Raw genomic sequence first — 58382 nt, 5'->3', positions numbered from 1 at the left:
ATCTTCATCATTTTTGCTAACGCGTACGAAACTTTTTCTTCCTTTCTTTTTCGTACCTATTTTATGGGCTAAGGTCGATCCGTCCGTTTGTGTGTGTGTGTATATTATATATACATACAAATACAATATATATATATATATAGTTATTTAAGAAGGACGTATTATTAGCTTTTAAACTTGTGTATATTTTCAATTCATTTTTTTAAAGGTAAATGGCCTCACTGAACTCACCGGCAATCCTTGGAGGGGAAACCGGAAGAGAACAGAAGACTCAAGAAGTCTTTTTCACTTCATTGCATGTCGTCTAATCCTACTTGGCTACTTGTAATTAAAGTAAAAGGATAACTTTGCGCTTTTTTTTCCGTCGGAGATAACTTTGCACGTTGAATCATGGAAGTAAACCTTTTCTTTTCCACCTATTATTATTATTACGGCTCGTATAGCTAAATGGATTTGTAAAATAATTAAGCGCATTTTCAATAATAACATTGTTTAGTGTAATTTTTATCATTAAATATGCTGTCATTCTTACACTTGATTTTAATTTTGTTTTAATAATATTACACTATATTTTATAAAAAGAAAGTATTATAAAATATGATTTTAGCTTTAATTTAATTATTTAAAATACATGCACTTAAATAATATGATACGAATGGATTAAACTATAATAAGGCTTAAATATTTGACATAATTTATACGACAAAAATGGTGTAACACTATTTATTTTATGTAAAAATTACACTAAATATTTTGATGTTAGTATTGGAGCACTTCAACTATATTTATCGAAGATGGGGCTAATGATGAGATATGTCTAAAATTGGGGAACTAGCTTAAATATGCAAATATCAAGTTTCAATAGTAATTTTTTCTATTTTATATTTGATTTTTTTAAAGGTGATAAATTATTTGTATAAATTATCAAAACATTTAATACTATAAAAAAAATCTTTTGACATCAGAAACTTTAACTATTTTACTGAAAATTATAAATTTTGATCATTTAGTGATCAATTAATTTCAATGAGTTATTTCGTATTATTTTCCTGTTATTGTTATTATTATTTACAAATTCAACAAACATAATCCCTCTTAATGTCGTTGAATTTTATGGACTCACGTGTTAAACTAGGCAAAGGTCGACTTTTATTTACATATATGTTTCTAGTATCCACGTATATATTAAGGTCAACTATATTTATTAGAAGGTTAGGTCACATGAAACCGTCAGATTAATGGTCAACCAGGTCATATTTATACATAATTGTCAACGGTTCACGATTTTGGAAACTTATTGCCGGTCCTGGGTGTCAAATCAACCTGGCTTGTTGGAGACGGCTTAGCGGCTTCCGTCCTTCCTTCCGCGCGTGAGACGGCTTAGCGGCAATGCGGCTTCCGCGTATACGGAAATTCGGCTTCCGCGGAGCCGTTTCCGCGGATTCCGTGAGAGACGCTGGTGGTCAGTGACCGTTGGGGGCGTTTTAATCTCGGCCATTGATTTTCTTACCGTTTTTCATCAATGGTCACAAAAAAATGGCCGTTATTTTACTATTTATACACGGATTTTTTAATTTTTTTACACTTTCATCATTTTCTCTATAAATATAACTCATTTCAATCCAATTTCTCACAACATCATCCAACAAATTCTCTCTACAATCTCATCAAGCTCTATGTAATTTATATAATATAGTTTCTAAATTAAATTTTCTATATAGTTTAATATATTATAGTTTCTAAAATATAATTTATGTACCATAATGTCTGGCGAGTCATCATCTCACCGAAGATCTCGTCGAGGTTCTCGTCAAAGCTCAAGTCGCACGCTCACACCATCACCATCTACACATGAAGAAGAGGCTCAAAATCAAGAAGTTGAATAACCAAGCCCGCCCTCTCGAAACTTTCCGCAAAATTGGTTAGCCCTTTCTCAAATTCCGAATTTCGAAGACACCGATTTAATCCAAGCCCCTGTTCCCGATCCAAGATTTTCATATCAACCCCCGAGCTACAATTTCACTCAAGAAGAGATGACCCAATTAGACCAATTTGCACCGATATTTCCTTTTGTCCCACAATAACCCCAACATTCGTCACAACAACCACCACAACAACATCCTCATATGTCACAACAACCACCACAACAACCACCACAATCACCACAACAACCACCACGATAACCACAACAACCACCACGATCTCCCGTTTACGAAGACGCTTACGAGGCATATCGAGAAGGAATTCGTAGATTTCAACGAGAGTCACAATCACATCCTCAACAAAAACCACAACAAAATCCCGAAGAAGATCCCGAAGAAGATCATGAAGAACATCCCGAAGAAATTCCTGAAGAAATTTCTCAACCTAGACAACAAAGGAGGATGAGAAAACCTCGTTCCGAAATGTGGAAATATTTCACCGAGATAAACGACGACGAGGGAAAGAAGGGGCGATGCAACAAATGTGAGAAGATCATCAACGTTGACAGTAGGCACCAAGGGACGTCCGCATTGCACCACCACTACAGGATGTGCGTCCTCCCCGACAATAGAGCTTATCGCTCAGCGTTATATGGTTTTGCATGCATTTTGGACCCTCGAATGAAATTCGGAGGTTATCTCACTTTTTTTCAATATTTGAAACGTATGACTGGAAATGATTACGTAGAACATGATCATACTAGGGTCGTGGAAGAGTTTTACACATTTTTCAGGTCTTATCAACGCCAAATCTCAACTGCCCCCGAGCCGAGTCCATCGAGACACGTACCATCAACGAGTAGAGGAGTGTTTCGAGATCTAGCTCGCTTTGTTCGAAGAGGAAGTTCAACTCCAAGTTCGTCACCACATCCCGAACCCGCTACTGAGACGTCACAGCACGACGAGATCGTGTTATACAACACTCAACAATTTGCATCTATGGGCCAAGAGGATCTGAACTTGATGACATGGTGGAAGCAACACGAAAACATGTTTACAATATTGTCCAAGATGGCCCGAGATGTACATTCAATCCCGGTTTCAACGGTTTCGTCCGAATCGGCATTTAGTAGCTCGGGTCGCATTATTGACGACCGAAGACATAGCTTGAAACCCGAAATGGTCGAGGCGCTAACCATTTACAAAGATTGGTGTCAACACGAACATCGTTCTCAAGAAACGTTTATTTCCGTTGATGAATTTGATAATTTTGATGTCTACTTAGAAAACATGAGGATATAATCCCGTTTCTTGAATATTTGTAATCCTTTCGTTTTATTTTTCTTTTTATGATATTTATTGTAACCACGGTTTTCCTCCGCCACAAGTGAGAGTTCATTAATAAAATTTTCGTGGTTCCGTCCACGTTTCTTACTTAAAACAAAAACGTCTCGAAAATATTTTCATTATATAGTTTGTATGTAAAGATAAAATTTAGTTTGCATATTAACCCTTTTTATTAAAAACGTAACATTTTAGTCCTCTTGATTTTACATTTTAATTGAAATCAAAACGGCTTATTGACTTAACGGAATAATGACTTCCAATAAGAAACGGAAACGGCTTAATGGCTTAACGGAATGAAAATTTTCGTTAAGCCATTAAGCCGTCCTTATCGGCTTATTGGAAGGCCGATAATTCCGTTAAGCCAGGTTAAGTGTCAAACTATAAAACATTTTTTTTTAGGTATCTCAATTAGTAAACAATCTCGTCGTATAAAAAGATTGATGAACAAACATCTTTTTAACTTTAAAATTTCGAGTCCTGTCTATTTTTCCATATCATAAAGACTTTGATTATTTGTCTATAGTAGACTAGCAGAGGGTTCTCGACTTGGAAATATATTATTTTTATACTCTTTGTTTTCGTCAACTTTTATAAAGTTTGTTTCCAACAAGAGATATTTGACTCTTCGCAGTTGTCGTCCGAAGCTTAGAGCCGTTACCATCCCTACAATTGCGAGCCCATTTTATTAAGAGTCCATTAGGTAAATAGTCACATTTATAGTTTGACATTGCTAAATAGCCAACGTTTCGTAAATCTTGGGTAAATAGCCACTTTCATATACTTACAGACGTAAATAGCCACTTTCATTTATTATGTCACGTTATCTTTATGGCTATTTACTTAAAATTTACGAAACGTTGGCTATATAACAATTTCAAACGTTTTAGATGGTTATTTATCTAATTTTTTATTTTATTAAAGAGTTTTTTTTTTATTTTTCTTCTTAGATTGTTTTATATTTAATTTAGATTGTATCGGATGTTTGATCGGTGTGTTTCTATCTCAAATCCGAAAAATATTTTATTTATATAGGATTGATTCACGACCATAGAAGTTTTCCAATGTAAATATTAGATTCAGTCTGGTAATCCATAATTTTTGTTCTAATTATAAATGCGTCTGTGGCTCACTTTTTCATTATGGGCTTTTGACCTTTTTTTAAATTGTAATTTAAATTATTTTGACTTTTATCAATATATTCTCGTTTATGACTCGTTACATTAAATAAAAAAAATCCCTAAAGTACAAACCCAAGACAACAAAGTTATATATATATATAAAAAAAATAAAAATAAAAAAACCCTCTTGATTGCTACGGAAACCTTAGAGAACTACCATTCACTCACAGCCTTAAGTATAAAAGCTCTTGTTCAGTATTTTTGTGTCTGTATATATATATATTAAAACAGTAAATATTTTATAGGCTTTTTTGTTTACCTGTACAAGCGGGGACTCAAATTTTACTTTATTTTGATTGACCTTAATATATGTTGTCGTGATCGGCGTTGCTTGTCATCTAGATTATGTCATATTTTACGAATTCTACGCGCTATGACTAAAGCAAACATTAAATCGTTCGCATTTTTGTTTGTGTATGCTGTGACGTGAAACTCCGGTTAACTTCTCTATCGACATATTTTCCCTTTAATTAAAACAAACACACACTTGATATATAAACATATATATATATATATATTATATATATATATATATATATATATATATATATTATGATCAAACTAAAAACATAACTTATGCACCCCCAAATAGATGAGATAGTAGTATTGGCAATTGGAATGCCAATATGCCTAGCACATATAAATTTAAATATTTAATATATGTAATATTTGGAGAATATATTATTGCAATATTTTTTGTTTTGCCACGTGATTTTCTATTTTTTTTTTCGGGTAACAGAAGAATGAGACGAAAGTTCAAAAAAGCGCAGAGTTAAGGTCTCGTGAAAAGAATATCTGCAGAGATGCGCGTATATGATATGATAAACCCCATCAAAGTTAAAAATATACATACTTTTAATTGCTCAGATAATTAGTCTTATGCACGTGCAAATTTTAATGTTATATAGACGACTGACTAGCCAAATGGTCATTTACCACCATTAATTAAAAAATGGACAAACAGTTAGCATCATAGAGTTCTTATCATATTTGTATTCCAATGCATTTTGTGTTAAAGCGGAGTACATTGTTCGTAATTATGTGAATCATTATGTTAAACCTTTATGACTATCTATCATATATTCCCAATAAAATCTTCAAGGTGACAAAAAATTGTGAAGATTGAGGAAATGTCATGTGCCCAGCTAACCTACGTGGGATCCACATATTGCTGCTACAAACAAACTTGATAACGATTTGACACAAATTACAAATTTAGACCATGTTTTATGCATATATACATACATATATATATATAATGTTTCTTTATCGAAGTTTGACAAAAAAAAAAAAAAAAAAAAAAAAAACATGAAGAATCTACACTGTTTTCGTTTGGGTCCATGCGAAACCTACTAGGTAGCCAACATTGTAAAAAGAAAAAATAAGGCATATTGGTTTATACCGGTGATAGTTTAAGCTTTTATATGTTTATCTTAGATGTTTAATTTATTAGATATATATTATACGGAATTATGGATTATGTAAAATAGGGAATAATTTTATTATAAATTATAGTAATTTAAAAATAAATGGTAACGAAATTAAAGTGAAATAGTAGACAATTTAATACGGAAATAAAGCATGGATATCCGAAACGGAACAAAACTGTAATTTTGTTCTCAAAACTCTTGTTTCGGTACTAATCATGGAACTATAATTTTGGATAATACTATCATCGAAAATTTTATTCATTTGTAATATTTTCGTATATTAGAATACATTTTTTAATTTGTTACTATTATTCTGTGAACAATCCAGAATTTTGTTTTGGTTTGGCCAAAATTTCAACACTTTTGGGATCAGAATATTTGGATTCATTAAGGGTCAAAATTATGGTTCAGTGAGAACGAAATTCTCATTCCGACCGAGCGTTCATGTACTAGAAATACCAATCTGGAAAAACATATTCGACAAAATTTTAATCGAGCTGAACAAAATTTTTAGAAGAATTATTGAACGATTTTTAAGGGCGATATTACAAATGCTTAAATCAATAAAGTTGCTCTATGCTTTTGGTAAATAAAATGTAGAATTTAAAAATAATAGATATTCTTCAATAGATCCAGGAGCGGTACATTGAAGGAGGAGCTTCGAGCCCATAATAGTTGAAGATAGAAAAGAAGAGATTAGGAAGCACGAGAATAAAGCGTCCGAAATTTTAACGTTTACTATAGTCTCAAATTTTATATATGACCTCCGTAAATTGTGGAGTGCACGTCACCGTTAATCAGTTTCCTCCCTTCAATGCACGACGTGTGTCTTTCCTCGACTCAGAATGAGCGAGGCGGTTGAGAAAAAAACGTTTGATCGATTTTTGTCTCTAAATTTTGAGCAGTCCATTGAACATTCTCCATATTATCTTCCGAGCTGATCCATCGAGCTGAGCTCATATGATCGAGCTAAGGCTTTCATGAAGTGCTGACCTCGAGGGTCTTACTTTACCGCCGTAAATGGGGTGAGCTGATCAACTCCAGTCCGGGCCGTGAGCAAATATTTGAGACCCAAAAATATTATTGTTAAGAAAAGACGTAGTCTTATACCAACAATTATCATATAAAATTATTTATGTACATATGAACTGTTATACAGTCATTTTTCTTATGGTAAAAATGACGTCTCGATTGCTAAAACGACCGCACAATGCGAAAAGAATAACTCAGTCAAACGGACCAAAAATATGTTTGACCAAAATCGAGGACCGTTAAACATGCTTGCAAGCTATTTCATGATGGCACTTGGCCACACTTGGCCAAGCGACAAGCGCCAAGCGCCAAGCGCCAAGCAACAAGCCCCAACCAACAAGCCCAAGCAACAAGCGACAAGCGCCAAGCAACAAGCCCCAAAGCGACAAGCCCCAAGCGCCAAGCGCCAATATCCTATAAATAGCTCATTCACATTTCCAGAAGGTAAGTCATTCTGAACTCAGACAAGTCGTTCTCGACTCAGAATTCTCTCAACTCTAAATTCTCTTACCTCATTTCCTCTCTCTACCCTCTAGAGACGAGATGAGACCCCCCACCTCTGCTAATGTTGAGCGTCGGAGTGCGCGTCGGGGGAAAACCCTCCGCGCCCCCCTAGTTCATGTTTCTTGATTCTCAGGTTGAAGAACGCGAAGAACACGAAGAACGTGAAGAACACGAAGGCCGACTATACAAAGTGACGAGGAGCCAGAAACCACTTTCCGGCGAGGCAAGGACGAAGAGAATAGAAGAACTTCACCACACCTAACCTACGTGCGGTCATAGGGTCCGACCCTAGATCAATCCACGGACGGTCTGAATGCTAATTCAAAAACGCGATTAACATGAACTATATATTACTTCATTTTTGTAAATGATAGTTATATTTAAAACATTTTCTTAAATAAATAGACATCTTTTTTTTTTTTTTTATATATATATGTCAATACAAGTATTGAACTATTATGAATAAATATACTAATTATATCTTTTAAAAAACGTTCCCTTTAATTTTCATTAATCCTTTTTAATTATACATAGAATTTTTTTTATTATAAACCCCTGAATAAAAAAAAATATTCTTAACCCCCTGAGAATTTACCTCTAGATCAGTCACGGACTCACGGGTTATATCTAGTGTGTGATGAATTACAAATAACCATAATAACTATATTAATCGATAGTCAACCAAGCCGCCCAAAAACTGATTTAACAAAGAGAGGTAATATATTTATGGGTTACTCACATTCCGTGTGTGTAAACCAGAAAATGTTGTAACAAAAAGCCACACCAAAACCATGGTCCACCAGCTTAGAGAGTGGGTTTTGTCTCACAAAAGCACCGATTATTATATTAAAAATACAATTATCTGTTAGAAGATAATGTGTTTTCTTTTCGACAATTGTTATAAAAGAAGTGTTTAGAATCAGTTTCAGTTTTTTTCCCTTGCCTAATAAGCAAAGTCTATACCGAATTTTTTTTTTTTTGGGTGTATTAGAATGTATATCAAACAGACGTGACGTGCTGGTAAAAAAAAAAAAAAAGATATGATCAATTTGAGAGTAGGATAATTTACTTAACTACATATAATGCCCGTATATATATATATATATATATATATATATATATATATATATATATATATATTATCACTCCTAAACTTTGAAATATTGACATATATAATTTATACACTATATTTTATGTTGAGTAGCGAAACCAAACTTATCGGCACGACTATAAAAATCTTGCGACGATTATTTTGTGGATTGAGTTTGCCATAGTTTTCTCCTACCTATTCTCTAGGTGTTGATGTTCTTCATAGTGCGCAAGCGATTTGTAAATACAACTCCTGATCTAGGTTTTGAGACTATTAAAAAAATATTGACCTGAATTTGAGAAAAAAGATCAACAGAGTGCCAAAATTTTGAATTTGAAAAATACTGATGCGGAGAAAAAAAATAAGGTATAGGTATCGATTTATCAAAACGCGTAAATTTTAGTGACCACCGATTCTATATAGTCTATACATTAACTAACTCATAATTAATGATAATAAGATTTATATCACTACAACAAATGGGTATTGGCGTCACTAAAAAAAACGCATCTACCAGGCTTTATTTGGGCTCAAAAAAGTGCCGCCAAAGAGGGTGAGGAAAAATTTATTTAAATGCGCTTTTTGGAAGAAAAAAAAAAAAAACGCCACTAAAAATGTCACCACGTCCAAGTGAGTTTTGAAAGATATAGGTTTGGAGACGCTTATGTACGGAAACGCTGCTCAAAATATGACATCTTGCAACGCTCATTGTGTGAGCGCTATTATAAGAGCATCTCCAATGTATACACAAAATTTAGTGTAATTTTTACACCATTTTTTTTTCTCCAATGGTATTACACTATATCTTACATTATAAGATTTTTTTAGATTAAATGTCTTAATTTTATTAGTTATTTGTAATGTCTAATTACATATATAAAAATGTAATTATATTTTATTTATTAATTACGTGTAACATATTGTTTAAATCAATAGTAAATTATTTAAAAATAAAAAATGAAACTAATAAATTGAAAATTAATAAATTTCATTACATAGATAATACAAAAAAAAATAGGAAATAAATAATACACCATTAAAAAACATAAATATGAAAATTACATATTACTAATTGAATTAATGCATCATATAGTGCAAAATGAGCATATATATCTCTTGTATCTATCTCTCATCACAAAGTATTTGTACTAGTATCTTTTAATAATCGGGTTAATTAGATTTGATATCTATAAATTATTATTATTAATTATCGGCTTAACTTGGTTTGATATCTATATTTTTTTAAATTATTACCTTAATTTAAGTGGTATTGAAGAACTTCATTTGGATTATAAATAAAGCTCCAACAATTAAAAACATATTGATTAAACTTGGATTAATTAAATATGTACTTTAATTAAAAATTATGAATTAATCAGATTAAAATAATTTTTAAATATTTGGTGTAATATTTATAACAAATGAACAGTGTTACACTAAATTTAGTGTAATACTGTTCGTTTGGTGTTAAAGTTACATAAAATATAGAATTTTAGAGTTTTGAAGTTTTTTAAAAGTCTTTAATTTTTTTAATCATGCTTTCTAGGTTCCAAAAAATCATAAATGTCAGAAATTGTAGGTGGTTGAAATGTTTAATTGGAACAAGCTCATTTGCTTTGCGATTAACTCGCGTGAAACCGAAGGAATATAAGAAATGTGATGTTAATAGAGTAAAAAGGGCTGTTAGATCAATTTTAGTCGAAAATTATAATACATATTTAAAAAAATTAAGTTTGTAACATAAATTTGTACTTTTAATTTTCGGTGATATACTCAATTTATGTATGTTGATTAATCTTAACAAAAAAAAAGTGTGTTATATATGTTGATTAATCTTAACATGTCATCACATTCACGACCCGTGATGATTTAGTTCAAGGGACAAGACCGGACCTCCGCGATAGATAGATCATGGAGCAATAGTTCAATTTCCACACGTAAAAAAATATGTTATGTTATACCGTCTTTTTTCTTATGGTAAAAACGACGCCTCAATTGCAAAAATGACGTTACAATATAAAAGGACAATTTAGTCAAAGGCTAAAAATACGCATGACTTAAACCAAGCGACAAGCGAATTTGGGACAAGCGACAAGCGAATTTGAGACAAGCGACAAGCGAATTTTCAACAAGCGAAAAACGAATTTGTAACACGCGACAAGCGAATTTGGGACAAGCGACAAGCGAATTTGGGACAAGCGACAAGCGACAAGCGAATTTTCAACAAGCGACAAGCGAATCTGTAACACGCGACAAGCGAATTTGAGACAAGCGACAAACGAATTTCAGACAAGCGACAAGCGGATTTGCGACAAGCGACAAGCGAATTTGCGACAAGCGGCATTGATGCAAGGCAAACTGGGCTATAGTTTCAAGAATGTTGAGATCACCGAAATGAACAAAAGAGTAGTGTTTTCTGAGTGGAATCGACCTAGTAAACAAGACCCACATAGTGGGGTCTCGGGATTTCAGCCGAATTCTGACGTTTAGGCTTTCAAAATGACGTTTTGTGTTCTTCTCGATTAATTTAATTATAGCTTTTATTATTGTGTTTAAGTAGATTTAATTTATGCATTAATATTCAGTTTTGGTTTATGAAAAGTCTCTTGATGAATCTATAAATCATGAGCACCTATTTTGTAATGGATAGATGAGGAATCAACATTTCTGAAAACACTTTTGTGAGAAAATACTCTCTAATTTCTTAGGTTCTAAATCGTTGAACTTATCAATGCAAATAATTTTGTGGCGTTCTTCGAGTTCTAGACTTATCAATAGTTTCATTCCATAGATTATTGTGGCGTCTTTCATTCCCCCCTCAATCTTATCAATAGTTCAAATTACAAACTATTGTGGCGATTATCACTCCACCCAAAACACCAAACCGACCCTTCCTTTTAACCTATCCAAAAACCACCAAAAATTCCCTACAACAACAAAACCGCAAACCTTCATCCAAATTGAAGCAAAGACTTATTGAGGCAACCCACGTAATTCCGCAGCGATTTGAGCTTTGTTCATCGCAAAGGCAGCGAGGTTCACATCAGGCATGTTTTCCCTATAAATAGCTAACTCACACAAATCAAAATTCAATTCACTCTCAACTCAGAATTCACTCTCAACTCAGAATTCACAACTGAGAATCCTCTGAACTTTCAGTTTTTCTCTCAACCCCAGAATTCACTCTCACCTCATAATTCACAACTGAGAATCCTCTGAACTTTCAGTTTTTCTCTCAACCCCATAATTCACTCTCAACTCAGAATTCACAACTGAGAATCCTCTGAACTTTCAGTTTTTCTCTCAACCCCAGAATTCTCTCAGCCAAATACTCTCCCAACTTCAAAATTATCTCGGATCATAAACAAAGACCGAGAGCCACCTCTCGACGGGAGGAAGAAAAACAAAAATCCAAGAATCCACTCACATAGCAAACACACTCGCCCTGAACTACGTCATGATCTGATCCCGCAAAGCGGGTACGTAGGCAGCTCACGAAGAGCACGGTCACACCCCCCATTCACCCTACTCGCTCCTCAAAAAACACAAATCCTCTTGAGAGCCGAGGAAACGTGACCCTGACAACAAAAGATCGAGACACGTCGCAAGCCCGCACCCCGACACGTGTCCCGTAAATGTTATCCGATAAATCGCATTAACATTGCAAAGAACGCGAAGAACACGAAGGCCGACTATTGGCAAAGTGACGAGAAGCCGGAAACTACTTTCCGGTGAGGCAAGGACGACGAGAATAGAAGAAATTCACCACACCTAACCTACGTGCGGTCATAGGGTCCGTCCCTAGATCGAACCACAGACGGTTCTGAATGCTAATCCAAAAACGCGATTAACATGTTATGTTGAATTTTTTTTTTTTGACACATGTTATGTTGAATTTCGAAAGTCATTTTCTTTCATTGTATTTAAATTTTAAATGTCTATTATAATTTAAATTGAAAAATAAAACATGCACTGGATATCACATAGTCGCTCACGTGTTTCCTCCAAAATTAATCAACATGTAGAGAACTAAATTAGCACGACCCAAAAAGTCCGCGGACAGATATTCTTCCTTTTTTTATGTGATCATATAATATATCCTTAAAGAGCTACACTGGCGATATTAACGACGTTCAAAATTATAAGACATTATCATTAGTTCGCATCAAGTTGGTTTGCATAAATCATGGATAGTCAAAGTAAAGGAAAACCAATGAGAAAGATCTGATTTAGATGTATTATTAATATGCCAAAAAAAGAAGAAGGATAAAGAGGTGTAATTTGAATGACCAAGTTGACATATTATTGCAATAAACTGAAAAAGTATTAATAAAGACAGTGCAGTGTTCAACGCTGTTGTAACTTGTCATGATATGTGCATAATAAAACATATATATGTATATATTAAGTAATATAAAACTTGAAAATCATACAAAATCATCGGGTATTTGTTTAAATTTCCTCTCACTAAAAAAAAAATAAACAAAAAAAAATTCCTTCTTTTGATAAAAAAAAAAACGCCCTTATGTTGAGAGAGAGAAATAGAGATAGAGATAAATATCGATGAAGAGAGGGAGATTTTTTTTGAAAGTTGGAATATGCTCACTAACAAACATAGTTTGGTAAAGACAATACAAAAATTTCGGACAGAGACCGGTATCTCATAAAAAAAATATGTCCTTAAATGATAATGAGAAGCACACGACGACAAAACAAAACAAAATAATTAAAGTTCTAATCTGTTCGGAATGACGAAATCCATCACAAACTCCTCGACCTCCTTCAACGAGATCTTTTGTCATTCCTGGAACAAGAAAAAGTACTACAAAAAACATGTCATAACTAAAACCTCATGCCACCCTCGAAAGCTCCTGAGGCCTCATACTGACAAGCAAAACCCTCCGAACTATATATATATATATATATATATATATATATATATATATATATATATATATATATATATTGGGATCGGAGGGCTTGCACTTCAACCCCCAAAATGAGGAACCCAAAAACCACCCATATAGTGGACTAAACAAATCACTAAAAAACCTTAAATTCACATCTCATCTCATATGCACAAAATCCACTCTAAAACTGGTGCTAGCAAAACTATTAAAAACACATTTTAAACGATAAACTAAATATTACATGCTAAAAAAAGATTGGAATTACAATCAATAAAAACATAAAAAAAAACATATCTCAAAATCCGACTCCGCTCACCCCCGTCGACTTTATCACCCGGAATCGGAGACCTGCAAAGAAACTTGCGGAGAGTAATTGGGAACTCATACGTGTAGCGAAGTCGTCAACTAGTTTTCTTTGCTCAGCGAAAACAACAACACTTCTATTAGATTGAGCCAGTGCTCGTCTTGAGGCCAAAAAAATTTACGACGAGGTTTGTCGGAGCAAAAGAGGGTAGAAAGATATTTGAGCCAAACAGAGAAAGCCAAAGAGAAAAAATGAAAGATTAATAAGACAAGTCTCCCCCTCCCCTTCATGACATCCTCTCCAAAGAACGAGGCCGGGGCCGAAGACGTCCAAGGGAAGGGGCGGCACACTGAGGCAGAAGAGAAAAGGGATTTGAAACTCTAGTTTTACATATAAATCCGTTTTAGAAAGAGAAATTATGATAATATAAATATGGAGAGAGATATTGAACATGAAAAATGAGAGATATATAGAGAGTAGAGAGAGAGTGAGACCTTATTAACTAGGTATTTTAAATAATAAATTAAGGTTTTTTTAAAATTTTTAAAATAAAAATCTAATTAATTAAATAATGGATGCGTTTGGTTGAGATTAAAATGTCATGTTTTTGTTTTTAGAAAAAACTAAACTGCTTATCTGGTATTTGACAAAACTGTTTTTACAAAAAACTTCAAAAACGATTTTAGATTTTGTAGATGAGACGGAAAAACTAGGATTCTTAGATTTTAGAAAAAGTGGTTTTAAGTTTACTATATACAAATTACCGTAATATCATCGTACAAAGTGTTTCTAAGTCATCTGTATGATATTTTAAATTCTATCTCCCTTCATAAATTGTGAGAATTTTTGTACCATAATACATAACTTTTCTCTCTATCTCATATTTTTTATATCTAAGAGTGAAACTTGTTAAAAAATGATTTGTGCATTTTATTGGAATATCGTTGGCCGTTGGAGTCCAATTGTAGTTTGTCTAGTTACGTTATCTTTTTTTCTCTTTGACTTTTTTTGAGAAAAAAATATTATTCATATATATGCATATATATATATATATAAACATATTAATAATTTTTTTATTTAATTTTTAAGAACATGTCTATTTTAATCTTTTTACTATAGTATATTTATCTTACCAAACGCTAAAACAACTTTTTTTATCAACAACAACTGTTTTATAAATAGTTTACCAAACACCTGTCAGTAAAAAAAAAACAGTTTTAAAAACTGAATCTAAATGATTTTTTTTTAAACAAAGTATACGTCAAACGGGGTAACAAGGGTGTACATCATCAAAGTTCGTGTATCCGTACTTATCCCGCGCTATAAACTTTCCATAAAAACAACACAAATTTTTTTTTTTCTTTCCTGATTGATAAAAAAAAGTTCCTTATATTAGACTTTTCCAATAAATAAAAAAGCCAAGTCCATACCAAAAGTGGGGAAATAGTTGTCCAAAATCACACATTATTAGCCTAATAACAATTTGCATTTCGCATTTCATCTAGAGGAACGGGTCTATGCGCTAAATTTAGCAAATTAACAAGAATTGAATCAGCATTAGTTTTAAAATTTGCTCGCACCAAAAACTTTGCTTTACCATTAAACATCTATATATATTATGGATGTCTAGCAAAATACGTCATATTTGTAGGGTGGATAAAGCCAATAAAATACGGTAATGAACAATATCCCATTTGATTTACAGACATTAAAAAAAACGTGTCTTTCAGTTTTAAACAAAACAACTTTTCTTCCCTTTTTCCATGATATTTCAATCTCAATGCAAGGATTAATTTTCTAAAAAAAAAAAGAAATGTAAGGATTAATCTCCTTAATCAGTACATACATTTTAGCGACGAATTCATAATGTAAATGCAGAGAGAAAGAAGAGAGAAAACCTTGTTTCTCTTTTTACCGTGAGCTTTAGTAGGCTAGTCAATCAGAAATATAAAATTGTCAAAATAGTTATTGTTTGATTTATTTTGTGAAATAGCCAATAAACCATATTAATGCACTTAATTGGAAAAAACACCCTTCATTAAAATGAAGAGTTACCAATATAAATTAAATAACAACATAAATTAAATAAATGGAAAACACTACAATAAATCACTCTTCCATTAATAGATTAAAAAATTCTCTAAAAATATTACGTGATCTTCCCTATCGAGTCAACTTGTCATATTCTCTTATCGGAGACACAGAATCGCTAATTCTTCCATAGAGAGAGAGAGATAATCAAAGATAATCAAGAAAAATCAGAACCAAATAAACGTAATTGCTATTTAAAACTTATATCCATTTTTTTAAATTAACGCACATTCAATGTTATTATAGGGATTACAATTTTCATTGAATCACCACATAAACAAATTGACTAACTAAAAAAAAAAGTAGACTATTTTATAATTCTAACATTTCAAATCGGCTATTTCATATAATTTTTCTTTATTAAATCTTCATATTCCTAATTATGGCAAGCGGTTCCTAATTTTCCAAAAAAGGAACATAAATAAAAGTTGAAAAACAAAAATGTCAAAACGCCCATTCGCTTAGAAAGTTAGAAAAGACCACAAATGTAATATATCGAAAATCCAAGGGCAATTGAATCAAAGAACGGAACAAACATTTAATAAAAACATCTATTCACAAATCACAATTAACACAAAGCTTCACGTATCATACTCCTAAAAAAAAGCTCCACATATTCTCTCTCTCTCTCCCTCCCTATCTACACATAAACAAAGGTAAAAAAACCCGCCATTCACAAATTCTCTCCTCTCTCTCTCTCTCTCTCTCTCTCTCTCTCTCTCTCTCTCATGGTGTCGAAAAAGATGGTCTGATTAGGGATTTCCAGTACCAGTTTCTCTTTCTCCTCATCTCTTACTCACTAGATCTCTGAAGATGAGCATGGGAAGCAAATGGAGGAAAGCGAAGCAGGCTCTAGGGCTAAACAGCTGTCTATACATCCCCAAAACTTCCGACGAAAACATCTCTCTCGCTAGCGCCGCCGCCGCCGCTTCTGGCAGGCACTCCGACGTCGTTTCGCAGAATCAGACGACGTCGCTCTCTCCGCCGGACGACCGCGTTCCGACCACGCCGACGCCGTCGTCCTCCGGTCTTAGACTCACCAGAAGCGCAACCAAATCCTCCAAGGTTAGGTTTTTATTCATTTATTTTCTGGTTGGGAATCTGATTCTCTGCGTTTGTTGGTTTTAATTTGCAATATCTTGTGTGTCTTTGGATTATAATTATTATTAGTCTGTTTGGTTGATTCTTATTTAACAAAAAGAAAGTTATTTTATGAATTATTTTTACTTACCACAAATTATCTGCTTAATTTTTGGTTGTTGCTGTGGGTCTGTTCCTGTGGGATAATTTTTAAATTTTTTATTTATGAGAAAATTGGATGAGGAAATAGTAGTGTTAATACCGTTCAACAAATGGGGTTTCTGCTATTTTTTAATGATTTTTTTTTTTTCTGAATTTTTTTATTTATTTATCTATGGGCTGTATTGGTATTGATTGTCACGATGTTTTCAAGCTATGAAAGAGATAAAGATTAAAGTGGGACTAGTCTCTCATGTGGACCATTGTGTCCTTTGGCTTACTTATTCATAAAAAAAAAAAAAGTAAAAACAATTGAACATTGCTTCTGTGCCTTTCCTTTTGAAGGGAAAAGTGTTTTGTTTGGTCAGCACCATTACTCTGCTCTCTCTCTTAATTCATAATCATACATGTATTTATCATTAATGTATCTTCTTTTGATGGTTATTTATTTGGAAATAAAAAAGAAGAAAGAGAAAATTAAATAATTGTGAAGTCATAGAGCAAAGACTTAATCTAAAATTCCATGATTTTCTTTCCCTCATCTTTTGATGAGCTTTGATTTTTTCACCCCTCCCTCTCTCTTTGGTGAAACCCATCATTGTTGAGAGTTGCTTGAATCTTTGATTATTATTATTATTCTTTACTTTTTCAAAAGTCATACCTTTGCATTTGCTTGATCTTTGCTAACTCCCCATTATGTCCTCCATTATAGTTTGACCACCACAACTCTGACTTTCTTTCTTCTTTTTTTCTTTATTTACTTTTGGATTAGGCTTAGCTGTAGCCGTTTCACCAATAGTATAAGCAATGAATTATAAACAATTAAAAATTCTCAAGTCTTCTCGAAATTTGTAAAATTGTGGAGGTGTTAGAAATGTTGCCCTCCAAGTTCATCTTTTTAGGCGTTTTGGCCTGTCCCTCCAGATGAGGCTGCCAAGTGATACAGTGCTTGTCAGCTTATATGCTACAATTTCTTTTTCTTTCTCTCGTTCAAGAACAATTAAATATTAAACTATAATCAATATTATTATTGAAGGCAATCACGTTGTCTCTCCTTTTTAAAGGGGGTTGAATCGGGATGGCATTCCATGATTTGGGAAGATTTTCGAGACGTGTACTTGCTTGAGACTTTTTGAATTAAAGCTGGTTCCTTTGATCTTATTTTTAACCATACTATTTACTGTCTGTACAGAATTATTTCAGTTCTGATGAATTTGCACGCTAAAAAAAAAGAGAGTATTTGAAAGTTCTGGCCTTGAAAACTAGTAATAAGAAATAGATGTGTTGGTCTTTTGTAGCCTGTAGTCGAATAAAGACCCGTGAGATGTTAAGGTTATCAATCCCGTGACTAGCATTTGTGCTGTGAAGTCAAGATGGAAATAGTTCTCGCATTTTGTGTGGCTCTAGTGATTAAGAAAGAAAAGAAAAAAAAAAGGAAGAGATTATGTTGTCTCGTGAACTCTGTGACTCATGTTGGACCGTATATTTGATGATGTCAAAGTTGTGATAAACTCTGTCATGGGTGTTTCTAATATTATGAGTTTTCACTGTACAGAAGACTTGTGCGATATGCCTTGCGACGATGAAACCGGGACAAGGACACGCCATTTTCACGGCGGAGTGCTCTCACTCGTTCCACTTCAACTGCATAACATCGAACGTGAAACACGGAAACCAAATCTGCCCGGTCTGCAGAGCGAAATGGAGAGAGATTCCGTTTCAGAGCCCTTCGTCGAGTCTTTTGGCCGGACCGCCGCGGCTCAACGGAGCCGCGTGGCCACAGGACGACCCGTGGATGACCGTTCTGCGCCGCCTTCCTACGCCTCGCACCGAGTCGACCCGGCAAGTCGCGTCGCTTTACCACGCCTCCGAGCCCGGAATCTTCGACGACGACGAGCTACTCGATCAGCAGCCCGAGATGAACACCACGGCGTTGAACCCGGATGACGGTAATAATATCAACCGTCTTCAAGCCGTCGACGTGAAAACATACCCCGAGGTCTCGGCGGTCCCGAGATCAACCTCTCGCGACGACTTCACCGTGTTGATCCACCTCAAAGCCCCGTTCATCGCCAGGTGCGAAAGCGGAGCCGCGTCGGAGAGCCCTCGCGCGCCGGTGGACCTCGTCACGGTGCTCGACGTGAGTGGAAGCATGGCGGGAACGAAGCTCGCGCTGCTGAAACGGGCGATGGGTTTCGTGGTTCAGAATCTCGGCCCGTCCGATCGCCTCTCCGTCATCGCGTTCTCGTCCACGGCCCGCCGGCTGTTTCCGCTCCGTCGCATGACCGAAGCCGGAAGGCAACAGGCTTTACAGGCCGTGAACTCGTTGATCTCGAACGGAGGAACGAATATCGCCGAGGGGCTAAGGAAAGGCGCGAAAGTGCTCGCCGATCGAAAGTCGAAGAACCCGGTTTGCAGCATCATACTCCTCTCCGACGGGCAAGACACGTACACGGTCTCGGCTCCCGGCGGGGCCCACAACGCCCGCGGAGCGAGCTGCCAGTCGCTCCTCCCCGTCTCGATCCACCGCAGCAACGGGGCGGGGCCGCAGATTCCGGTGCACGCGTTCGGGTTCGGCGCGGACCACGACGCTTCCTCGATGCACTCGATCTCCGAGAACTCGGGCGGGACTTTCTCGTTCATCGAGGCCGAGAGCGTGATTCAGGACGCGTTCGCGCAGTGCATCGGGGGTCTCCTGAGCGTGGTGGTTCAGGAGCTCGAGGTCAGAGTCGAGTCCGTTCACCCGAGCTCGCAGCTTTCTTCGATCAAGGCGGGAAGTTACCCGACGACGACGTCGCCCGGGTCGAGATCGGGGTCAATCAGAGTCGGCGACCTCTACGCCGAAGAGGAAAGGGATTTCCTGGTCACCGTCAACGTCCCCGCCGGAGACGAAACCTCGCTCCTCACCGTGAGGTGCGTGTTCCGCGACCCGATCAACAAAGAAGTGGTCACCCAAGGGATCACCGAGGTGAGGATCGCGAGGCCCGAAGAGGCGTTGGCCAGAGAAGAAGCGGTGTCGATGGAAGTGGACAGGCAGCGGAACCGGGTCCGGGCCGCGGAGGTGATGGCCGAGGCCAAAGCCGCGGCCGAGAGCGGTGAGCTGGCGGGGGCGGTCTCGATCCTCGAGAGCTGTCGGAGGGCGTTATCGGAATCGGTGTCCGCTCGGAACGGAGACCGTCTGTGCGCGGCTCTGTGCGCGGAGCTCAAGGAGATGCAAGACAGGATGGCGAATCGGAGAGTGTACGAAGAGTCCGGGCGGGCGTACGTGCTCTCGGGGCTGAGCTCTCACTCGTGGCAAAGAGCCACCGCGAGAGGCGACTCCACCGACAGCACGAGCCTCGTGCAGAGCTACCAAACGCCGTCCATGGTCGACATGGTCACTCGGTCTCAGACCATGGTCTTTGGAAACCCGTCTCGCCGGAGTCTCCAGCAAGCTCAGTCCTTTCCGGCCAGAGTCAGGCCAAGGTAATCAATAGCAATAAATTTGTTACACATAAAAAAGGGTATTTCTTAGAAACTCTCCTCACCCTATATATATAGATATTAGTGGGATCATTTTGTTTTACTTTTTTCGATTTTGTTTATCATTATGGTGTTTGGGGAAAGTGGAGAAGTGATAACTGAGTTTTTGTTGTTTTGGAAAACCGTTGAGTTGGGGGTATATTTTTATATTTTTCTTCTTGTTTCTGGTACTGTATATGAATAAGAAATTGGAAGGTAAAATATGGGTGATAATAGGGGAGTTTTGGTGCAAAAACAAATGTTCAAAAGGCTTGGAGCTTGGTATCTACAAAAGTGTTATTTCGGATGATGTACATATAGCATTTTATTATTTTGGGGTTTTATTTATTTATTTTTATTTCTTTCATTATGAGAAGAGGGGGTATAGAACTGTAATTGTGGGATAGTTGGTGGTGAATTTTTGTTCACTTTATTATATGTTTATGGCACAATATGCTCCTGATTCTTTCTGCTAATTATCATTTTCAAGTTCAAAGAATATTTTGGGCAGTTTTCTTTCACTCTGTACTGTTTTGTCAAGACTTCAAATTGGCACTTGTTTTTAGACGAAGAAAGTTCATTGTTTCTAAATGAAATTTCTTGAATTGCACTCAACCACGCAACCTTTGACCCCTTTTTTAGCTTTAAAGAAATAGTACTGATATAAGTAATAATCGTCGATGATAATCAAGTCAAGTCGAAGTCTCTCGTATAATGTTATGCAGATTATAACGAATAACGCACGACCTAAACTAAAGTTGTCAAATTGAAAAATAATGGATAGAGTCCACTCCATTTGTGGTAATTTATAGTTTTGCCCTTTGTTTAATTTTGATACTCGTGTCACTTTAACTCTTTTTTGTTTCAACGAGTGGATTTGAGTATCATGGTTTATCAGTGATCGATGACAATATCAATCTCAATCATGATTTGAGTTGAAATGATAAATATGGATACGGATCAGCCTCATAATCTTAAAAGTATCATTCCGAAAAAGCCATTAATTATGCAATTTGTGCTGAAAATAAGTTTCAACTTTCAACCAACCTATCCCAAAACTTCTTTATTTTTTCTCCCCCTTTTTCCCTTGCAATTAACAAATTGTAAAACCAATACATATATTTATTTCAAGAAATGGTTGAATATGTTTTTACTTCTCCATCTCACAAATGAAGCTTTGAACATGTTCAGAGCTGAGTGGTACTTGAAAGAAGCGGCTTAAGTCGGTTACAAATTGCAACATAGTTGACTTCATATCATGCTATAGAATTGCCTAATATTTAACATTTTGCAGTATTACATGAAAGATCATATCATTCTATATATTATTCATAATATAAAATAAAAAATTAACATTTGGTTTAGGGAACATCTAAGCCTTGATTTTGTTTGTTTTGTTTTTTCCTCTTCCAACTCTTTCTAATAAAATATCTTGCAAAACAAGGTTATACTTATACTTATATACTATATAAATAAATAAAATAAATAAATAAAAGGTTATACTTGTATAGTTATAACTTATATACCATCAAGCTAATGAAGATTTTTTTTTTAATAAAAGGTTAGAGAGAGAGAAAGAGGAAAAGTAAAAGGTCAATGGTCATAATCATGAATGATTTAACATTTATTAGAATCATTTCAGAGAAACTCTTGATCCCAGCAGTTTTAATTACAGGCTTTCATAAAAGCAACATGGAAATTAGGGCAATAGTTAAGCCTTTAATAAATCAATGAGATCAGACACGTCAGCAGAGATTTTGATAAATTAAACGGATGATAACATCTATTAGCAAGTTTCACTCCCCAAGACGTGGCCCACTGCTCTCACGTGCCCACTGCCACGTCGCTCTACTCTTTATTAGACCCTAGACCTCTATTTTCTGCCCAACAATTACAGCAATCCTAGGCTGGCCCTCTTACTCTACTAGTTTTTACATTTTGCTCCTCGAAAGTCCAATCTATTAAATCTTGCAAAACTGCCCTGACATCAAAAGATCAAATCTAAACCAATATTTCGATGCAGAACCTAATGTTCACGTCAAGCTGCTGAACCGGCAATACTACAACGGCTATCAATTATTTATTATTTTTTTTTCGAATCGTCGATGTAATAATTCTTAGTAATAAGCAATCACGGATATTATTAACTCTTGCAATGAATGTTCATGTTTTCCATGCTCTGGCGTAAGTAAGGGCTAATTCTGCACTATTCCGTAGCTTGAAGAAGCGGAATATGAATATATTTAAAACTTTATGGGCCAATAAATAAATTTAACTCAACACCATATTCTCTTTGGAATTACAAAGTAAGTGGGACCCACAAAAGAGGAAGGAAAAAAGAAAAGATTAGATGGACCGCCTTGGAAACCAAAGCGGGTCAAGCTTCTCTCTCTCGCTCTGTGTTTAGGACGATAATGGGGATTTTTGCAGAGTGACCCAAAAACTTGTTACTTTTTCTCAGCCGTGAGTGAAAAACCAGGTCTGTAGCTGAATTAAAACTCTTTTTCCCGGTTCTCTCTAGAAGGACAGTCCGTACAAGAGAAATCAGGCATTAACACGAATCCGAAAGTTCCGGCTTGGCTTTTGCGTCCACTAAAATCTGCCATTTCCTTTTTCAGGTACTTCCATTTCCATATTTGCGCATTCACTAATTATAGATACAATTTGAAGCGGATATTACAAATTATTATTATTGTTTATCAACACCAGTTACTGAATAGATTTTATACAAAATGTGAACGAAGTAATTAGCAAATCTTTAATGCACAGTGAGCGTCATTATTTGCGCAAATTACCTATAAAGCCGGCTCAGATTATAATGTATCCAAATTATTATTATTTTTTTTTAATTCTTTCCTTTTGGTATGAATTTGAGGATAATGAATCAGGAGATGTTTTCGGACCAAATAACTAACAACAATAATCAATTACTCATCAGTCATTTCGTAATTAGTATCAATTTTTATTTGTCTGTTCTTAAAAAAACGTGTCGTGAGCGTGACGGGGAATGCCATGTCATAATCATATATCCTATTTTTATTTTTGGTGGGTGTTTTGATCCGACGGCCTCGATCGTCCGATCGAGTACTGCCGACGCAAATTTAATTGGGCCCAGTTGGTGGGCCCTGAGTGATGCAATATTTCAGTAGGCCCAACCCATCACCGACGATAGTATGTGGGGTCCAATGTCCACTCAGCCTTACGTGGCAAGCTTTTGCTCTGATTTACACACTTTGCAATGTCACTTTCCGGAGTTTCCAACGTATATCACCTGTGTGTAATGTCTTTGAAGCGATGTCTTGTAAGTTGTAACTGATAGCCGTTACATCTCATCAATTTACCTCTCATTTTTTATTTTTTATTTTTTATTTTTTATTTTATTTACTTCCTGAAATGAAAAATTAACTAATAATGTATGAGAATAAAACCAAGGTGGATAGAATTTTGTTTGTTACTCTCATTGACAACCACCGTTTTGGACGCACATAAGTTTCTTCTTTTTTTAATCTATGATGATGATTAATAGCGTATATACAAATAATATTGAAATAATACTTTTATCTAGAGTGGAGATTTGATACGGTATGGTTAAGGAGTCGTTTTCAGATTGGCAAAATGCTTATTTTTAAATAGGTGGTTGATAGTCTTGATATAGCACCCATTTTTATTTTTTGCTCTTTTAAATGTCTCCGTGAAGCACATCAATCTTTGTCCTATGTACACTACGCTGTCACGCACGTCGTTGTGAATTTTCCATAAAAGATATTCAACTCTTACTATCACTAACCTTGAGCTATCAACTTCTCTTTGGTCTTAATGGGTTTGGTTTGTTCCGTCTACTTTCTTTCTTCTTCAATACTCCTCTCATCGTGAGATAGCTAAACGGATATTCTTTTGGACTTTGTTAGCCCTCTAATCTCATTTAAGGTGTGTTTTTCACCAGCTTTATAGAGTGTTTTTTTTTTCATGACTTGTAGTTTCATAATTAGGTTGAGTAAGAAGAGAGGTTCATCTTCCAAATCCATTCACTAAATTCATTCATTCAATGAAAGCTCTTCTTGCGTCTTCTAGATGTGACCATTCACTCTCTGTGCTGTGTTGCGTCTCATATGGCCCTAAGTCTTAAATGTTATTGGGCCAGTTCATGTGGCCCAATAGCTTCCTGAAACAGTGACATGATTAGATGTATTAATTTTTATTTTTATTTTTATTTTTATTTTTGCAGCTACATAGACATTATTGCTCTTAATGATTTCCCGGGTTGTGTTCTTCTGATGTAATATGACATTGCTGCATTGAATAACTGTAGTTTTGTGTCAATTTTTGCTTCTTAAGAATGCTTAACTTCAATATATTGTACATTAAAAGTTTTTTAAAAGTTTGTTGGCCAACTAAATAGTTGGTCGTTTATACGTTTCATATTGTAATTATGTATTTTATCTAATGTCCTCAAGAAATTTGGCTATGTATAGATTTTTAGGGTATTTCATTTCATGAGTGGCATCACTTAAGTTTTAAGGAGTAGTTTGGTGGCATTTATGGATAATACGCTTTTGGAGAAAATAATAATAGTATTTTTTTTCTTCTCTTTTAGCCGACACAGACTGGAGTGAAGGGCTTGAAGTAAGAAGGCTCAAAAAATTGTGAAACTTTTGTCCCTAATGAAGGTGATTTCTTGCTCAAAGCTAATGAACTGTGCTTGATTTTTCATTTGTATTCCGAACATGGCTACAAAATGAACACATGACTATAAGTTTACAAAAGGGCTGTGTTGTGATATCAAGGCGGAGATATCAATTGAATTTGTTTTATTTTATTCGGCTGAAATTAACACCGATGATCAGGTTGGATTAGATGAAGTCCCGCGTGGAATATTTCCTTGCTTGTCTCACACTAATCTTCATACTGATTCAGCAAGGTTTTTGTGGTGAGTATTATACAATGTAACAGCGACGACAACTAATTCCATGGTCGCCTTTTGTTCTGGCCGTGTGTAGTTTATTCACAATTTTTTTTTTTTTTTTTTTTTTCACAGACGAAGTTTCTGAAACCAGCGATGTAAAGGACTGGACGTGCAAATGCTCACCTTTGCTTCAAGGAAACCAGAGCTACACAATCGGATCAAACTGTTCAACATCCTGCGATTGCACTCAGGGTATGTTTTTCTTATGCAATTATCTCTATGTTTCTCTTGGATATCAATATATTCAGACATCTTTTGTATTGCCCTATGAATATAGAAATTTATATATATATTATGTGATTTGTAGACGCTGGAAGTGCATGGACATGTAAATGCCCGGCCGAAGGGCTTCCAAAAGTTGCAGCCGATGGGAACTACACCAACTGTTTTTCAGCCTGCAATTGCACTTTCGGTATTTGCCGTTTCAGCTTTCCTCGTTATGTGTCTGAAATAACGGAAATCGAATTCATTTTAAGCTCTTGTTGGATTGTTTCTTATTCTTCTTCGCAGGGTTTCTTGGCGAGGCAGTCTCTTCGAAAAAGAACACTTCGAGCAAAGTCGTTGTGTATATTTTGTTGCTGTGTGTCCTACTCACAACCCTTGCGTTTCTACTCTCGGTCTCGTGCTACTTTTATCAGAAAGAAAAATCCGGTGTTCAACGAACAATGTTCTCGCCGGATAGAGAAACGAGTTTCGCCAGCGATTCCAATTTAATTAGCCGCAAAACTTATTCACCGGCGGAAACTAAAATAATTCTGACTTCTCCCTTGAAACACATCACGGGTTAGTTGAAATTTTGTACCTTTTTTCCGCAAGTAAAACCTTTATTTTATTGTTTTCTTTTTTTTTGGCCTTTCCGGTCGATCTCAGGGTGCTTCCAAAAGAGTTCTTGCCTATTGGGTAGCAAAACAGGAACAATCCGCGGGTCGATCATTCAATTTCCATACTCCGAGTTGCACGAAGCAACTGATAATTTTTCGAATTCGAATCTCATTGGAGTTGGGGGAAGTAGTTTCGTGTATCGCGGTACGCTGAAAGACGGAAAAACGGTGGCGATAAAGCGACTAAAAACTCTTACAGGTCCAGATACAGATATACTGGTTTTGACAGAGGTAACAACTCATCTCGAACTTTACATTATGACAATAATAAAATTAATTACTTTTTTTTCTTCTTCTTCAGATTGAGTTGTTATCTAGACTGAATCACTGTCATGTGGTGCCTCTGCTCGGTTACTGCTGTGAATCCCGTGGGAAACAAGCCGAGAGGTTATTGGTGTTTGAATACATCCCGAATGGTAATCTTCGAGAATGTCTAGATGGAGCGTCGGGGAAGAATATGAATTGGGCGACTCGTGTTGGCATTGCTATTGGAGCCGCGAGGGGTTTGGAGTATCTCCATGAAGCAGCGGCTCCGAGAGTTCTCCATCGAGATGTCAAGTCAACCAACATTCTTCTCGATGAAGAGTGGCGGGCAAAGGTTTGAACAATTTTTCTTTCAAGTCGATTTGTAATAAATTCATGTCATAGGAAGAGCGATGAGAAAACTATAACGTAACTTGTGTTTGAAATGAATTAGATGAGCAGATACGAGCTTATTTGGCATGACATTTGGGTCCCTATTTCTTACAAAGTAGTAAAAGGCAGTCATTCTCCTGACGGATGACATGTTTTTCATCTATAATGTCACGTACGCTCAGTATACATGTAATTATTGCTTTAAAAAAAAAATAGAAATACGCACAAGATTGTTCAAAAAGAAAAAAAATAAAAAAATACAAGTTCATGGAGGAGATTGCCAATAATTGGGGCCAAATATGCAGTCTCGGGGAGTTGCTCGTTTCTTGAACACAAATGCTTGGTTTTTCTACAATGTAATTGTGTAAAGGAAATTTCATTTTGAAGCTTACAAATGTCCGTGTAGATAACCGATCTTGGCATGGCAAAACACGTGAGACCCGATGGTCTCCCAAGCAGTTCGAACTCTCCAGAGAGAATGGAAGGCACGTTTGGCTATTTCGCGCCGGAGTACGCGATAATCGGGCGATCTTCCCTGAAGTCCGACGTCTTCAGCTTCGGGGTTGTTCTTCTCGAGCTCATCACGGGCCGCCCCGCCATCCAAAAACGAAGCGGCCGAGTAGAAGAAAGCCTTGTCATTTGGGTACATTCGCTTGAATCGCCATACATACACGTATAAATTATCTACGAGATACACATTTTTTCGCAACATAACATGAGTCTTGTTTTTTTGCTTTTTGTTGTACTTGTTTCAAGGCAACTCCTCGTTTACAGGACAGCAGGCGAATAATCGCGGAGATTCCCGATCCAAATTTGGACGGGAAATACCCCGAAGAAGAGATGCATATAATGGCCTACTTGGCGAAGGAATGTCTACTATTGGATCCCGAGTCCAGGCCGACGATGGGCGAGGTTGTTCAAATCCTCTCTACCATTGCGCCGGAGAGATCCAGAAGATCAAACCTCTCTGTAAAGTTTTCCCAGGTAAGAAGAAAGAAAAAAAGATTTTTTCTTTTCTTTTAAAAAAGCGATCTAACTTATGCTCGCTCGCTGTAACTGTGCTGTAGAGATCACCCGCTTACGACGCGCCGGAAGCGCCGGATTGCAGCCCTAGTTCGAAACAAGGGCGTGATTGTCCCGAAGACACGGCCGAGCTAAAGCAGGTCGTGTTGTGTTCCGGGAACAACACGACTCAGACTCAGAGCGGGCTCTCGGCAGAGTGTATGGAGAGATTGGTGCTTTTGGCGTCGAAAGCGAGGAGCTGGCGGGCCCAGGACGTTGAAGCCGTCGACTTGACCGAGCCTCGCTTCGAGTCCTTCCAAATGGGAAATCCCGGTCACTTGTAAAACGAGCCCTTGTTTGTTTGTCATACATTTTTTTTTATTTATTGAATCACACCAGGAGAGAAACACACTATTGTGGTCCACTTACTAAAGTTGTTGATCTTGTTTTTGCTTGAGATAAAAAAAAAAGGGAGGGTTAGTGATGATATATTGAACAGTACTGTTGGATCTTTCTTAGTTGCTACATGTACATACACAGACAGACACACGTTATAGCGTTATAGAAATTCACAAGGTTCATATATTTTCATATTCTTGGATTAGCGTAGACGACATATAATATGGTATCAAACGACACAGAATGGAAAAGACTTGAGTTTGGTATAACAAAACTTCAACCAAATAGTCTTTCGGCTCTATCTAGCTACGAGGTCTGAGATGAGATCTTGACTCTCTTATCTAGCTACTACTCGACAACTAATAATCTCACTCTCATATATATGTAATGTATGCAATGCATGCATGCATATAAATGTGTGTGAATGTGTTAAAAGAGTTGCAGTGTTGAATGGTAGATAAGATATAAAATAAATGGAGTACATGTAACGCAATCTAATTACTTATATAAGCGAGGCAAGACCAACAATCTCTTCCTACAAACAGAAAAATTAATCACCTATAAAAAAAGATTAATTTTATTTTGAAATCCTGAAAAATATGGATCCACATTCGCCGCCAACCGAACCGCTCCTCCCTCCAGCTCCCCATCCCGGAGGCTTGATGGAATCATGGTGAACATCTCTCTCTTTTTCTTTGTTTTTAAGTGTAATAATAACGTTTTTTTTTAATATTTAGTGAAACTAAATTTGAATTGATTTTGTTTTAATTTTGTAAATATGCAGTTGGTGGTTTTTATGTTGCTGTGGTGTCTTCAGAAGCTGTTGTCCTCCATTGTTTGAGCCTGTGCCTCCCCCTCCCTAATAATAATCTCACCTTCTTGTTTCAATTTTCTTGATTTTCATAATGATACATTTTAATCTGATTGTTGTACCTAGCAGTAATTTTTTTTTAATTTTTATTTTATTTTATAGAATAACAGCATTTACTCAGCGATGTTTTATTTTCCATGGACACCGATAGGTATATGTCTACTTGTAAGTTGTAACAATAACTCTACAATTATTTGCGTCTGCACGTCGTACGATACTTATGGATTACCTGATAATATAATAACAAAATAATCTATTGGTTTTTATAGCCAGACATAGACATTTATTTATTTGTTTGATGTAAAAATAAAAGATTTAGACAATAATTTTTTTTTTAACATGATGTCTTACGTTCAGTTTGGACTTTGGAGAGAAATTGTACTGATAAAATTGAATCAATAAAATAAAGCTACAACCACTAAATATATTAATTAATATCTGATCATATAAGAGATTGACAAGAAGTACTTGAATAATTTTCTTGTATTTAAGAAGAATTTTCAGATCAATGGCGAGGACTTATAATCGAACTAAATAAAGATTTTTCTTTTGTAATCAAACAGTTTAAAGATCAAGACCTTCAAATTGGATCCACTTCTACTCAACAAATACGCGTTTAGGGAAAACAAAACAAAAAAAATCCCCCAATTGGTAGTTGGAGAAGCGACAAATCTCTACACTTCTCACTGCAAACTCCCAAACCAAAAAAATTGTCGAAGAATCTTTGGACGTACAAATAAGATTTTCTTAGATGTTTTTTTACACCAAAATGTGATTTTTTTTTTCTTTCCAAAACTAGTGTAATTTTATGACGAAACTCGTCCTAAAATGGTGTTAGTTTCAAGGTTCGCAATCCCGCGGATTCCGTACGGGTTCCGGTCGGGATCCCCTGAACCGGAGGGGACCGGGACGGAACGCACATAAACCGGTCCCGTGAACCAAACCCGGTCGAATCCCGGGTAAACCGGGCGGATCCCCCCAGACCGGGTCTCGTTTTGGTTATAAATAATTTGCCCCTAATTCGCGAAACCCTTATCTTCCGAGGAACAAATTTGCGCGTCCCGTCCCGACCGGATCCCGTCGACTCTCTTCGTGTTTTGCTCAAATCCCGGCCAAATCCCGTGAAACCCTTCGAGTCCGTCCTTCGTCCCGCCGGATCCCGTCCTGGAGAGGCCGATTTTGTCCAAATCCCGGGGAACCGAGAGGTACACCCGAGTTCTTCAACTTTTGGGAATTTTTTTCAATTTTTAGTTATGAATTGTTGATTATTGTGATTATTGTCATGATGAAGTTGAAATTAGTGATTATTGGCATGATGAAGTTGAAATAATAGTGTTGATTACAATTAATTTGATGATTATTATAGAATTTTAATTAATTCCGAGATTAAAATGTTGAATCGAATTGATTATTGTTATGATTAAGTTGAATTACTTGAAGTGTTGATTAAAATGAATTTGATAATTATTGTAATGGTTATATTGAATTGAAATTAATTTGATGATTGTTATGGTGATTTGTGAATATGTGGAATTGAAATGATTATGATTATGAAGTATGGCGTCCGACCCGGCATACAAGTATTGCGAGCCCGTCGAAGGACGACCGAATGCAAGCAAATGCAAATTTTGCGGGTACATCATTAGCGGTGGTGGAATCACTCGTGTGAAAAATCACTTGGCGAACATAGAGAAGACAAAAAGTGTGAAGATGTGCGACCAGGTTCCTCATGAAGTACAAGAGGAAATGCATAAGTTACTCTACGTACGCTCTCAAAAGAAGAAGGAACGTGAAAGTTTGTGTGAGGCGATGCGAGCAGACCTTCACAAAAGTCTAGGGGACTCTGACGAAGAAATAGACGAAGGTCCCGGTGGATCTTTGAGGTCCTCTGATCCAAGAAGATCGCACTCCGGGATCAAGAGGTTGGCCAAAGCTGTCGACCGATTCTTCATTCACGAGTGACGTATACATATGTCCTACGATTATCACTTATAATTAGTGTGTTTTATCGTACGTGTTGTAATAATTTTATACTCTACTTATGGTATTTTATGTTTAAGAACTCAGTTTATGTTTGGTATGAACCTTTGTTTGAAGTATGAAGTATGAACTATGAAAACTATTTTTATTATTGTAAAATATTTGTCTGAATCCCCCTCGGGTTCCTACATTTTTTGCCGGGTTCCTACCGGTAAACGGGTTCCTACCGGTATCGGTTTCCTTTTTTTTTCCTGAATCCCCCTCGGTTTCCTCTCCGTAAGCGGTATCCCCCTAAAATTGGGGCCCCGGTACGGTAACGGTAACGGTAAGGCGATCCTTGGTTAGTTTCTTCATAAATAGGGTTAGTTTTGAAAGACAAAAAAAAAAAAAAAAACAAACTTGGTTAGTCTATCTTGGGCCGGATCGGTATAGGGCCCTTTAAACGCCTGATTCTTAAATGGGCCTCCTAAGCGGCCCTCTCTACATCACATTGAACCACGCAGAGTTTCGCAATATTCACTTAATAAGTAACAACTTTATGAAAATGCGTACACCAATGGAATTTATCTTCTTCTCAAGGGTTAAAATGCAATCAAACAACTAATAACGCAAAGAACGAAAGAGAAGAGACGGTACATCGGTCTCAGCAGAGCAGGGTTTAAGAAAAAGGGCTTGGTAAAGAAAAGAGAAGCTCAGAGAGAGAGAGAGAGAGAGAGAGAGAGAGAGGAGAGAGAATGGCCGGGAAATCTGGAGCAACTCCGACAACATACTCGCCGTCTCCGAAGACGAAGACGCCCATTTTCAAGAGCGACGACCTCGATTGGGTCCGACCGGATGGTCGCGGCTTCCACCACTGTAGACCCGCTTGTAAGTACATATATACACACATAAATCGCTTTTATTTCTTCCCGATCATATTCTAGTTTACAAGGTTTGGTTCTGAAACATACAATTACAAATGAGAAAGATATAGAGAATAGTATTGAAGTGGTTGGTTTTTGACAGTTTTCAGGACTGGTGCTGTGAATGCGGCTTCAGGATCTGCCTACGCAGAGTTCGGTAACACAAAGGTCATCGTCTCCGTGTGAGTACATCTTCTTTATATCTATAGACTATAATAGTCTATACACATTCACACTCAAACACAACAAGAATCTAATTTTGTTTGTTTTAGGTTTGGACCAAGAGAGAGTAAAAAGGCGATGCTGTACAGCGATATCGGCCGCTTGAATTGCAATGTCAGCTTCACCAGTTTTGCCACACCCGTTCGCGGACAGGTATTTCATAATTTGTTTCTTTTTTATTTTATTTTATTTTTGTTTATCTTTATATTGAATGAATTTGGTTATGCTAGGGAGTGGATAACGGCGAGTTCTCTTCCATGCTTCACAAGGCCTTGGAAGGCGCGATCATATTAGAGAGTTTTCCTAAAACCACCGTCGATGTCTTTGCTCTGGTCTTGGAATCTGGCGGCAGTGAGTTTTTTTTGTCTCGCATTTTTTTTTTTGGATCTTGGGATTGCTATAGAGTCTAGTCCTCTTGCTTTGTGTCGTTGAATTTCGACTGGGAATTCGACTTGTGCTTACAAGTCTCGTGTCCTTGTGAGAGAGCTTGTTGTGGGAATAAGCTCAATAGGCAATCCTAAGTTAGCTAGCTTGAAATTTAAGACTTTATTTTCTCGAGAACATTGGGATTGTGATAAGGGTTTTATACAGTCAAATGAACTAATTAATGTTAGGGGGATTAGAATTAGTTCTATAAAAAAGAAGTAACCAATAAATATGAGCCGAGAATCAATCAATCACATTCTTTAAGTTTGCTATTCAGCGTTCTTCTGGACAAAGTCTACATATTTCCCCGGAGAAGATCAAATTTTAACGATGATTTGATTTTTTTTTTTTTTTTTTTAATTCTCGCTTGTTTTCTTGTGCGATCAAATCCGTGTTTTGTTGGCAGGCGATCTTCCCGTTGTGATATCGTGCGCAAGTGTTGCTCTAGCCGATGCGGGAATAATGATGTACGACCTCGTCACTTCAGTTTCTTTGGTATTGCTCTTCTTCCTCATTGGGCAATAATGATTTTGTCACACGTGTGTGTGTGTGTGTGTGTGTGTTATAGTTGTACGGATTTGAATCATTGGAGAACAGTCTTGTCTCAGGAAAAGCCTAGTGATTGATCCGATTTTGGAAGAGGAAAGGCACGAAGACGGAGGCTTGATGATGGCCTGTATGCGTTCTCGCTATGAAGTCACTCAACTCACGATCACGGGAGAATGGTCGGCTGCCAAAATCAACGAGGTCCGTTCTTTAATCCGTTTTTTTCGTTAATAGTTTCGGTTTCAAACCCTGATTTCTACATTCTGAAACCGATGGGTGTTTGGAAACAGGGAATGGGGCTCTGCCTCGACGCGTGTTCGAAGCTGTCGGAGATCATGAGATCGTGTTTGAAAGAATCTTCTTCTGCCTCACATGAATAGATAGATATTGCGATTCTCAAACTCTTTTTTAGTTTTTCTGTTATGTTTGCTTATCATCTGAACGTGCAACTTTTGGTGGGAAGTTAAATTTTGTAGTGTATATGTAGGATTTACAACTTAAGTGCCGCTGCCGTTTTATCGTTTAGACGTTCTTGCCACTTCTTTTTTCGTTTTAGAAATTGGACCTGAATATTATCAACAATGATGAATTGGACAAAAAATACAAAACGTTTTTTTGCACCATCGAAGAACTTAATTCCTCGGAGACCTAGTTAGCTATTGTTAGTTTATAAATACTTATTTTTACTAACGTATAGTTTTATTTAGTTTTTATATTTTCCTGTTTATAATTTTATTTAGAATGAAAACTATAATTGTCTGAAAATTAAAAAATAAGTATTTATTGAGATTTTAAAATGCGAGATATTTTGGGATTATCATATTCAAACAAGGTAGTTGCGTGACTCTCTTTTTGCTCATCCACACAATAACATGTGAAAATAATTGAAAGTAACCGTTTTCCGTAACTTTTTTTTTTAATATTAGCCGTTGAACTTTCTAATTTTAATAAATAATCGTTTTTAATAACAATTAACCAGATTTCAATAAAAGTAAATTAGATTTAAATAGCTTTTAACCAGATTTTTATAACAGTTTACCAAATTTCAATAACAGTTAACCAGATTTCAATAGTTGTTGACAATATTTCAATAATTGATTATCAGATTTCAATAATTGTTGGCTAAATATGAAGGTATTTTTGTCCGAAAAAAAACAGTTACTAGTGAAGTATTTTAAAAAATGTGAGTGAAATATGAAAAACGACGCATTTTTAAGTTAGTTACGAATGTTTCTTAATATGTTGCCAATTCTTTACATTTATGTCCGAAAGTAGCCCATTTAGAACAAAAAATCCAGGCCCAATAAACTACTGCTTTACTTGGTATTTTGTTTTTGTTACCCAAGTACTGTTTGCATATACTTTTTCTTACCGTATACTTATACATATAACTTATTTTCTTTGATCTTCACTATTTTTTTACCTTTTAATTTACAGTTTTATTTAAATTTTTTTCACGGTTTGTAGTTTTATTTTAAATAGGAGTTTTTATCATTATTTCAATTTAACACTATAGTAGTTAAGGAAAGTTATTTATAGTCAAAAGAAACTTCATATCAGAATTTATTTATTATGTATAATTTTTTCATTTGTTAGAACGAAGGGTTCGGATTTCTTTATAGAGTGTTTGATAGAAGAATTAAGTTATTACTCATAATTCTATTTCAAAGAAATCCTCTGATATGATATCTCATTTGTTTGTGGATGCCAGCTTAACGAAATAATATACAAACCGAACATGTGAATCAAATATCAATAATTCGAAAATTTTGTCACACACCAAATCAAAATTTACATGTTGCGGATCGACTATATCAGTATCTCACTTGGACATACGTACGTGTTATAACTTATAATAATAATAATAATAATAATAATAATAATAATAATAATAATAGTAATAATAATACCTTCTGGAAAGTTATAAACAAAATAATAACTGATATAACTTGGGAGTTTGGTGACTGTTGAGAGCGTGTGGGGTCATGACACGTGGCATATAGATACCATAATCTTGATGGGTCCCACATCATTCAGCTGAAGAGGCCAGAGAGAAAATGCTGGCATTTGGTGAGCGAACAGATTGATTTGATTAATTGAAAGCACAACCATTGTCTCTATTAAACCGCTATAACGTTCACATTAATTCCAAAGCCTTGGATCGACAATGCTACAGCTATTACTGAGTTTTTCTTGCCTCCTTTTGGAACATACCTTTTCCTTTAAGTCTCAGACTTTAATTTGTTCTTTGATTTTTATCTTAATTGAGAAAACAAAATATCAATTATTAGGTTGTAGTACCGTACAGTACTGACTAAAGTCACAATGATCACAGAAATAATATGACTCGTAACGATTATTAGGAAGAAAACCTTGGTCATCCTATTCCACGTGTTCTTTAATTACTTAATTAACCTCATCGCCTCTTAATAGCTGTACCCATGAATTCTACGCGATATAAATTATTTTCTGCCAATAATTATGTTTATAACAACGTAATAGCTTCTTATCACTTTGACATGTTGGTGACTTTATTTTTTTTTATACGAGATATATAGTCTGTTATGGGTATCAGGCATAAATTGTAGTACGACATCAGATTTTTACTTGATACTAAATATACCATAAATTGTTTAACAGAAAATAGTGTCTCTTGAAGATTGAACAACTCTTTGTGCTTCTGACTCGACCAAGTTTATAAACATACTCCACAATAACTCGAGATGTAATCACTAGCAGAGTCAGTTAAATATTAGCAAATACGCTCATGTGAAATTGATTTTTATGCAGCAGCTGATGTGTCATCATTTTATTCATTTAGCCACTGATGTGCCATCATATTATTCATTTATGTATCCTGGTGGCCCCACTTATTTTTCAAGATGTTACACATTTTTATAGTAATGCTGATGCGCTGAAAACGATGCAAGCAAATTCCTTTTCTTCTCAATTTTTCGTATTTTTAACTAAAAATTATATATTTATATATTTTCTCCATTGACATTGACAGTAATTTCTAGCTCCACCACTGGACGTAATATAATATCATATGTTTCTTAACTGAAAATTTTTCGGAATAAGATTTCGTACAAAGGCCAGCATGACAAAATCTGTCGAATTTCGAATGAGAATCCATATACCGTTGTAATTATCTTGTAATGGTTCGTCTGAAGTCTGAACCGATTACAAATGTATAATAGCATAGCTATTTTGTTTATGAACGAACACGAACCCGCCATTTTGCCGTCTCTAGTTGCGCGTTTTACTCAGGAGATTATAAACTCTTGAACTATAGAGGCTTGCACAATTCACTTTGCACGATGGTCCCTAAAAAATTGTTGTGCAAATAATACAAAAAGTGACAATCATGAAACTTAGTACTTAAAAGATTTTATCGTGGGGAACGTAAAGGATTTCATATTGTATGAAGAAAAAAGTACTAACATGAAAGCTAGAGTCTCTAAAAACAAAATTACAAAAAAAAAAAAAAAAAAAAAAAAAAAAAAAAAAACTAGGCCTATAATTACTTAATACCAAAATGGTTCAATTTGATAGTATGAAGCCGGTAAAGGGCCGAGATCTCGCTGGTTTGTCGGATTAGATTAGCCTTATTACTAAAATCTGATTAAAGCAAAGAATTTGATTTAAAAACAAAAGAGTTTTATTATTGTCTGTATTTACCTCAATTTACGAAAATGTTCCACCGTCACACCTAGGGACAGCCAAGATTGGGAGCTACGGTGGACCATTTTGGTGACGTTGAAGCCGACCACTTTTTAAACCACCATTATATAATGAAATGAAGAAAAAAAAAAGAAGTGTTGACAAAAACGAGTCTACTTACGGGTCTTAGTGAACATTTTATAATGAAAAGAAAGAAAAAAAAAATTAGGAAGAGAAACTTAGTAATATATCATTGATACTACATAGAAAAATAGATGGATATAAATTCGTAAGTCATTATTCAGAATGAATTCCAAAGAGAAATAAATCAATCAAATCTGAGGATTCGGTGAATTAAAATAGAAATTGGGAACGGATTTTTTATTTGTATTTTTTTGCTAAGGATTCGATTGGGTTCACCGGAGAGTTTGGAGAGCTTGGGAGGACACACGTCCTCAAGTTAAGTGACGATTTGATTTTGTTATAGATGAAAAGACAATAATGATATGAAACATGATATTGAGAGATAAAAATCGAGTTTTTATATTACGAGTATCAAGTTATTACGAAGACCGTAGTACAAGAGACAAAAATGTCATTTATTCAAACATTATTTACTCTTTTTTTTTGGTAAATTAGCAAAATAGCCAAATCAAACCTTATGATTTGCTATATAGCCAAGGTTTTGTAAATACTAAGTAAATAGCCACTCGGATGACGTGGCCCAATAATATGTTTTTTCATTTCCAAATTTACCCCTGTTGCGTTTGAATTTCGAATATTTATGAAATTTCTGATTATATAACTTCCCGGTTTTTTTGAATTTAAATTCCTCATATAACTTCCCTTTATTTTAGGAACTAATTTGGACGTTGAACCTTGGCAATTTATTTGTTTCCTATTATATTATTTTCTTATATTTACTGCATGATTTATCTTGTCTCGTTTTATTATTTAAATTTCTTGTTTCTAACGCACATATATTTCAAACGTTGTTATATCTCTCTTTCACGGCAGGTTCATCCCAGTTTATTAATGTATTTACGTATATTTACATACTGTTATAATGCAGTATATTTACATGCTGTTATTTACATATATTTACATGCTGTTATAACGCACATTAAAGATGTTCATGTGGCGGCTATGAGCATGATTGTTTGTTTGACCGACATCCTTGTAAATCCAAAAACACCAATTTTAAACTCATTTACAATGGTATTATGTGTAAATAATGACTTGCAAATAATCTGGGCCTGTCTGACATTTACACATATTTACTGCAAAATATGTCAATCATATTTTCTTCTAATATCCAAAGACACGAATTCTTCAAACACATTTACAATGGTATTACTCATACACTAACACACATTAAAACATAATCAATACACTACTCAATAAGATCTAGATATAACACATCAAGTTTTAGACATCATACCCAAACCTGTGAAATTTTTCGGATAAATGAACAAAAATCCATTGATTCATTACACAGAGGAAGAAGAATAAGCAATACCATCTTATTTCATAACCGATTCCTAAACACTTTTTCCATGTTTTAACGTGTAAATCGATGTTGAACATTAGTAAAAACGAGTTACAATTGGAATAAATTACACATGCATACATGTTTGAGATCCCCTCGCCGAAATCGGTAGTCGGAGAAGATTGATGCAGTTCGTCGGAGAAAGTGACGCGAGCTGAAATTTTTTTTTGGGAGAAATCTTTTTTTTTTTTCTTTCTTAATTGCCGTGTGATAAGAGGTTGTGAGTTGATCGGTTTTAAATATGCAGTTATTACTCCCCTCAAATCTCGGAATCACGTTTTTTTTAAAGTCAACTGCTGTGATTATGGGCGGGAATCATTTGGGTGTTTTTGTAAATTTAGGAGTGTATTAAATGATATCTGGCTATTTACTTAGTATTTACAAAACCTTGGCTATTTAGCAATTTTAAAGGTTTGAGTTGGCTATTTTGCTAAATAATTGTTTTTTTTTAGAAATTGATCCATTTGCCACCAATTTCATAACATTTTCCCACTTTCCACCAAAACACTAATTTATCCCAAAATGCCACCATGATCTATGTCAACAATGTTGACATCTATTTTTTCCCTTCACTATGAGATGTCAACATTGTTGACATAGATGTCAACAATGTTGACATCTTGGTGACATTTTAGGACAAATTAGTGTTTTGATGAAAAATGGGAAAATGTTATGAAATTTGTGGCAAATGAGGCGATTTCTCTTTTTTTTTTTTTTTGGTTAAAACTCTTACCACAACTCAAAACGTGCGATTGTCTTTCGCGTTGTAGGTTGGATATAAAATCCATGATTGTTTATAATTAGTAGTTTAGTACTACCCCAATTACAAGGCAATTGCAAATTTAGAAGATTATCATATCAGACATCTCATGCATAGTTGTGTAAAGCAATGTCCATATCACACTTTCGTGTCCTACGAAAGATTATCATATCAGACTCTCATGCAAAGTTGTGTAAAGCAATGTCCATATCACAGTTTCGTGTCCTACGAATTGCAATGTCCGCTTTTCTAAATTATATTCGGACCATACATTATGCTAAGCTAAGGAAATAATTTTTTTTTTTTAACAAATAAAAATACCAACTACTGTATTAATTAGGAGCCAGTGAAATGCCACTGAGGACCTTTTGTGATAGATAGATTCAACTTTTGGCTTTGCCGCCCAGCTAAAGGTATATTTATTATAAAATTAATTCTTCTTAAAATTAGTTTCAAAAAGTTAATATAAATTCCATAATTGGGGCCATTGGAAAAAAAAGTTATATATTCCAACGTATGTATGTACACACAAACATGGAACACGGTATTTTCTTGTAATGTATTTACTATATAAATTATACACATATGAAATGCATTTGGGTCGCTATCATATTTATATGACTTCATTTTCAACACATTCCGTACAATTGGACTTTTATTCCTATCCACACATATTTTCAATTTTTTTATTCTTAACTAAGACTAATGGGTTATCAATATTGATTTTTTTCTTTAAATTTTTCTTTCGATATATTTTTATATGGAAACTTAAAGCTTTACCGAAAAAAAGTAATGGTCGTCATTTTTATGTATCATGGACCTCATGGTAATCTAAAGAGTAAGAAATATATAAATATATTATAATGTGAAGAAGAAAAAAAAGACATTTAAACACTTTTTATTTGAGGTTTTATCTTTTATCTATCTATAAAAATCAAATAACCTAAAATAGAAAGACAAGTGGTAGATTGGGTGTTATTTTGTTTAGGATTTACTTAATGTAAAAGAAACCGTACAAAGAAGACAGCAAATAAGTACAAGTTTTGATTCCATGAGCATAATCATTAATACACACATTACACAAACAACAAGTCTATAACTTAGTCAACTCGTTTCTTGGATCGTCGCCATAATTAAATAAAACCTCTCTTATTAATCAATAAATAATTGAAAAGGAAGAATCTTTCTTCTCTCTGCTGAAACAGCCTCTAACATTTTGTTTTTTCTTTGGACATATTTCCATGGTTTTGTCTCCGTATCGTTATTGGTTGTGTGTTGATGGAGTTATTAGATTGTAGATAAAATCATTAATTTATTTGCGCGCAGAAATTTATTTATAATATCCGAACTTCTGACTTGATCATATTATATTAAAGTGTAAATTTACGTTAGTTACTCGAGTTTCTTTCTGTCATTTTCTTCAACTTCCAAATTATCAGCATCAATAAATGGTAATTTACGTGCTAAATATTTAGAAGAAAAATATTGCTGTAGATAAATTGCTTTATTGGAATTTTATTTTATTTTTTGTGCTCGCCTAAGTCTTCAGCTCATTTTCTGGGTCATTCAAATATTCTGTTTCGATTTCATTTAGCTTCTGTGATTTCTACTGGAAGCTCATAAAAGATCTGCCAAAAGACTCAGCAGAGAATTACACATAACGCTTGTGAGTATTTTACCTTTACTTATAAGAATTATATACCAAAATTCAATTTTTTTTTTCTTCTCTACCTGGTGGTTTATATGGCCATTGAAGTTAGTCAGTCATATATACTTATTTCTCTGGTCTTTAAGTCGCAGAAAAGAAAAGACACTCCAGAGATTTGACAAATTCAGTACAACAGCAAATAAAATAAGTCAACTTACCTCATGTCCATTCCTTTTAAACGTATCACAGGCGTTAAACTAATTATTAAAGCAACGAGTCACATGTTTCACCTTCACGTCCAACTTCTTTCTCTTTTCTTTTCTCTCTCTCTCTCTCTCTCTCTCTCTCTCTATGCTTTCACATGACTCAAGGCCTAGAAGAACTTCTTGTGGCTTTTACATATATATATATTAAACTCCTAGAAGTACTCAATATAATTTCTACCACGCAGATAAATAAAATAAACAAAACAAACAAGAGAGATGAATTACGGGAACTCGAGATCCGTGAAATTCAAGGACGTGGAATCGGCGAAGAACAACTTCAACTTCATATTCGACGTGCACAAGGAGCGGCGGCGAGCCACGTCGGCGTTCAAGTCGAAGGTCCTTTCGCGGGTGTTCTCGGAGGACTACGAGATCGTGCGGCGGAAGATTCTAGACCCTCGCGGACCGTCGATCCGGGGCTGGAACAAGGTCTTCCTGGTGACGTGTCTGGTCTCGCTTTTCGTGGACCCGCTCTTCTTCTACCTCCCCATCGTCAGGACCGAGACGTGCATCGACATCGGGCTCAGCCTCGAAGTCGCGCTCACGGCCGTCCGATCAATCGCCGACGCGTTCTACGTCGTCCAGATTTTCATCAAGTTTCGCACGGCTTATATAGCCCCGTCTTCGCGCGTTTTCGGGAGAGGAGAGCTCGTCATCGATGCTTCTAAGATCGCCCGGCGATATCTCAGACAGAATTTCTGGATTGATCTCGCCGCCGCTCTGCCCCTCCCACAGGTTTTTTTTTTTTTTTTTGTATGGCTGATCATTTATATTTTGGGCTGGAGTGTTTATTACACTTATCGGACTCTGATGCCATGTCACATTATGACATTCACTAAAAAAATTACTGAACATGTATATCTTATCCTTGAAAGTTAAAGAGTCTATTTTAATTTACTGGTTTTGCTTCAAAAGCTAAACAATGCTATCGTTAAAAAAAAAAAAAAAAAAAAAAACATCTTTGTGCTCAAATTTTGAATTTTTTATATTTTTCAATTTCATCAGGAAATTTCAAATTAACCCTTCCGAGGATTAATTTTCAAATTAGCCCCCCTAGCTACGTCTTCTAGCTCTGTCTACGGTCACATTGCAAAGAATTTTATCAATTTTTATATTTTTAGCCAAAACTTACATAATTTTTCAATTTTTTTATATATACTTAAATAATTTGTTTATCAAATTTGCCCCATCTGATTGTAATTCCTCCGCCACCGCCTGATCGGAAAAGATTTTTAAAAATGAATGAAAGTAGTAATTCAGGATATCTTTGGGACTTCTTTCTATAGTTACGATATATATATATATATTTTTTTTTTTATGTTTTTGATAAAAATAGATACTTATAAATTGCTTATATAAGTCTCAAAAATGTTACTAGCAGTGTCAAAGTTTTTTTTTTTTTTTTTTTTACGATGTAACTTTCATAATTTTGAAGAAAATTTGAGCTATTTTGCTAATCAATTAGTTTCAAATAGTTATTTTATAAAAACAATTCTAAAAAATTGACTATTGTTTTTGTTTTTATTTTCGGTTTTAGGTATTGATTTGGATAGTTATACCGAATATGAGCGGATCGACAATGACCAATACGAAGAACGTCCTGAGATTCATCTTGATATTTCAGTATTTTCCTCGGCTTTATCTGATATTTCCGTTATCGTCGCAAATCGTAAAGGCCAACGGGGTCGTCACGGAAACGGCTTGGGCCGGGGCGGCCTATAATCTCGTTCTCTACATGCTGGCAAGCCATGTTAGTCCCAAAAAAAAAAAAAAGGAAAAAAAAAAATCATTTTATAATGTCTTCTTTCTCAATTCATGCTTATATCATTTTTCTTTTTAATAATAATTATGGGAAAAAAAAAAAGGTTTTAGGAGCTTGCTGGTACTTGCTTTCCATAGAGAGACAAGAGGCGTGTTGGAGAAGCATTTGCGAATCGGAGATGCCATTTTGCGAATACGATTACTTTGACTGCAACAAAGTCAGAGAAACCAACAGGCAGAGCTGGTACGAAGCCAGTGACGTGGCAGTCCAATGCAACCCAAAGAACAAGCTTTACGAGTTCGGCATTTACGGCGACGCCGTTTCTTACGAAGTCACCGTCTCGGCTTTCTTCAACAAATACTTTTACTGCCTCTGGTGGGGCCTCAGAAATCTCAGGTATTCATTTCATTCACATTAACACACAATCTCTATTTCTCTTATGGAGTTTCACATTCATCAATCAGACACTGTATCGTATGTTCAGTTCGTTGGGACAAAATCTGATAACGAGCACGTTCGTGGGAGAGATCACATTCGCCATAATCATAGCGGTTCTAGGGCTCGTTCTGTTTGGGCTGCTCATCGGAAATATGCAAGTGAGTGAGTCTTACAATATTTGATTGCAAAAATGTATATAGATGATATCATAGAACATGACAAGTGTGTGTGTGATAAAACATGAAAGACGTATCTGCAATCGACGACGGTGAGGTTGGAGGAGTGGAGGATAAGGAGGAGCGACACGGAGCAGTGGATGCACCACCGGCAACTTCCGACGGAGCTGAGGCAGTCGGTGAGGAGGTACAACCAGTACAAGTGGATGGCCACCAGAGGGGTCGACGAAGAGTCTCTCCTCTCCGCCTTGCCTATGGATCTCCGCCGAGACATCAAGCGACACCTTTGTCTCGACCTTGTCAGACGAGTAAGCGAATCTCTCTCTCTCTCTCTCTCTCATAGCTCACAATTGGCCGTAAGTCGATTTGTTGGATTGTTTGCAAAATTTTCCGTCACCATTCTCCCTTTTAAAAAAAATGATAGTGTTAATAACGCGTATTAAATAAATTTAGTTATAAGGTTAGATTATGAAGAAAAAAAAATCATTGAAAATATCAATGAAATTTGTTGGAGTTCATTTTTTTTTTTATCAAGGATCAAATTACATGACAAGTTTAGAGGCCAATATATATCATTTGTGTCCATTGTGTTTAATCGAAACGCGGGGAATTATTCTCATGATTTCTAGAAATATCGGATACCATCATTATAAATAGCATGTGAATACTCTATAATGTATTAATAATTGTGGTGTGGGGTGGGATTTAGGTGCCCTTGTTGGACGAGATGGAGGAAAGGATGTTGGACGCGATATGTGAGAGGTTGAAGCCAGCACTGAGCACGGAAGGGACATACGTGGTGAGAGAGGCCGACCCGGTGAACGAGATGCTCTTCATCATCAGGGGACGCCTCGATTCTTCCACCACAAACGGCGGTCGGAGCGGCTTCTTTAACTCGTGTGTCCTCGGCCCTGGAGACTTCTGCGGCGAAGAGCTCCTAACTTGGGCCCTCGATCCCCGCCCCTCCTCATCCTCCTCCTCCGCCCTCCCCGCCTCCACGCGCACAGTCGTCGCCACCTCAGAGGTGGAGGCCTTCGCGATCGGGGCCCACGACCTCAAGTTCGTCGCCTCTCAATACCGCCGACTCCACACCACTCGACTTCGCCACAAGTTTCGGTTCTACTCACAGCAGTGGCGCCTCTGGGCCGCCTGCTTCATACAGGCGGCCTGGCGTCGCCACTTGCGTCGCACCGCTGCCTCGTATCTGCTCAACAAGCCCAACGATCATGATCACGACGACGATCGTGACTACCACTTCCAATGATCGCTATACATACTTAGATACATACTTAACAAACAATGACCGGATCATAGATAAAATTGTTCGTTAATGCGATACTCGAACTGAACATGTCTAATTGTCTTTTTTATTTCTACTAATGAATTTTGATACCAACGAATAGCGGTTAGCTCGGTGTTTATAAATATATTGGTCCAACGGTGGAATCCAAATCATCTGTCCTTTTTTGGTGACTGTCTTGGTGTCCCTTCAATCTTAATAAGACAATTTACTCATTTTAATTTATTTTTAAATAAATATAAACTAATAATTAAATAAAATGATGACATGGCTTATTTTGATTGAAATAACACTAAGAGAAACACCAAAAAGGGACGGAGGATCCAAGTTCCCAACGGTGTACTAATTATAGTCTTCTAGTTTTTCTCTATTATTAATTATGTGAAAATCGTATGTTTTCGGGACTTGTTTTTCAACATTTTATCTAGTTGTGTTTTGATTTTTTTTTTTTATGTTTTAGATTATAGAATGATTGGCTTTCTTCCATTATCTTGTTAGAGAAGTACTCTTAATTGTTTTATCTATACAAATCGAATAATCATCTTCTTTATTGTTAATGAATTACGATTGCTTGGATCTCTCTACCGACTAATATGAATACTTTGAAATAGTCAAAGAAGTACTTGAATTATAATGTGTCTTATTCTATACCTTGTATAAAAAAAACATAGATAAAATAAGCTAACACCAATATTTAGCGTTAGATACAATCCAACACAGATCTATTTAACTTCTATTAAGATGTTCTACACTTATTATGTAATACTTTATCAATATTCTAATAGAATGCTGAGAAAATATAAAAATTAAGTATAATCTTGAATTTTATTTTGTGTGTTAGTACTTTATGTTAGTTTGATAAATGAAGTCTGGTTTTTTTTTTAAATTTTTTTTACGGGTTTTAATCTCAAATAAGAGGCCCCATTGGACGTATGTGGGATGTACTTGATGATAAGTTACATGTGAAAATTGTCCGTTGTAGCGTTTTTTTTATTTCAATTAATTAAAAAAAACTATGTTTCAAGTTTTTTTAGCAAAAATAACTTTTTCAATTTGTAAACGTTTTTATTTATGCTTATAGATTTTTTTTTAATTTTAAATTTAGCTATTTAGGGCTTCATGTAACTTTATTTACTGTTTTATAGTTTCATTTGTAAATTAATAAAATAAATTTAGAGCCGTTTTTATAAATAATTATTTTTTAAAATAGTTATTTTTGAAATGTTTCCAACGAATTGAAAAGAGTCGTATATTTTTACATAGATGGAGCTTATTGTAAGGCTTTAAATGAATGGGCTTCGAGTTATGGACTGGACATGGGTCGTTGCACTTTAAAGGGGCCAATACAATAATAGATACATTGTAATTACATTCATAGTATGCCAAATTGATATTATACTTGGGTGCTTTTATGCTAGCTCAAAATCCTAGCGTTCTAATTTATGAACGAGTATTCTATGGAACACCCATATTTAATTTTTAAAATAGAACTCTCCACCAAAGCTAGTATTGAAAACCAGCGTATATAAAAAAAAAACAAATTAAAACAAAAAAAACACAAGCAATTCGTGGACCTTCTAGGCGAGAGCACGATTATTTTAGCCGATCAAAACGGCGGTACATGTGTGTCATGTTCTGTTGAGGCACGGTACAGCCATTTCTAAAACTTCTTGGCATTCGATTCCAAGATTGGTCCAATGTTATGAACAAATTCGTTCGCAAACTCCGTTCGCGCACGCACATTCATTTATTCAATAGGATGATTGAAAATGCATGATACGTGAGCAGTGAGCCCTATATTTATTAGAAGAAATTTCTGATTATTTAAAATTAATTTTTACTTAAAGAAATATCGACTATTCGATGTGCATGCCATGGTCTATTTTCCTCTCATCCTTCATTCTATGAAATCGGGATTCGTGGACGTTTTATATATAAACACTCGAGATTTGTGGCATTCGTCAAGTTATAACGCTATGGTGATGGTGTGATTATCCCAATTTATTATGTTATTAGCTCTGTTTTTAGGAGCCCATATGATACTTGGCCTATCCGAAATATGTTCCCATTATTGAACAATACTAGAAAATAAGCACTGCTTTTAATCATTGATTAAGTAGGAACATAATGAACGTGCTTTTTAGCTATTATCTTTAACTCCATCTTCCGAGGGCACAGACACCAATTTCTAAACTTTTGTTTAACTCTTGGCACAAGGAAAGGATTTCTTTTGGCCCTTTTTTGACCCATAAATATTGGGATTGATGAGGCTTTTTTTTTTTCTTTCTTTCTTTCTATGGATCTATCGTCACAATAACAGTACGAACTTTTCAACTTTCTTGGCATGGGCTTGACTGAACATGTTCCTGGGATTGGAATATTCTATTCTTTATCTAATAACAAGTTAATGTAACGGTGTTATTTGATCCACATTGCAGCTAAAAACATAAATGAACAGGTAAAAATAATATAGCATACATAGTTAGAATCTCTTTGATCATTTTATGGAAGAACACTGTTATTTTTCAAATTCCAGAAATGTTTTTGAATGTACTATTTTGGCTCGTGTACACAAAATAGGGTCTCAAATCGACGAACGGTCTAAATCATTAATATTTATTATTGTTTTTTAAGTGCATACCACTTGAACAATTTTTTTAAAAAAACTACGTAGATAATATAGTTGTTTCGTATGGTGATTTTGAACTGCCATTGTTGTTAAAGGGTTAACAAATGAATGATGTAATGTGAAAATTTTAAAACAAGCTTATAAATTTTTTGAATAAAAGCTTTAAAGTTAGGGCGGGTTAAAAGAGTAGCCCAAATAACTCAACTCTTTTAAAATTTTAGCTAATCTATTGATTTATTTAAACAAATAACCAGTCTAAACAAATATTATTTCATTATTCTTATTGTACCCCTGTTTAATAAAATACCAAACATTTCTCATATTTTTCCAAGCAAAAAAATATCGGCGAACGAATCATTGTAGGAGATGAATCGCCTCGAAAATGGCATCGGCGACGATTACTGCCTCATGGCGTGGCGGCGAGGTTGCTGCTCCTCCTCTTGTTCATGGATCGCATGCTTCGGCAGCGGCGTAGGATCGTGATCACCGATCTGCTTTCAATGGATGCGTCCGATCACGGCGGAGATCGGAGAAAAGCCATGGATGCGGGGATGGAAGAAGGTCCGCGAGTGGTCGGAGCTCGTGGTCGATTCACAGTGGAAGACGTTTATTCGACGATTAAATCGAATCGGTCGTCGGAGAACAATGTCACAGAAGCGATGTTCCAAATTGCGTGGAGAAGGTGATTTATCGATTGGGCCAATTCGAAAGGCTCCGAGAAGGAGACACTTGATCAGAGAGCGAGTGGTGTACGACGTCGACGTTAGGCTCTCCGGCGAGGCTCAGCCTGAGTTAATTGGATTAACTCTAACAGTTAATCGAATAAACTGCAACAGTTAATCGGATTAACTATCATAATTAATATGCAAAACTGGACTTGCGACCTTCGAACGACCGGATGTGCGCAACCGTAGGACTCGCCGATGTTCGAGATCGTTTTCGGAAGAGATTCGTCATACTTAATCGGATTAACTGTAACAGTTAATCAGATTAACTGTCGCCGAACTGGACTTTGAAGCCTCGTTTTACCAACTCTTTTCTTGCATACAGTCACGATCCAATTTCTCTCCTCTGATCACGGCTCTTCCATCTTCGCCGGAATTTTCACCGTCGGCGAGCCAGACATAATCCACCGCGCCCTCTGGATCTCCCGTCAGCATCGTGATCTTCCTCGTCATCATTCTCTTTCTCCTTTACAATCGGATTTCAATCTTCGGCAGAGACGACGATTTCGACTATTAATTTTGACGATTCCTATGCGTTTTCCGATGGATCTGATTCTAGTGCCTCGAGGCCTTCAATTTGCTCAACGAAAAATTGACTCTCATGTAAGTTTTTCCTCTTCGTTTTATCTGACGTCTCTCTATTTTGGTTACAAAGAAAGTGAAGAGAGAGAGAGAGAGGGAGAGAGAGAGAGAGAGAGAGAGAGAGAGAGAGAGAGTTGGGGTTGAGGTTGAGGATGGAAATAAAAAGGGTAATTTTGAAACCCAAATTAATGCGGGCCATTCTCTTAAAAAAACTGATAGGTTGGTTATTATTTTGATTGCTCCTATTTAAAGTGACTATTTAGTTACAAATCTCCTAAAATTAGTCTATAAATAGTTTTTTAATCCAACTATCAAGGGATAAAAACTGTTAAAAGGAAAAACAAACCCGGGAGCAAAAGTGGGCAGTCAGAAATACATAACCAACTTTTAAGGGACATTTCATGGGTCGATGTCTTTCTGGTATGAGAGTCTAGTCATTTTGCGGTTGGATCCCACTTTGACAATTGAAATGGTATCTGTTGCTGGTCAATTATATTTTGACACATGGTCGAGAATTTTTTGTTTTTTTGTTTTATAGGAAATGTCACCGAATTATAGATCAAATACTTTTCTATGGTCAATTGCGGTGATAAAGCAAACTAAAAGAGAAAAAGGGGAAATTTTTTAGAAATTTACAGGGGTGTCAAATCTCGAAAGTAATTGAAATCGATATTTTTTTCTAACATGCTTCTGGACGATATATTTGGTATCTTATTAAAAATTAATTTCCAACATGTTTTTTTTACTCCACGGACGTAATTGCTCTACTTGATCGCCTTGTAGAAGAGGGAATTAAAATACGACAAAAACAAATAAAGTTACTGATCTTACCATGATAATAATAAATTACAATGATAAGTTACTGGTGATGATAATGTCGTAACCCTAATTTCTCTCATGCAAAACAAAAAAAAAAAAAAAAAAAAAAAAATCCTAAAACCACCATGGTTTTTTGTTCTTGCGTTGTTCCAAACAAAAGACAAATCTATATAATTTCCGCTCCTGTGCTCTACCCTTTGGGAAGGCAATGAACTAAACTATATATATAAAGCATGACGAACTCACGGATATATATCTCTGATTTTGTAATCTATTGCTATCCTTCTACTGCTATGATATCTACACTAGTAACTAGGCCCGCTAATAATGAATACAACGATAAAATATATATTACCATATTTCACGTATAATCATGTTATAAAAAAAAAACTGGCCGCCCCCATAATGGGAAATTTTATTATTACTTCTGGACATGTTAATAATTTATTCGGTATTTTGAAGATAATTAAGACATTGTATTTATTTATTTTTAAATTATAGTTCAAGTTATAGAGAAATAAAATAAGTTAAACATGTGGTATATATCGCATGGGGGAATTATTAAGCCAACTGTTAACCTGTTATTAATGTTTCTTTATTTAATTTTTCTAAAATAAAACCAACGTGGTTCAGTTTAGGACTGAATTTTGTGTGACCATACATTGTGTTACTCATGTAATTTGCATGATCCGAGCATGGGCTCGGACGCTTTGAGAACGTCCGAAATCTATCACCGAGTCCGAGTCAAATAAGTTCAAGGGTTCATTAAGCTTAAGGAACGACTCGTTCATAAGCTAAGAACGAACCCTATCAAATAAAACTTCGGAGAGAAGAGAAGCTGATAGGTTAACAACTAGTCAAACAAAGAAAAATACGTGTAAATAAATTAAAACTTAAGTAAAACACACACATTTCGACAATTATTCCGAGCATCCGAGGAAATAACCACTCACTACACATGTTCTGAGAGCGGTTATCCAATAACTGCCAAGACGTGGGACTGATCACTCCACATACTCGACCCCAAGTCCTATAAATACACGAGGGGATTGAATTTCACCTCACAAGCACTCGCCAGAAGTCTTATATGTCGTTCAACACCCTCATTTACATTTTCTCTTTTACTAGATTCGTCCGTATTTTGAGATAATCTTGCCTAGAAACTTGGACTTCTCGGGACTACGTACTCGGAACCAAGTGCTCTTCGCGAGACAATTGTTGTACTATTTTTGTCTGTCAACACATAGGTTTAACAATCTGTAGAGTTTCGCAGGCCGGTGGCGAGGCCGGGTCGTGGTCAAGGCCAATGGCTGATCTCTTGACCGGGGGTTGAGTCTGGTCATACTTTGTCCTTCTTTCACTACTTTTTTTTCTATCAAAATTCTAGAGACGGACTTACATTCGTTACATCGCATTATGCTGAGCATCGGAGAATGCATTCGAGAAAAACCCTCCACGCGCCCAAATAACTCATCTTTTTTTTTTCTTTTTTTTTTTTCAGATGATGAAAAATTGGAGATTCACCCTTTGACGAGGCGAGAGCGAAGAATCAAGGAGTCAACGATCATCTAACCCAGCTACTTGCGGCCAGGAGATCAGGACATGTATAATAAGTATTGATCCGAAAATCGACATTAACAATAACTAGTGGTGCAAAGACTTTTTTTTTTTTTTTTTTTTTTCGTGTTTTCAATTGCACGACAAATATTATGGTTTCAAAATGATAGGCGTTAATGATCAATGTCCACATGGCTACAAATATATGGAACTCTGACTCAACTACATACTATAGTGAATGACAATACCACTAAAATTTCAGAATTGCATTACAAGAAAGAAAGAGCCCATAAATGTAACGCTTTTTTTTTTTTTTTTTTGCTATATATGCGCAGTTCATTGGAGAGCACTATATCAGCTTTGTCACCCATTTTCACAAATATGCCGTATATATGGAGTGGTAGTCAACAACACAATCGATTATATTACCAATTAATTAAGGGTGTCATGTGACATTTTGATCATATGTTCTACTATAAATGATTTTATGAAAGAAACGTTTGATTGAACTGGATAATCATGGTTATTAGCTAATTCGCTGCTCTTTGTTCAGGACATAATTTGGTTTCATTATTGATTATCAGACCATTTAGAACCACTAATACAGTCGACCTCAAAACATCCAAATTATATGATCTATATATATATTTTTTGGTAATGATTAGACCATCTCAACGGAACTCTGAATTTTGGAGTCTTTTTAGCCCCATCCGAACTAAACACTCGCTAAATAATAGCATTTTTGAAGGCATCTCCATAACGCCATGACTCTGCGAAAGTCGATACAAGCTTACTTTTCATTTCATTTTTTTCTCACAAAACCTCACACATCTTGTTGCTTGATAGGAATTACTTCTGAAGAATCTCGCCTAAGGCTACTAACACTGCATCCTTGTGCCGAGTCTGCATCATCGCCCAAAACTAGAATTCCACTATTCGAAAAATATATACTAGAGCTAGTATTTTATAAATCTAAATTAGTTTCATTGATTTCAAAATATCCCCAAAATTATTTTAATACACACATATTATCCATAGTTATATTACTTTATAAAAATACTCCATTAGCAAAATAGTCAACTTAAACGTTTACTTTATAAAAATGCTCCATTAGTAAAATAGTCATTTTCATGTATTCACAGATGTAAATCTTAGATGAATAGACACCTCCATATATCAGGCCACGTCATTATTTATGACTATTTATCTAAGATTTATCAAACGTTGGCTGTTTAGCAATGTCAAACGTTTAAATTGACTATTTTCCTAATTTTTTGTTATAAAAAAAAAAAACAAATTGTATACTCTTAAAATTACTTTGTATCATTTTAATTAGAATCGGTGTAAGAATTAATTTTTTTTGTCTTTGATTTTTAGTAAATAAAAGTTGCATTTTTGTTAACAAGTTTATGCAAAATATATATATATATATATATATATATATATATTTTTTGTTGATATATATAATGTATTTAACTAGTATTTCATTTCATGATTCGTATACCCAATGTTTAAATGCCGTATATAATTTGGGCTTATCTTAACGAAGTTCATACTTATTTGAGAATCCACAAATTATAATATGAAGAATTTGTTGTATTTAGCCAATCTCCTAATTTCTTTTAAGATTTTAGTCAAAGTTTTTATTTTATTAATAAAATAACTCATCAAGCTGAAGTAAATTAAATTAAATAAAATAGTTAATTGAATTTACTTCGACTAGTGGATTATTTTCTTTATAAAATAAAATTTTGACTATTTTTTTAAAAGTACGATAGCTATTGGGTTACTATGGCCTAATGGTGTCTTGTAATATATATAGTAATATGATTGAATATAAAAGACACGTGTAATATATGTGGGCCAACATATTATTATAAAAAGTTGATAAACTATTAAGCTAGTAGATAAATGAGAAATATGATTTTTTGGTGTTAAAATAGAGTTTTTTTTATTGGAGATATAAATTACTATTTGATTTGATAGAAAATGTATAATGGAGTTTATGGTTGGAAACAGTCTAAGTGATTCATGGATAGCATTGTAGCACGAGAGTATGCATTGCCGCCGCATATTTTTTTTTTATTATTCTTTTGTTAATACGTACATTCAGATAAATTGTGTATATTGAATATTTAAGCACGTACAACTTTCAAAGAGTTTATTTTAACTTCGACAAGGGCTATTGTTAATTACCGGTTTGATCATATTGGGTGGGTAAAAATTGGCAATGCATAGTAATTAGGGCTATTGTTAATTACCCCCTTGATATAATTAATACATTTATGAAAGAAAAAAAAGCTAACAATTAGATAATATGCTTCCCATGATTACTTTTCCTTCTCCAAATAAGTCCTAGCTCCCTCCCTTTTAAGAAGTTGAATTGTATTCAAAGCTTACTCATAAATGCATGCTAGCAGTTTGACTAATTATAACAAATATTTTGATCACAGTACACACACATAATCATGAGATGGGGTTCGATCAGGTCAGGAATATCATGAATACTTGCTCAAATTGAAAGTACGCCACTGCAATATGATATTTAGAAAGAAAAAGGAAATAAAACTGTGATCAAGTAAATTCATACCATTTTTCCTATATATAAATAGTACGTAGTTTTTAAATCAGTATGTCTTATTTTGTACGTTAAGTACTCTTGGCCTGCTGTTGTTGGCTTGGCTAACATTTTTGTTAATCATTATCTTATTGTCAATTAATTTTGTTAACGTCGGAAATTAGAATCAAAGTCATGCCAATTTTTATTTTATATTTAATCAAAACAATGACACTTTTATTTATATAATTGTCAAAATTCCGAGTGTTTACTTTTATTTTATATTGACTATTATTTATGAACGTCATATAGACTTTTGAGATAAATATCTTTACATACAGATTTTTTTTTTCAAGTATGTCGGTTATTATTTAGCAAATATGCAATTTCTACGTCTCTATTTTAATTCCCCCACTAAATTTCTTCCGGCTCTGTTCACGCATGGAAGACTAGTTATGACTCAATTAGAACTTAGAACACTATTACAAGTCAAATTCATATATTTTATATTATTTGATCAGTTTCATTTTCAAACACACATTCAAATTACAAAGTTTTGTTCCCTGATACTTTAAACGCGTTACGATCGTTTTCATAAAATACGTATACGGTTTTGCTACTTTAATATTGGCCATGAGATTATTTGAACAATATAGTGGACATGCGTTTTAATTTGTAGTCCATATAAATGAATGTGGAAATGCCAAGAAAATGACAGGAAATACGACGAAGAGAAATAATTAAGAAGGAAAATAATAACGAGACATACATTCTCTTTAAGAAGTCGGTGGTCACTTTTTGGTCCACATTCGAACAATTTGTTTGTCAAAAAGTTGACAGCCATTATTCTTTCTATAGCCTATTTCATTTATTTTCGAACGGTTCTTTTCAACTCTTAATATTGACTATTCTTCTACTTCATAGTTTATAACAATAATAATAATAAATCTAGGTAGTTTTTTTTTTTCTTTCTTAAACCGTATAAAACTAAAAACTCTCGGCCAATATTATGATCCTAAAATCTTGGTCTTTGAATTGTTGACAATGATGATAAATAAAAAAAACACGTAATAAATCCCTTTTAAGGTTTCCAAGAAATAAGGATATTGATTGGAATAAAGAGTGTGTAGAATGTTGTATGTTGTATATATGTTGGAAGGTAGTAGCTAGTTGTGCAACTTGTTTCTGAAAAGTTTCTCATGGAGATTTTAGTCCCCACAAGTAAAAGCAACATCATTGTTTTTATTAAGCCAAAAAAAAAGGGAAGATTTTTAATAGGTAAATTTCTTTTTTATTTTGCTAGAAAAATATCATATATATCTATGGCCAAGAAATAGTTAAAATTTTATACTATGCACTTTGATTATATGTATATGGACAATTTTCAACACACTCATAATATTATATAAAAATAAGGATATGCATATATATATATATATATATATATATATATATATATATGTATTGTACAACTAAATATCTGGTTATTAAATCCAAAATCAAGTAAGATGAACACCTAGCTCGTAAGATAATAACATAAATTATCAAATATAATGGAGACCATTAAAAATGATCACACGACTTTGAATACGTGACATAAAAAGGAAACGTTATGCAAAAATGTCAATATTGGGAAGAAAGTATATTACGAACGTGGCAGATAGTAGATAACAATTAACAAAGTTGAAGCTTTAGTTATGAAAAGAAAAATAAAGTTGCTCCAAGTATAATCTATATTTCCGTCATTGAAAATTCTCACGCTACGTGTTTTTACTTTTTATCCGATTCTAAAATTGAATTATTGTTGTTTTGAAGTCTCATTTTATCTCGTTAAAAAATGTAAAATATTTGTACTTTTGAATTTCATGTCAAAATCATTTATTGAAAGTATTTGGCAGGCAATTCTTATAATATTAAAAAAAAAAAGTCACGGGTGGTAAAGTAAAACGGTAGGTGATTTGTTAATTAATTTTCTCGTGCTTTGAATTCATTATATAAAATGAAATCAAATCAAGCTAGTTTGAAATTCTCTTAAAGAAAAACTACCAAAAGCATTTATTTTTGTGTTTTGAAAATCTTCCTTTCAGTCATTATATTCTAATTAAAAGTATTAAACATCATCCTTCAGAATCTTTTGGTTGGTCAAGGAATTCCATTCTTCTTTGCTTAGAAGTGGTCCAAAAAAAGTATGCAAGTCGGCCTAAACATTTTTTAAAATGCGAAATTATGACGTTTGAAACAGATCAATTTGCCTTATAAAAAAAAAAAATAAAAAAAAATAAAAAAAAACCATATAAGCTCTTTTTCACATGTATGCCAGTACTCAAAGTTTGACAATCTTATTTCAAATTTAACCAAAATTTAATATACCTCACGGAAGCATCATTCACCGCTGACTAATCTGAGTGGCTTGTCAATTAGTTAGGGTTCGTTGTTGTTGTTTTCTTGGCGTAATGGTTCGTTGTGTTCTAGTAAAAGTCACTCGAAAACATGGATAACAAAATTTTATTTAGGAAAAATAATTTAAGACCTTCATTATTTTGACGTGATATCTAAGTAAGGTATTGTGTGGAATATCAAGCTGGTCATATAATGGGTTCAGTGTAAAGCTTATCATAAAAAAAGCATGTGCTCCTTATAAGAGGACACAACGTGACCTCGAGGAGTTAGTAATGTCTCTCTATGTGGAGCGCCAAGAATTTTCTTTATATGTATATATTATACACATGGATATATAGTGGAATGAAGAAATTGGTATCAGTTATCTATGAATCTGAGTAGGAATTCCACCACTCTAGCTAAAGTGGCACACTTATTATTAATAGTTGGCTCGCAAATGATTACAAATTATTTCGTTATTAATTATACATCATTTGTAATTTCTGTTAATTGCAAAATAAGCTTACCAGAAAAATATGAAAATGATGCTGCGCACTTCTGTTTGCAATTTGGAAATAAGTGAAGTTTTTTTGGCGGGATATATATATATATATATATATATTTATAGACTTGTGACTTTAATTTAGAAATTTTATTTTATTTTTCTTGTGTCGAATTACTATGTATCTAGTTGCCGCCTAATAGATTAATTGATAAACAAACGACAATTGATTTATGTACTTTTGTAAGCTATTGATGACAATTTATGTGCTTTAACATATATCTTATATAATCATACTTTTCTTTTTGACCAATAATTAAAAGTTTCAAAAGGCTAACTAATGGGTACTCTTTGATGAATGACATTGCTTACAAAAGCTAAACACAACTACCATGCAATGATCATGTGCTACGCCAACACTTTGACTTATTTAACCCAATATTTCCATGGACTACCTAAGCATGCAATAATGATCTTATTTATAAATAAGCCTTAATTAGTTGACTCAGGAAAATTCTTAGTACATTGATAATTAAGAAATAGGTTTGATAATTCCTGCATAAGATAATGTATATCACAAACGTAAACCAGGTAGTGGTTGAAATTGAATGCATGTATTTGTGCGTAATATGGGTGCAGTACATATCTTAAATTAATTAATTATATGAGACATCTTTATCATTTCAAGAGAGGCTAAAGCCTTTAAATCCATTAGTTGAAATATTTTGTGGAATGTCTCAATAGTTTGTACCACAAACCTTGACGTGATATAATTCACTCAATTCTTTCTGTTTCTGTGAATCTTCTTCATCAAATAATGGATGCCTGCTTGTGGTACTCGTTATTATTATTGTTCAATATTTCTAATTCTTTTACAACAATAGTCTATATTTGGAGAGGCGAGTTTGGGGCCACCATTATATACATACCATAAATACAAAACCCAATTGGCCAACCGCATAATAAAAATGTGTCATTTGTCCTTTGAGCTCAGAAGAAAAACTCTAACACAGAAATAACGACAAGCCACTGGATAATGAAATCATTTCAACGATAAATATATTGTATGGTCTGATCTGAATCCGCATCATGTTTCCACGTGTCATCCAAGGGATGCATATAAAAGTATAAGCTTATCCTTTGCAGTTTTCTTTTTATTTTTGGTTCTATTATCCAATGCTATTACTTGTATATACATACTCGAATTAGGATGGTATATACTTATTTAATTTTTAACAGTACGTTATAGGTTTGTATATGGAAAGAAGTAGTGGTAATTGAAAATCTAAATTAAATGTTTAATATTAATATATATATATATATATATATATATATATATATATTTAGAGAAGATATAGTCACGTAAAATAAAAAATTAACAAAATAGTTATAATTTGACATTACCGATTTTGAAGATTAGTCGAAGAATCTCTATAAACCTTTCCTCAAATTAATTAAAAATACTGAAATATGGTTTATTTATTTATTTATAAAAACTAACCACATCAACAACGAAAATAAACATTTAAAATAAGGAAATACTTTACATCACTACTCGCTACTTTGAACTACCCACTCAAGTGTTGACACGTGTACAGATTTGTCCACGTATCAACAGTTGAGTGAGTAGTTCAAAGTAGTGAGTAGTATTAAATAGCATTGCTCTTTAAAATATATAGTTTTGTCCACGTGTC

General features: G+C 34.9%; 4 protein-coding genes across 4 annotated transcripts; all 4 read left to right on the top strand.

The window, feature by feature from the left end:
- The first annotated feature begins 16535 nt into the window (after positions 1-16535).
- On the top strand, positions 16536-21063 carry LOC149382118 (Zinc finger (C3HC4-type RING finger) family protein). Its single transcript, XM_089630306.1, has 2 exons — positions 16536-16873; positions 18603-21063. Exons 1-2 carry the CDS (start codon positions 16622-16624, stop codon positions 20514-20516), a joined length of 2166 nt encoding a protein of 721 aa, XP_089486432.1. The 5' UTR covers positions 16536-16621; the 3' UTR covers positions 20517-21063.
- Positions 21064-22916: 1853 nt separating this feature from the next.
- On the top strand, positions 22917-28611 carry NCRK (Protein kinase superfamily protein). The gene is made up of 11 exons (XM_089630385.1): positions 22917-23166; positions 25143-25215; positions 25403-25475; positions 25584-25703; positions 25819-25923; positions 26022-26294; positions 26382-26623; positions 26694-26990; positions 27435-27671; positions 27785-28012; positions 28096-28611. The coding sequence occupies exons 2-11, from the start codon at positions 25210-25212 to the stop codon at positions 28372-28374; spliced, it is 1860 nt and encodes a 619-aa protein (XP_089486511.1). The 5' UTR covers positions 22917-23166; positions 25143-25209; the 3' UTR covers positions 28375-28611.
- Positions 28612-31840: 3229 nt separating this feature from the next.
- On the top strand, positions 31841-34004 carry RRP41L (3'-5'-exoribonuclease family protein). Its single transcript, XM_089629793.1, has 7 exons — positions 31841-32147; positions 32286-32364; positions 32455-32557; positions 32635-32755; positions 33237-33325; positions 33428-33577; positions 33667-34004. Exons 1-7 carry the CDS (start codon positions 32015-32017, stop codon positions 33754-33756), a joined length of 765 nt encoding a protein of 254 aa, XP_089485919.1. The 5' UTR covers positions 31841-32014; the 3' UTR covers positions 33757-34004.
- Positions 34005-41224: 7220 nt separating this feature from the next.
- CNGC15 (cyclic nucleotide-gated channel 15) lies at positions 41225-45111 on the top strand. The gene is made up of 6 exons (XM_089630607.1): positions 41225-41997; positions 42800-43012; positions 43128-43420; positions 43509-43620; positions 43710-43946; positions 44348-45111. Exons 1-6 carry the CDS (start codon positions 41479-41481, stop codon positions 44900-44902), a joined length of 1929 nt encoding a protein of 642 aa, XP_089486733.1. The 5' UTR covers positions 41225-41478; the 3' UTR covers positions 44903-45111.
- The last annotated feature ends 13271 nt before the right edge of the window (positions 45112-58382 follow it).

Source organism: Urtica dioica, chromosome 11 (genome assembly GCF_054948205.1).
Source record: "Urtica dioica subsp. dioica isolate 48M chromosome 11, U.dioica_male_clone48M_v1_H2, whole genome shotgun sequence".
In the NCBI taxonomy this organism is placed as follows: domain Eukaryota; kingdom Viridiplantae; phylum Streptophyta; class Magnoliopsida; order Rosales; family Urticaceae; genus Urtica; species Urtica dioica.
This window is presented reverse-complemented; position numbering and strand designations above follow the sequence as displayed.

Coding starts and splice junctions, on each gene's coding strand:
- LOC149382118 (XM_089630306.1), top strand. CDS start 16,622: ATGAGCATGGGAAGCAAATGGAGGAAAGCGAAGCAGGCTCTAGGGCTA. Junction 16,874..18,602: donor GCGCAACCAAATCCTCCAAG/GTTAGGTTTTTA, acceptor TTCACTGTACAG/AAGACTTGTGCGATATGCCT.
- NCRK (XM_089630385.1), top strand. Junction 26,624..26,693: donor ATATACTGGTTTTGACAGAG/GTAACAACTCAT, acceptor CTTCTTCTTCAG/ATTGAGTTGTTATCTAGACT. Junction 28,013..28,095: donor TCTCTGTAAAGTTTTCCCAG/GTAAGAAGAAAG, acceptor ACTGTGCTGTAG/AGATCACCCGCTTACGACGC.
- RRP41L (XM_089629793.1), top strand. CDS start 32,015: ATGGCCGGGAAATCTGGAGCAACTCCGACAACATACTCGCCGTCTCCG. Junction 32,365..32,454: donor ACAAAGGTCATCGTCTCCGT/GTGAGTACATCT, acceptor TGTTTGTTTTAG/GTTTGGACCAAGAGAGAGTA. Junction 33,326..33,427: donor TCGTCACTTCAGTTTCTTTG/GTATTGCTCTTC, acceptor ATTGGAGAACAG/TCTTGTCTCAGGAAAAGCCT.
- CNGC15 (XM_089630607.1), top strand. CDS start 41,479: ATGAATTACGGGAACTCGAGATCCGTGAAATTCAAGGACGTGGAATCG. Junction 43,013..43,127: donor TCTACATGCTGGCAAGCCAT/GTTAGTCCCAAA, acceptor AAAAAAAAAAAG/GTTTTAGGAGCTTGCTGGTA. Junction 43,621..43,709: donor TGCTCATCGGAAATATGCAA/GTGAGTGAGTCT, acceptor AAAACATGAAAG/ACGTATCTGCAATCGACGAC.